The sequence below is a fragment of the Lycium barbarum genome, chromosome 1 (assembly GCF_019175385.1).
Source record: "Lycium barbarum isolate Lr01 chromosome 1, ASM1917538v2, whole genome shotgun sequence".
In the NCBI taxonomy this organism is placed as follows: domain Eukaryota; kingdom Viridiplantae; phylum Streptophyta; class Magnoliopsida; order Solanales; family Solanaceae; genus Lycium; species Lycium barbarum.
Genome location: NC_083337.1, coordinates 39878554 through 39950642, shown reverse-complemented (window position 1 = coordinate 39950642; position 72089 = coordinate 39878554).

Below are 72089 nucleotides of genomic sequence, written 5' to 3'. Positions count from 1 at the left end.
CTGGTGGAATTTTACGGTCAGTTATACGGACCGTATAAAATTTATACGGACCGTATAACGAACCGTCGAATGGTCACAGTGAAAGGTTGCTCACTGGTAACGTTTTACGGTCAGTTATACGGACCGTAAAACTGTTTTACGGACTGTATAACGGACCGTCAAGTAGTCACAGTGAAGGGGTGCTGGGCAGACCCATTTCACGGTCTATTATACGGACCGTATAACCATTATACGGACCGTATAATGGACCGTATAATGGAACCCGACAGTTCGGTGATGATTTAATAAATAAAGACCAAGTTCATGAAAGTCATTTCCACATTTCCTCTCTCTCTCTAAAACATCTCTCTATAACTTTTGTACAAGTTTTCAAGGGTATTAATCCATCAACCACATTAAACAAGTAAATCCAAGGTAGAAACCCATCAAGGATCATCTAAAGTCAAGAAACCCAAATGGAGAAAAACTAGGGTTTTACTCAAAGTGGAGTATTATCAACAAAAGCTAGTCCCTACAACTTCTAAGGTAAGATTCATGATTTTTATATGATGTTTACGGTATTGGAGAATTAAAATGCATGGATTGTAGAAAACATGGTCCACTAGGACATGAATGATGAATAGTGACGTTTTTGAGACATAGTTTGAATTGAATCATGATTGTTGTTGTATTGTGATATGAGTGTGTTATAAATGACGTTAAGATCATGAAATAAACATTGTATATGGATGAACGAAGTTGGGTGTTGTGACCATAAATAGGGACAAATGGAAGTGAATTGAGAATGTGGATAATGTAGATGATTAATGGCCATGGAAATGATATTATAAATGTGTTGTTGACGTTTGGGGTTGAATTATGATATGGACAAATGTTGTATAGATAAAGGAGATGTTGTCCAATTTTCTCTAGTTCTAGCCATGTGCACTAGTTATCGATACTAATGATAGTATGGCCTTAATGAAGGTAGAAACGTGAGCATCGAAGGAGTACGTGCAAGTGTAGAATAATTCGACAAAGAGGTATGTAAGGCTAACCCTTCTTTCATAAGGCATGGTTCTTTGGCCAAACTCCTAATCCCTCTATATGAGTATGTTGACTACAAATGTTTCACATTCCGAGCTCATAAGCTCACTATCCTTGATTGGTACTACGAATGCGCTACGCACCTCAGGTGACGAGTAAGACTACGATATAGAAGTAACAATAACGATAATGATAGTAATGATGATGGTGATAATAATGATGCTAAAGGTGTCTATGGGCTGTTATACTCATACGTGCCTATGAAGGGCTATAATGAAACCCCGAGCTTATAACGCCGGGTAGAATATATGTGTATGAATATGTATACGATTACGAAACGCGCGCACACATCTGCAGATGGTACGGATAACCCTGAAGCCTTGGTAGGGCCAGGTATGAGTAACATTGAGCCTTGGTTGGCCAAGTATGTATATGAAATACTGATCCAATGAGGTCGGGTACGCTGTGTAAATGCCATGTATACGAAATGGTTATGTATGTATATATATTATGTAAAAGAATGTGATGAGACTATGTATAAGAATACGAATGAGGATATGTACACTAATATGAGCACAAGCATGGTACGAGTTTTATTGTGGGGCACGGATGACGATGTGAGTAAGTAAGCGACATGATGATGATGATATTATTGTCTCCCCTCCTATGCTATTCCATATATTGTTCATTATGTTGTATATCAATGTTAATCATGCTTTACATACTCAGTACATTCTTCGTACTGACGTCCTTTTGTTTGTGGACGCTGCGTCATGCCCGCAGGTGCACAGGGAGACAGACTTGACCCATAGCTGCCTATTTGAAGATTTCATAGAGAGCTCCATTTCCTTCGGAGCCATATCTTTTGGGTACTCATTCTTTTGTGTATATAACTATGGGCATAGCGGGGTCCTGTCCCGCCCATGATATGTCATACTCTTAGAGGCTCGTAGTCATGTGTATGTGGGTAGAGATGTTTGGCCATGTCGGCCTATGTTTTGTATATCTTTTGTTGGCCTCGTCGGCCTTGTATATTTGACATGGCATAGATGCCCATGATATGTTAATTGATGATGGTCGTCCAATGGGACTAGCTTGATTAATGATTTAAAATGCATGAAATGAATTATGGTTCACCGAGATGTTATGATATGCATGATAAGGGGGTGCCCGGGTGGGGTAGCACCGGGTGCTCGTCGTGGCCCCCTAGTCGGGTCATGACAGGTAATATAATGACTTGAGTCTATTTGAAGAGATGATCGGGATAAATTTGAGTATACATTTATATATATGTATTGTCATTATGTTGTGGTTGATGTTGGATCGAATGAGAAGTTGAAGAGTTGTAAGCTTACAAAGGAAATTATTGTCTATAAGTCGTTACGCTTTATATGTATTTGAGGATGGTTAGTAAGCGAGGTAAATAGTCTAATTGAGGCCTATGTTATTTTAATTGTTGACTTACAAGTTCCAGAGGTAGAAGTTGGGCAATTTGATACACGTTAAGGTATGTTAAGGCTATCCTTTCTCTCCTTTGGCATGATCCTATGATATGAGTCAACAAACGAGTAAGCGAGCATCCATATTACTTTACTATTAGAAGTATTAGGAGTATTTTAGTCTTTGATGCTTATGTACCCCGTTTATGATGATTCCTTCTGTTTATGGGTCTAGGTTTATGTATGCAGTTCCATGTACACAGTTTATTCATGCATTGCATTCATTATATATCCATGTACATTGACTCGTGACCAGAAGGCATTATATACGCGAATATATATATATATATATATATATATATATATATATATATATATATATATATATATATATATATATACGCATTACAACCTGATCAGCTAGTGCACATTGATGATGATATTGATGATACCGATTATGGTCGCAGAGGAGCCGATATGATATGATGAGATGCCATAGAAGCTTTACAGGCGTTATACATGCACATATATCAGGCATTATATACGCACACGTATATAGATGTATGATCATCATTGATAGGAATGAGCATGCATATTATGCGCCCGTAGTGGCATTGTCAGTTACACAGAATTATACAGATACAGAAAGATACTAGTCCATACAAATACATGAAGATAGTCATTTCAGCTTATGAGTTCAGATCTTATTCATGATTCTTTTATATATATGTTGTTCTTATGCCTTACATACTCAGTACATTATCCGTACTGACTGCCCGTTGCTCGGGAAGCTGCGTTCATTCCCTTAGGTACAGGTAGACAGACAGGTGGTCCATCTCAGTAGGACCTCTAGATCTAGCAGTGGTCAGTGTGCTCCATTTGATCCGGAGCTGCAGTCAATTTTGGTATGCCACCCTTTTAAGAAGTGTATGCATATGGGTATGACAGGGCCCTGTCCCGTCCTTTCTATAACTTTCATTCCAGTAGAGGTCCGTAGACAGTTGTATGTATTAGTCAGATGATGTAGCCTTGTCGGCTTCTATTCTTTTGTGTACAGTATATGTAGTAGCCAAGCTGGCTTGCACTGTTCTTCAGCACATTTGTGTATATATGCAGATTGTACAGAGTTTTGATGTTTCCCTTTTTTGAGATCAGTTAATGCCATTACGGGCCCTTGATGTTTAGTAAGATTCAGATATGAGTGTAGGGGTTTTTGGTCGCTAGAGGTCAGACGCTCGTCACGACTCATCGGTTTGGGTCGTGACAGAAGTGGTATCAGAGCAGTTCCGTCCTAGGGTTGTCTACAGACCGTGTCCAGTAGAGTCTTGTTGATGGGCGTGTAGTGCACCAGACTTATAAAAAGGAGGCTACAGGACATTTAGGATGATGTCATTCCTTCTCTCTTAGATTGTGCGATACAGCCATGTGTTAAGCGTTCGCTTCTGATGAATTGTTCTAATTTCAGCGATGCCCTGCAAAACATCTACAGCTGCCCAGAAGGGCAAGAGAGTGACAGGTGAGGCCACTAGCCACACTAGGCAGGCTACGAGGGCCCATGATGAGATTCAGAGTGAGGGCCGTCTAAGACATCGAGTACTCCGCCTCCAGCACCTGCCCCAGTTCCTCAGTCGGACGCACCGGGCTAGGATGTGAGGGATGCTATACAGTTATTAACCAGATTAGTAGCCGCCCAGGCTCAGTAGCGGGGGGTTGGTGTTGACTAGGCAGATAGGACTGGTAGTTCGAGGGTTAACACCTTCCTTGGGTTAGGTCCTCCAGAGTTCTCAGTGATAAGGCAAAATATGGACCCCCAGGATTTCATTGATGGTATGTAGAGGACCTTGAGGGTTATGCACGCGGATGAGGTCTATAGGCTCCAAGATATTGCTGTACAGTGGTATCAGACTTGGGAGTTATCTAGGGGAGAGAATGCCCATCCAGCTGTTTGGCGAGAGTTCTCGGATGCTTTTATTCGTCATTTTCTACCTCCTGAGGTCAAACGAGCCCGATCAGATAGATTTCTATGTATTGAGCAGGGCAGTATGAGCATCCAAGAGTATTGTGTATATTTTGATTCTATGGCTAGATATGCCCCAGCCATGGTGGCTGAGATGGAGGACAGAGTGCATCATTTTGTGGCTGGTCTAGGGCCACATTTGATAGATGCTTGTACGATTGCCGCATTATATCCAGGCATGGATATGTCCCGTGTACAGGCATATGCACAGAACTTGGAAGATCGCAAACGTCAGAGGAGGACAGATCGTGACCGTGACCGGAGCCATGGCAAGAGGGCTAGGACTTTAGAGATCGGGGGTCAGTCTAGGGGGGGACAGAGACCACAGTATCCCCGGTATCCATTCCATTAAGAAGAGAGTGCACCTCAGCGGTTTTCATGTATGAGGTTTGATCGGCCTCCTTATTCTGGAGCGGGCCAGAGTTCTACAGACCGGATTCAGGCGAGATAAGGCCCCTTTTGTCGCGTTGTGCCCAAAGTGGCAAGTTAAATGCAGGTTAGTGTCGGCTTGGCTCAGATGGTTTCAATGCTTGTGGTCAGTCAGGCCACAGGATGAGAGAGTGCCTAATGGGGGTTGGTACAGGTATGGTTCAGCCAACAGGGCCTGTGGCTGGTTCTTCTTCTGCAGTGCGCCCTTCAGGGCATGTTTTTTAGACGCCAGCAGGGCGAGGTAGAGGGAGGAGTGGAGCATCCATCTCGAGCGGTCCTCAGCACCGCGTGTATGCATTGGCTGGTAGACAGGACCGCCAGACGTCTCCTGATGTTGTTACAGGTATATTATCAGTTTCCTCCCATGATGTTTATGTATTGATTGATCCAGGTTTCACTTTATCATATGTTACACCCTTTTTTGCCGGCAAGTTTGGGATAGAGCCCGAGTTGATTAAACCTTTTGAGGTTTCTACACACCAGTTGGTGATTTGGTTATAGCTAGGCGAGTATACTGGGACTGTTTTGTTATAGTTTTTGACCGCCGCACAATAGTTGATTTAATTGAGCTAGATATGATTGATTTCAACGTTATTATAAGCATGGACTGGTTGTCTTCTTGTTATGCTAATGTTGATTGTAGAGCGAAGATGATTCTATTTCAGTTCCCAGGCGAGCCAGTCCTAGAGTGGAAGGGCAATGCTGCATCGCTTAGGGGTAGGTTTATTTCCTACCTTAAGGCAGAGATGATGATCAAAAAGGGTATATTTTTCACCTAGTTCGCATTCAAGATGTGCAAGCAGAGTCGCCGACTCTTCAGTCTGTTCCTGTGGTGAATGAGTTTCGAGAATTGTTTCCAGATGAGCTTCCTGGCATTCCCCCAGAGAGGGAGATTTATTTCACTATTGACCTATTGCCAGACATTCAGTCAATATCTATTCCTCCATCTAGGATGGCACCAGCGGAGTTGAAAGAATTGAAGGAGCAGTTGAAAGATTTGCTCGAGAAGGTCTTTATTAGGCCCAGTACATCATCGTGGGGAGCACCAGTATTATTTGCAAGAAAGAAGTATGGCTCTTTGCGAATGTGTATTGATTAGAGGCAATTGAATAAAGTGACTGTAAAGAATAAATATCTGCTTCTGAGGATCGATGATTTATTTGATCAGTTGTAAGGTGCCAAATACTTCTCGAAGATAGACTTGAGGTCAGGATACCACCAGGTTAGGGTGAAGGAAGAGGACACTCCGAAGACGGCATTCCGAACTATATATGGCCACTATGAGTTCTGCGTTATGTCGTTCGGGCTAGTAAATGGCCCAGCTGTATTCATGGATTTGATGAATCGTGTATTCAGACCCTTCCTAGATTTGTTCGTGATTGTGTTTATAGATGATATTCTGGTTTATTCGCCGTCAGCGGCTGATCATGTAGAACATCTACGAACAGTGCTTGGTATTCTTCGAGGTAGAGAGTGGTATGCCAAGTTTTCCAAGTGTGAGTTCTGGTTGAACTCTGTGGCATTTCTAGGTCGCATTATTTCAGAAGAAGGCATTAGAGTGGATGCCCAAAAGGTTGAGGTTGTGAAGAATTGGTCAAGGCCTACGGTACCAACAGAGATACGTAGCTTCCTAGGCCTGGCAGGTTGTTATAGAAGGTCGTATAAGGGTTTTCCTCTATTTCAGCCCCATTGACTAAGTTGACTCAGAAATCAGCTAAGTTTCAATGGACAGACGTTTGTGAGCAAAGTTTTCAGACGTTGAAGGATAAGTTGACTTCAGCACCAGTTTTTACTCTTCCAGAAGGAGCAGATGGCTATGTGGTATATTGTGATGCTTCAGGTGTTGAATTGGGTTGTGTGTTGATGCAACACGGTAAGGTTGTCGCTTATGCTTCTACACAGTTGAAGAAGCACGAGAGGAATTATCTAACCCATGATCTTGAGTTAGCGGCAGTGATTGATGCTTTTAAAATATGGAGGCACTACTTATACGGTGTCCATGTTGATATCTATACTGATCATAAGAGTCTCCACTACATCTTTAAGCAAAAGGATTTGAATTTACACCAAAGGCGATGACCAGAGTTGCTAAAGGATTATGATATGGATATTCTGTACCACCCTGGAAAGGCTAATGTAGTAGCCGATGCCCTTAGTCGTAAGTCCATAGGTAGCTTGTAATATGTGTCGCCAGAGAAAAGAGAAATGGTCCGTGAAGTTCATCAATTAACTAGCCTCAGAGTTTTATTGATAGATTCAGGTGATGCAGGAGTTACTGTTCAAGGCACAACGGTGTTATCTTTGGTAGTAGAGATAAAGGAGCGTCAGTATGAGGATCCTATTTTAGTCCATTATCGAGATACAACACCTCAGAAAGAAAAGATACCCTTTGTGATTACAAGAGATGGAGTACTCCGATATAGAGGTAGATTATGCGCCCCTAATGTTGCAGGGCTTCGTCAACAGGTTATGGGGGAGGCACATTACTCCCGCTATTCTATTCACCCAGGTTCAACCAAGATGTACCATGATCTCAAGGAACTTTATTGGTGGGATGGTATGAAAAGAGATATAGCTGAATTTGTTGCCCAGTGTCCAAATTGTTAGCAGGTCAAAATAGAGCACCAGAAGCCCGGAGGTCTATTGCAGGCTAAGGAGATTCGGACATGGAAGTGGGAGGTAATTAATATGGACTTTATTACAGGGTTGCCCCGCACCCAGCGGAAGTGTGATTCGATATGGATCATAGTTGATAGGCTTACAAAGTCAGCCCATTTTCTGCCTGTCAGACCTACTTATGCAGCTGAGGATTACGCGAAGCTTTATCTTAAGGAGATTGTACAACTTTACGGTGTTCCCACAACCATTATCTCAGACAGGGGAACACAGTTTACAGCTAATTTCTGGAAGTCTTTTCAGAATGGATTGGGGACTCAGGTGATTCTTAGTACTGCATTTCACCCCCAGACAGATAAAAAGCCTATTTTGGCTTAAAACCAGTGAATCATGATTGGCAATGGTGCTATAAGTTTGTATTTGGTTCATTTGTTCAAAATCTGAATAGGTAAAGTTGAATAAAGTTTCTTCCTATATAAAACTGCTTCTGTGATTCCTGCTAAGTGGTTAAGGTGCACTCTGAGTCTAGTATTTGCTATTTGTGCTCAAAACTTGTGAGTCTCATTTCTGCTTACCATTGATCACAAACTTCTGTTGAGTAATAGGGTAAAAGCTATAAAACTGGAAGGTATGAACCTATTTTTTATAGACTGTGTGTTCCATGATTCACTTGAATGGTTGTTTTGACTTTATACCTAAACAAACCCCTGTAATAGTGTAAAACTTAGTCTATAAAACTGGTCTTGGCAGGTAAACCCTTTTTTTTTTACATAACATTTAGTGTTGATGGAAGTCTAGGATAGAAATAGAATTTTGAAAAGGTTTTTCTCCTTTTGTTGACTTGAATTCCCTTTACCTGAAGCCATGAGGCATTCCTGTTAGCTTAAGTATGTATTACAATTTGATTTTGAGACAAAAATTGATTTATGGGAAAGAAAAATCTTGTATTAGTGCTTCATGTGAACTGTTCTTTTTTTTTTTCAAAGGTGAACTGGATCATTTGTTTGTTTGCCTATCTGGTTTCTTCCTTCTAGCCTTTGTGACAGTTGGAATTTTAAACTTGCTTTAACTATGATTGGAGAGGTTCTAAGTACAAAAACTATGAACTTTTTTTTAAATGTGTTGTGTTGATTATGGAAGTTTTAAAAGAAAGCTATGAATATTTTTGCAAAGCTAAGTTGCATTTTCTTTGTTTTTTAACTTGGCTGCTTTCTCCTTTTCTTGACTGATGTATGATCCCATACTGAACCTCAATAACATTGCTGAAAATCCTTTCTTTGAACTATGTCTGAATTAGCACACTCAACTGGTTAGAAGGATGAACATGAAACTGTTATAACTCTGCTCCCCTCTTGTCTCTTTTCTTGATGGATATTGTTGTGTCTATGAGTATAACCTCTTTAGGATCATCTAGGTCTAGACTTACATTTGAAACTACTGCCCATGTTTACCTGACTCATACTGCAAACTATTTGGAAATTTGCATAAATGTCTTTGTCTGAAAATTGACCTCTATGACTATGTGTGTAACTGTCATTTCATCCCACTAGTTTAATAAGACAATTTGAAAATAAGTTGAGATTTGAAGCATTCTTTAAAGATGCTTGAATACCTCACAGAAATTGGCATTGTTGGGTTGCTTGTGGCTTGTCTTAACCTATGTTTGGAGACTTTATCTGCGCATCATTTTAAACCCGTCCACCTCTTGGCATTTCTGGGGAAAAAATGCAAGTTGGAACCTTTTTTTTTAGACTTGGTTTAAGACTTGTTGACTGTCAAAATGAATTTCCAAAAGCTGTTGAAGTGTGATTTAGAAAACCTAAAAATTGAAAAGTGTATTGAGACTTAATTGGTACTGTTTCATTTTTGTTGAATCTACAATATGTTGTTTGCAGTTCTAGGTGATGACTCATCTCTATGCCATTTTCTTCCATTAACACTTCTTCCAAAGTTTTGAACTTGGCTCATGTATAATTTGTTTGCTTGAAATTGCATGGTTTTTCCTCCTAGGTTAGTTGAATTACCCTATGACGCTCTTGTTTTGAAATTTTTGATAGCTGGTCTTAAAACTGTGTATGATAAAGAGTTTTGATTGTTTGTTTGGTCTTAATTAGTAACTAAATACCTGAGTTTGGAATTGTGGCATTGCTAGGTAGATTTGAAGTCTTCTATGTGATCTAAGTGTGGTATTTGAGGGTTGATATCAGCTGAGTAAATAGTTTATTGTTACACCCCTCGTTTTCGTAGTAGTAGAACCTATGTTTCCTAGTCGGGTATGCCCTTGGAATAGAGACCCAAGCCCATGTTTTGGAAATGGAAAGTGTGTTACCCCATGTACGAGGGTGCCAACAGGTATTCCTGGCAATTTACAGAGTTAGAAGTTGAACGAATCGAATCGGCGCGATCTGAACTGAATCAAAGAAAATCTGTAGACACCAGTCATTGTCGACAGGTCGTCGACATGGTCGACGGACCGTCGATGTGCGGCATCGACAGGGTTCTGCGGCCTTGTATCTGCAGGCGCAGGTCGATAGAGCAAGTCGATAGACCGTCGACACGTCGACCCGCTCGTCGAACCGGACCGCTGTAGCCTTTGTAATTCTGAGTATAAATATGTGGTTCATGACTTATTCCTAATTTTTCCTCCATTCCAAGTCAGAGAAAAACCCTAATATTTCTCTCCCAACATTTCTTATCATATTGGTGAAGATTTGGTAAGATCCGAGCCCCGTAAAACCCGAGCTTGTCAAGAAGAAGGTTGCTTCTAGGGTTTTTTCAAGGTTGTGAAGCTTAGGAAGTTGGAGTTGAAGTGAATCTTCGAATCTTAGACCCCTCAAGGTATGTAAATGATTTCTACCCTTGTATTTTAGTTTATTATCAAGGGTTTTAGTGATTCTAAGTAAAGAGATGGTACTTATGGAAGTGGTAAGTTTATGAGGGCTAATATAATGACTTGAGGCTATTTGAAGAGATGATCGGGATAAATTTGAGTATACATTTATATATATGTATAGTCATTGTGTTGTGGTTGATGTTGGATCGAATGAGAAGTTGAAGAGTTGTAAGCTTACAAAGGAAATTATTGTCTATAAGTCGTTACACTTTATATGTATTTGAGGATGGTTAGTAAGCGATGTAAATAGTCTAATTGAGGCCTATGTTATTTTAATTGTTGACTTGCAAGTTCAAGAGGTAGAAGTTGGGCAATTTGATACACGTCAAGGTATGTTAAGGCTATCCTTTCTCTCCTTTGGCATGATCCTATGATATGAGTCAACAAGCGAGTAAGCGAGCATCCATATTACTCTACTATTAGAAGTATTAGGAGTATTTTAGTCTTTGATGCTTATGGACCCCGTTTATGATGACTCCTTTTGTTTATGGGTCTAGGTTTATGTATCCAGTTCCATGTACACAGTTTATTCATGCATTACATTCATTATATATCCATGTACATTGACTCGTGACCAGAAGGCATTATATACGCGAATATATATATATATATATATATATATATATATATATATATATATATATATATATATATATACGCATTACAACCTAATCAGCTAGTGCACATTGATGATGATATTGATGATACCGATTATGGTCGCAGAGGAGCCGATATGATATGATGAGATGCCATAGAAGCTTTACAAGCGTTATATATGCACATATATCAGGCATTATATACGCACACGTATATAGATGTATGGCCATCATTGATAGGAATGAGCATGCATATTATGCGCCCGTAGTGGCATTGTCAGTTACACAGAATTATACAGATACAGACAGATACTAGTCTATACAAATACATGCAGATAGTCATTTCAGCTTTTGAGTTAAGATCTTATTCATGATTCTTGTATATATATGTTGTTCTTATGCCTTACATACTCAGTACATTATCCGTACTGACTCCCCGTTGCTCGGGAGGCTGCGTTCATGCCTTTAGGTACAGGTAGACAGACAGGTGGTCCATCTCAGTAGGACCTCTAGATCTAGCAGTGGTCAGTGTGCTCCATTTGATCCGGAGCTGCAGTCAGTTTTGGTATGCCACCCTTTTAAGATGTGTATGCATATGGGTATGACAGGGCCCTGTCCCGTCCTTTCTACAGCTTTCATTCTAGTAGAGGTCTGTAGACAGTTGTATGTATTAGTCAGATGATGTAGCCTTGTCGGCTTCTATTCTTTTGTGTACAATATATGTAGTAGCCTAGCTGGCTTGCACTGTTCTTCAGCACATTTGTGTATATATGCAGATTGTACAGAGTTTTGATGTTTCCCTTTTTGAGATTAGTTAATGCCATTACGGGCCCTTAATGTTTAGTAAGATTCAGATATGAGTATAGGGGATTTTGGTCGCTGGAGGTCAGACGCTCATCACGACTCATCGGTTTGGGTCGTGACAGAAGTGGTATCAGAGCAGTTCCGTCCTAGGGTTGTCTACAAACCGTGTCTAGTAGAGTCTTGTTTATGGGCGTGTCGTGCACCAGACTTATAAACAGGAGGCCGCAGGACATTTAGGATGATGTCATTCCTTCTCTCTTAGATTGTGCGATAGAGCCATGTGTTAAGCGTTCGCTTCTGATGAATTGTTCTAATTTCAGCGATGCCCCGCAAAAAAGCTACAGCTGCCCAGAAGGGCAAGAGAGTGACAGGTGAGGCCACTAGCCACACTAGGCAGGCTACGAGGGCCCAGGATGAGATTCAGAGTGAGGGTCGTCTGAGACATCGAGTTCTCCGCCTCCAGCACCTGCCCCAGTTCCTCAGCCGGACGCGCCGGGCTAGGATGCGAGGGATGCTATACAGTTATTAACCAGATTAGTAGCCGCCCAGGCTCAGCAGCAGGGGGTTGGTGTTGACTAGGCAGATAGGACTGGTAGTTCTAGGGTTAAGACCTTCCTTGGGTTAGGTCCTCAAGAGTTCTCAGTGATAAGGCAAAATATGGACCCCCAGGATTTCATTGATGGTATGTAGAGGACCTTGAGGGTTATGCACGCGCATGAGGTCGATAGGCTCCATGATATTGCAGTACAGTGGTATCAGACTTGGGAGTTATCTAGGGGAGAGAATGCCCATCCAGCTGTTTGGCGAGAGTTCTCGGATGCTTTTATTCGTCATTATCTACCTCCTGAGGTCAAACGAGCCCGAGCAGATAGATTTCTATGTATTGAGCAGGGCAGTATGAGCATCCAGGAGTATTGTGTATATTTTGATTCTATGGCTAGATATGCCCCAGCCATGGTGGCTGAGATGGAGGACAGAGTGCATCATTTTGTGGCTGGTCTAGGGCTACATTTGATAGATGCTTGTACGATTGCCGCATTATAGCCAGGCATGGATATGTCCCGTGTACAGGCATATGCACAGAACTTGGAAGATCGCAAGCGTCAGAGGAGGACAGATCGTGACCGTGACCAGAGCCATGGCAAGACGGCTAGGACTTTAGATATCGGGGGTCAGTCTAGGGGGGGACAGAGAGCACAGTATCCCCGGTATCCATTCCATTCAGAAGAGAGTGCACCTCCGCGGTTTTCATGTATGAGGTTTGATCGGCCTCCTTATTCTGGAGCAGGCAGAGTTCTACAGACCGGATTCAGGCCAGATAAGGCCTCTTTTGTCGCGGTGTGCCCAATGTGGCAAGTTACATGCAGGTTAGTGTCGGCTTGGCTCAGATGGTTTCTATGCTTGTGGTCAGTCAGGCTACAGGATGAGAGAGTGCCTAATGGGGGTTGGTACAGGTATAGTTCAGCCAACAGAGCCTGTGGCTGGTTCCTCTTCTGTAGTGCGCCCTTTAGGGCAAGTTTTTTAGACGCCAGCAGGGCGAGGTAGAGGGAGGAGTGGAGCATCTAGCTCGAGCGGTCCTCGGCACCGCGTGTATGCATTGGCTGGTAGACAGGACCGCCAGACGTCTCCTGATGTAGTTACAGTTATATTATCAGTTTCCTCCCATGATGTTTATGTATTGATTGATCCAGGTTTCACTTTATCATATGTTACACCCTTTTTTACCGGCAAGTTTGGGATAGAGCCCGAGTTGATTAAACCTTTTGAGGTTTCTACACCAGTTGGTGATCCGGTTATAGCTAGGCGAGTATACTGGGACTGTTTTGTTATAGTTTTTGACCGCCGCACAGTAGCAGATTTGATTGAGCTAGATATGATTGATTTCAACGTTATTATAAGCACGGACTGGTTGTCTTCTTGTTATGCTAATGTTGATTGTAGAGCGAAGATGATTCGATTTCAGTTCCCAGGCGAGCCAGTCCTAGAGTGGAAGGGCAATGCTGCTTCGCTTAGGGGTAGGTTTATTTCCTACCTTAAGGCAGAGAAGATGATCAAAAAAGGGTATATTTTTCACCTAGTTCGCATTCAAGATGTGCAAGCAGAGTCGCCGACTCTTCAGTCTGTTCCTGTGGTGAATGAGTTTCGAGAATTGTTTCTAGATGAGCTTCCTGGCATTCCCCCAGAGAGGGAGATTTATTTCACTATTGACCTATTGCCAGACACTCAGTCAATATCTATTCCTCCATATAGGATGGCACCTGCGGAGTTGAAAGAATTGAAGGAGCAGTTGAAAGATTTGCTCGAAAAGGTCTTTATTAGGCCCAGTACATCATCGTGGGGAGCACCAGTATTATTTGTAAGAAAGAAGTATTGCTCTTTGCGAATGTGTATTGATTAGAGGCAATTGAATAAAGTGACTGTAAAGAATAAATATTCGCTTCTGAGGATCGATGATTTATTTTATCAGTTGTAAGGTGCCAAATACTTCTCGAAGATAAACTTGAGGTCAGGATACCACCAGGTTAGGGTGAAGGAAGAGGACACTCCGAAGACGGCATTCCGAACTATATATGGCCACTATGAGTTCTGCGTTATGTCGTTCGGGCTAGCCAATGCCCCAGCTGTATTCATGGATTTGATGAATCGTGTATTCAGACCCTTCCTAGATTTGTTCGTGATTATGTTTATAGATGATATTCTGGTTTATTCGCCGTCAGAGGCTGATCATGTAGAACATCTACGAACAGTGCCTGGTATTCTTCGAGGTAGAGAGTGGTATGCCAAGTTTTCCAAGTGTGAGTTCTGGTTGAACTCTGTGGCATTTCTAGGTCGCATTATTTCAGAAGAAGGCATTAGAGTGGATGCCCAAAAGATTGAGGCTGTGAAGAATTGGTCAAGGCCTACGGTACCAACAGAGATACGTAGCTTCGTAGGCCTGGCAGGTTGTTATAGAAGGTCGTATAAGGGTTTTCCTCTCTTTCAGCCCCATTGACTAAGTTGACTCAGAAATCAGCTAAGTTTCAATGGACAGATGTTTGTGAGCAAAGTTTTCAGACGTTGAAGGATAAGTTGACTTCAGCACCAGTTTTTACTCTTCCAGAAGGAGCAGATGGCTATGTGGTATATTGTGATGCTTCAGGTGTTGAATTGGGTTGTGTGTTGATGCAACACGGTAAGGTTGTCGCTTATGCTTCTAGACAGTTGAAGAAGCACGAGAGGCATTATCTAACCCATGATCTTGAGTTAGCGGCAGTGATTCATGCTTTTAGAATATGGAGGCACTACTTATACGGTGTCCATGTTGATATCTATACTGATCATAAGAGTCTCCAGTACATCTTTAAGCAAAAGGATTTGAATTTACGCCAAAGGCGATGGCTAGAGTTGCTAAAGGATTATGATATGGATATTCTGTACCATCCTAGAAAGGCTAATGTAGTAGCCGATGCCCTTAGTCGTAAGTCCATAGGTAGCTTGTCATATGTGTCGCCAGAGAAAAGAGAAATGATCCGTGAAGTTCATCAATTAACTAGCCTCGGAGTTTCATTGATAGATTCAGGTGATGCATGAGTTACTGTTCAAGACACAACGGTGTTATCTTTGGTAGTAGAGATAAAGGAGCGTCAGTATGAGGATCCTGTTTTAGTCCATTATCGAGATACAACACCTCAGAAAGAAAAGATACCCTTTGTGATTACAAGAGATGGAGTACTCCGATATAGAGGTAGATTATGCGCCTCTAATGTTGCAGGGCTTCGTCAACAGGTTATGGGGGAGGCACATTACTCCCGCTATTCTATTCACCCAGGCTCAACCAAGATGTACCATGATCTCAAGGAAGTTTATTGGTGGGATGGTATGAAAAGAGATATAGCTGAATTTGTTGCCCAGTGTCCAAATTGTTAGTAGGTGAAAATAGAGCACCAGAAGCCCGGAGGTCTATTGCAGGCTAAGGAGATTCGGACATGGAAGTGGGAGGTAATTAATATGGACTTTATTACAGGGTTGCCCCGCACCCAGCGGAAGTGTGATTTGATATGGATCATAGTTGATAGGCTTACAAAGTCAGCCCATTTTCTGCCTGTCAGACCTACTTATGCAGCTGAGGATTACGCGAAGCTTTATCTTAAGGAGATTGTACAACTTTACGGTGTTCCCACGACCATTATCTCAGACAGGGGAACACAGTTTACAGCTAATTTCTGGAAGCCTTTTCAGAATGGATTGGGGACTCAGATGATTCTTAGTACTGCATTTCACCCCCAGACAGATGGATAGGAAGAGCGTACTATACAAACACTTGAGGATATGCTTAGAGCTTGTGTACTTGACTTTCAAGGAAGTTAGGATGATCATTTGCCCCGTATCGAGTTTGCCTACAATAACAGTTACCATTCCAGTATTCAGATGTCTCCTTATGAGGCATTGTATGGGCGGAGATGCAGATCGCCCATAGGATGGTTTGATGTCGGGGAGAATCAGTTAGTAGACCCAGAATTAATTCAACAAGCATTTGATAGGGTGAGAGTGATTAGAGAGCGATTGCTACCAGCTCAAAGTCGACAAAAATCCTATGCGGATAATCGGCGACGCAAGCTAGAGTTTAAGATAGGCGATTGGGTTTTCCTGAAATTTTCGCCTATGAAGGGAGTGATGAGGTTTGGCAAGAAGGGGAAGTTGAGCCCTCAATTTATTGGGCCGTATAAGATCATTCGTACTGTGGACACGGTGGCATATGAGCTAGAATTGACTTCTGAGTTAGAGTCGGTACATCCAGTATTTCATGTATCTATGCTTCGTAAGTATATCGGAGATCCTTCAAGAGTGGTACCAATGGATGATATCCAGGCGATCGAGCAGTTATCATATGAAGAAGTTCCAGTGGCTATATTAAACAGGCACGTCCATCGGTTGCGAACCAAGGATGTAGCCTTCGTTAAAGTCTTGTGGAGGAATAAGAATGTTGAGGAAGTGACTTGGGAAGCGGAAGAGGAAATGAAGACTAAGTACCCGCATTTGTTCCCAGCAGTACAGGAGGTTCAGTCTGAGGCATCATCTCCCTTAGGTATTATCCCATTTCAGTTATCGTGATTGGTCGTGTGAGGCCATGGTATTGTATGTTGTAATATGTGGCCCTGTGTGGCATTATTTTGGGTCGCTGTGTGCAGGACGGATTCATATAAGTACAAGGGAAACTCTGCCAAATTTTTTATAACTTAGGATTGTTCGAGCATTCGAGGACGAATGTTTCTAAGGGGGGAAGAATGTTACACCCCGCATTTTCGTAGTAGTAGAACCTATTTTTCCTAGTCGGGGATGCCCTTGGAATAGAGACCCAGCCCGAGTTTTGAAGACGGAAAGTGTCTTACCCCGTGTACAAGGGTGCCAGCAGGTATTCTTAGAAATTTACAGAGTTAGAAGTTGAACGAATCGAATCGGCATGATCCGACCTGAATCAGATAAAATCTGCAGACACAAGTCATCGTCGACGGGTCGTCGACATAGTCGACGGACCATCGATGTGTGGTGTCGACAAGGTTCCACGGCCTTGCATCTGCAGGCGCAGGTCGACAAGTCGATGGGTCGTCAACTGGACCGTTGTAGCCTTTTTAATTCCGAGTATAACTATGTGGTTCAAGACTTATTCCTCATTTTTCCTCCATTCCAAGTCAGAGAAAAACCCTAATATTTCTCTCCCAACATTTCTTATCATATTGGTGAAGATTTGGTAAGATCCGAGCCCCGTAAAACCCGAGCTTGTCAAGAAGAAGGTTGCTTCTAGGGTTTTTTTCAAGGTTGTGAAGCTTAAGAAGTTGGAGTTGAAGTGAATCTTGGAATCTTAGACCCCTCAAGGTATGTAAATGATTTCTACCCTTGTATTTGAGTTTATTATAAGGGTTTTAGTGATTCTAAGTAAAGAGATGGTACTTATGGAAGTGGTAAGTTTATGAGGGGTAATATAATGACTTGAGGCTATTTGAAGAGATGATCGAGATAAATTTGAGTATACATTTATATATATGTATTGTCATTGTGTTGTGGTTGATGTTGGATCGAATGAGAAGTTGAAGAGTTGTAAGCTTACAAAGGAAATTATTGTCTATAAGTCGTTACGCTTTATATGTATTTGAGGATGGTTAGTAAGCGATGTAAATAGTCTAATTGAGGCCTATGTTATTTTAATTGTTGACTTGCAAGTTCAAGAGGTAGAAGTTGGGCAATTTGATACACGTCAAGGTATGTTAGGGCTATCCTTTCTCTCCTTTGGCATGATCCTATGATATGAGTCAACAAGCGAGTAAGCAAGCTTCCATATTACTCTACTCGGAAGTATTAGGAGTATTTCAGTTTTTGATGCTTATGTACCCCGTTTATGATGATTCCTTCTGTTTGGTCTAGCTTTATGTATCCAGTTCCATGTACACAGTTTATTAATGCATTATATTCATTATATATCCATGTACATTGACCCGTGACCAGAAGGCATTATATACGCGAATATATATGTACATACACACACACACACACACACACATATATATATATAGGGTATGAGAAGAGAGATATGTATTATATACGCATTACCACCTGACCAGCTGGTGCACATTGATGATACCGATTATGGCCGCAGAGGAGCCGATATGATATGATGAGATGCCATAGAGGCTTTACAGGCATTATACAGGCACATATATCAGGCGGTATATACGCACAAGTATATATATGTATGACTATCATTGATAGGCATGAGCATGCATATTATGCGCCCGTGGTGGCATTGTCAGTTACACAGAATTATGCAGATACAAACATATAATAGTTCATACAAGTACATGCAGATAGTCATTTCAGCTTATGAGTTCAGATCTTATTGATGATTCTTGTATATATTTGTTGTTCTTATGCCTTACATACTCAGTACATTATCCGTACTGACTCCCCGTTGCTCGGGGGGATGCGTTCATGCTCGCAGGTACAGGTAGACAAACAGGTGGTCTAGCTTAGTAGGACCTCTAGATCTAGCAGTGGTCAGTATGCTCTATTTGTTCCAGAGCTGCAGTCACTTTTGGTATGCCACCCTTTTGAGGCGTGTATGCATATGGGTATGACGGGGCTCTGTCTCGTCCTTTCTACAACTTTCATTCCAGTAGAGATCTGTAGACAGTTGTTTGTATTAGTCAGATGATGTAGCCTTGTCGGCTTCTATTCTTTTGTGTATAGTATATGTAGCAGCCTAGCTGACTTGCACTATTTTTCAGCACGTTTGTGCATATATGCAGATTGTACAGAGTTTTGATGTTTCCATTTTATGAGATCAGGTTATGCCATTATGGGCCCTTGATATTTAGTAATATTCAGATATGAGTATAGGGGTGTTTGGTCGCTAGAGGTCAGATTTTCGTCACGACTCATCGGTTTGGGTCATGACATGTATATTGAGGTGTATAGAGTGTATGCCCTTTATGGGTCTTGTGTCATGACCCGGCTAGGGGCCGCGACGGGTAGCCGGAGCAATTACCGAGCACCGCTTACTCTACTGCTTGTCTCTCTCATTTAATACTCTTTTATCAATTCTACATACCAATTGTAGGAAAATCATATTTAATCAAATATAAATACTTTATATACATTTTCCTCTTGGCCATCAAAATAATATACATACATATGAAGACATCTTGTGAGACCATCTAACCCACACTGCGTATCTATGAGCCTCTACTAACATAATGAATACATGGACGGAACAAGACTCCGTCATGCCCAAAATATGCATGTATGAATGTACATCAAAAGAATAGTAATAAGCACCTCCGAACAATGGAGTGCTATCTATCAGCTGACAGCTACTGAGGACCTGGGCCAAGCTCTCCTCCCTGTCTACCTGTGGGCATGAACACAACGTCCGAAGAAAGAACGTCAGTACAAATATTGTACCGAGTATGAGAGGCATACATAATGAAAGGAAACATCAATAATATGATGATAACATCAACATGAGACATCTGAATCTGACTGATAATCATAAATGAAGTGATGCATGCTGTCTTACTCATAATCCTCATCATAACATGTATGCATCATATACAAGCTGCCCGTTCATGTCGGAACGGTTTGATAATCAATAATATTAGCCCGCGTCCGGGGTACCATCTCATGCCGCCCACTAGTGGTGTCTGCCCACGCCCGTAGGTCGTGGTGTATCCGTATCACCGTCCGCCGAAGCTGTGTCTGCCCGGCCAACTAGGCCCGGTGTGAAATGCTCATGACATGCTCAATGTAAATGCTCATAGTAATATGCTTATCATAAAATACTTATCTTATCATAATGCGTATATAAGACTCATGATCAACTTTACTCTATCGGGGTGACGTAAGGTCGTGATCCCCCGATTACATTATGGAACCATCATGGACATTCTGCCTCACCTTGAAAGGACTAGTACATAAGGTGAGTGTAGGCAAGGAATGACATCATCATCATTCTAGTGTCATCATATTGCATAACTTATCTCATATAGACATTCATAGGCATAAGCTTTTAACTTCTTAGAATGTAAGAACTCATGAAAGGAATAGGGATTCAAGCTAAAAGATTCATGCCATTAGAAAGAAGGACTAGCCTCACATACCTTGGTCGTTTAGCTAAGATATCGCTCACTTGTTCTCCGTCGATATCACGTCGTTACCTTCATAAGAGAATTCGTATCAACATTAGTAACTGACTATAAGAACGCGTCGCTAATTGTAGAAGAAGTCGGACAATGCTTCCTTCGCTCATACCACTTTTCTCATGTTTTACATTAACTCCCAACATTCATAATATTACTCGCAATATCATAATCGACAATCGTCATTTACATACATTTGGCAAAATCCACCATTTTCCTTCAATTTTCCCTTATTTCTACTTCTAGCTCGTCCTTGCGTTTTCATGCGTTTAAATGCTTGTTTCATGATATGAACAACATTTATAACGTATTAGTACTCACAACACTTCAATATTCATAGTTCAATTCCACTACCATTCACTTATGTCACTATTCACTCAATAATGACCCATTTCTATGTTCTTCTACATTTCAAGTGTCTAAGCTTTCCAATACTTCAAACAACATGGAACAATCACGAAACTTACCTTGGATGATGGTTGAGCAATCCTTAAGTTGAAATACTTTAATTAGCCGAAACCCTAGTTTCACCTTCTTGGGAATTTCTTGACTTAGAAGATCCTTTGATGTGTTCTTACACTTATTTTCATGAATTTGGTGTTGATAATCTTAGGTTCCTTGGATTTTCTTGCTATTCTTAGAGTTGAAGTGTTGAAGAACACTCTAGAGTTTTCTTGAAGTGCTGGATGAAAAATGACGTGAAATGGGCTTAAGTTCCCTTTTAATAATTCAAAATCTGGTCTTTAATGAAAATTTGTCGGGATGAACAGTGGTCGTAAACCACCATATACGGACCGTTTTTTGATTTACGGTCCGTCCACTGTGGTCGTATTTAACCATTCCAATGACAGAAAGTTTTGGCTGATGGACATGGTAGTTTACGACCTGGTTTACGGACCGTAAACCAGTTTACGGGCCGTAAACTGGGTCGTATTTAACCATATCATCACTGGGCAGAACTTGAGATTTTTGGCCAGCTGAAGGACGATTGCACTATACGGTCCGTAAATCACTTTACTGGCCGTATAGTGCCATATACGACCACTGGACATAAAATTTTCCGCGACTTTCTTATTTTCCAAAAATTCATAATTAGTCATTCCCGACTTAATAAAACATCATTCACTCAACTTTTCATCATTCCACTCATCATACAAGTACGGAGAAATTTCCGAGGTGTAACATTCTTCCCCCCTTTTGGAACATTCGTCCTCGAATGTTCGACACTCGGGGATTCTGGAATTTTTTTTTGCCAGAGTTTCCTTTGTAATTTGGATACTACCTTTCCATTACAACAACCCACAATATCTTCGCCTCACAGGGCTATATCACAATATCAACACATTTATGGCCACACACGACCAAAAACATAAAACTAAAACATACATACCTTACACCATCAACGTCTCATCTTGAATCTCTTCTGGGGATTGGAACAAATGGGGGTACATAGATTTCATCTTCTCCTCCGCTTTCCAAGTCGTTTCTTCCCGATTATTGTTCCGCCATAGAACTTTGACTGAAGCAACCTCTTTATTCCGAAGCCTTCGTATTTGTCTATCCAAAATGGCAATGGGCATTTCCTAATATGTTAGCTTCTCTGTTACTTGCACATCATCAATCAGAACTATTTTTGTTGGGTCTCCAATACACTTGCGGAGCATCGAAACATGGAATACTGGATGCATGGATTCGAGCTCTGAAGGCAAGTTCAATTTATAGGCTACTCGACTCACCTTACGAATGATTTGGTAGGGTCCGATATATCTGGGACTTAGCTTTCCCTTCTTGCCAAATCTCATCACTCCCTTCATCGGCGATACCTTCAGGAACACCCAATCGCCCACTTGAAATTCCAAGTCTCGTCGGTGATTATCTGCATAAGACTTTTGGCGACTTTGAGCTGTTAGCAGTCGGTCTCGAATCACCTTAACCTTCTCAACTGCTTGCTGGATCAAGTCGGGGCCTATCAATTGTACTTCTTCGGTTTCAAACCATCCAATTGGAGATCTGCATTTTCTTCCATATAGGGCCTCGTATGGAGCCATTTGAATACTGGAATGATAGTTGTTATTATAGGCAAATTCAACAAGAGGTAAATGCTCATCCCAACTACCACCAAAGTTCAGCACACACGCTCGTAGCATATCTTCCAAGGTCTAAGTAGTACGCTCGGCTTGTCCGTCGGTCTGCGGATGGAACGTCGTGCTGAGCTTAACTTGAGTACCTAGACCTTCTTGAAAGGACTTCCAGAACTTGGTTGTGAACTGTGCCCCTCTGTCTGTGATAATGGCCAAAGGAATACCGTGAAGTCGTACAATCTCCTTGAGATACAATTTAGCATAATCTTCCGCTGAATATGTGGTTCTAACGGGAAGAAAATGAGCTGCTTTCATGAGTCTATCCACGATCACCCATATAGAATCATACTTCCCTCGCGTACGGGGTAATCCTACCACAAAATCCATGTTAATTTCTTCCCATTTCCACGTAGGAATATCAATTGCTTGCAATAAGCCTCCTAGTTTTTTATGCTCGGCCTTCACTTGCTGGCAATTTTGACACTATGCTACAAATTCTGCTATGTCTCGCTTCATGCCATCCCACCAATACATCAATTTGAGATCGTGATACATCTTAGTTGCACCTGGATGAACGAAATACCGGGAATAATGTGCTTCCTCTAAAATCCGTTGGCGCAAGTTTGCTACATTCGGTACACATAACCTGTCTCGATATCTAAGAACCCCTTCTACGGAAACTTGAATGGAGTTTTCCTTTTCATGAGATAGATCTCGATAGTGGCCTAATTGAGGATCTTCATATTGTCGTTCCTTCACTTCTAAATTCAATGATGAAATTGTGGGGTCATTGATGCTAATACTTGCATCTCCTGAATCAATTGGTCGTATGCTGAGACTTGCTAACTGATGGACCTCACGAACCATTTCTCGCTTTTCCGAAGGAACTCCACATAAACTACCCATCGATCGGCGGCTAAGTGCATTTGCTACAACATTCGCCTTCCCTGGATGATATAGAATGTTCACATCGTAATCCTTCAGTAATTCTAACCATCGCCTTTGCCGCAGGTTCAAATCCTTCTGTTTAAAAATATATTGAAGGCTTTTGTGATCCGTATAGATGTCCACGTGCACACCATATAATAGTGTCTCCACATTTTCAATGCATGAATGACCGCAGCTAGCTCAAGATCATGAGTGGGATAATTCTGTTCATGTTTTCGCAACTGTCTCGAAGCATATGCAATAACTTTCCCATTCTGCATCAATACACATCCTAATCCCACACCGGAGGCGTCACAATATACTACATAGCCATATGATCCTTCTGGAAGTGTTAGCACTGGCGCTGAGGTCAACCTATTTTTCAACTCTTGGAAGCTACGCTCACAGGCATCACTCCACTGGAATTTAGCCGACTTCTAGGTTAACTTTGTCAATGGGGCTGAAATAGATGAGAAGCCCTCTACGAATCTTCGATAATAACCTGCCAAACCCAAAAAACTACGAACTTCTGTAGGCGTCGTAGGTCTTGGCCAAGTCTTCACAACTTCTATTTTCTGAGTGTCGACTCGGATACCATCATCTGAAATATCATGACCTGGGAATGCAACAGAATTAAGCCAAAACTCGCATTTCGAAAAGTTTGCATACAATTCCCGATCTCGAAGAACGCCAAGGACAATTCTTAGATGATCTGCATGGTCTGATTATGTGCAATAATATACCAGGATATCATCGATAAATACTATCACGAAGAGGTCCAAGAGTGGCCTGAACACATTGTTCATTAAATTTATGAACACTGCCGGGGCATTCGTCAAACCGAACGACATTACTCGAAACTCGTAGTGACCATATCTTGTCCTGAAGGCAGTCTTGGGAATATCTGCTTCCCTAATTCTCACCTGATGATAACCCGATCTCAGATCTATCTTGGACAACCATTTAGCGCCCTGCAATTGATCAAACAAATCGTCGATTCTGGGAAGAGGGTATTTATTCTTTATTGTCACCTTGTTCAACTGCCTGTAGTCGATGCACATTCGTAGCGATCTGTCTTTCTTCCTTACGAACAAGACTGGTGCTCCCCATGGCGAGGAACTAGGCCTTATAAACCCCTTCTGAAGTAAATCTTTTAGCTGTGCTTTTAGCTTTTTCAGTTCTGCTGGAGCCATTCGATAAGGAGGAATAGAAATAGGCTCGGTGTTTGGTAATACATCAATGGCGAAATCAATCTCCCTTTCTGGAGTAAGGCCTGGTAACTCGTCGGGAAACACATCTGGGAATTCATTCACTACCGGGACAGACTGGAAAGTTGGCACTTCCGCTTCCGTGTCATGAACCCGAACTAGATGACAAATATAACCCTTGGCTATCATCTTTCTCGCCTTAAGGTAGGAAATAAACCTACCCTTTGGGGAAACTGTATTACCCTTCCACTCGAGTATGGGCTCTCCCGGAAATTGGAATCGAACTACCTTTGTCTGGCAACAAACATTAGCATAGCATGATGCCAACCAGTCCATACTCATAATTACGTCAAAATCTATCATCTCAAGTTCAATTAGATCAGCCCTTGTCTGACGATCACATATAATGACTACACAGTTATGATATACGTGCCTCGCTATTACAGGATCACCAACCGGAGTGAATACCTCGAAAGGTTTAATCGGCTCGGGTCTCACCCCAACACAATCAGCGATATACGGAGTAATATATGAGAAGGTAGAACCCGGATCAATCAGAGCATATACGTCACGGGAAAATATAGTCAAGGTACCTGTGACAACATCTGGGGAAGACTCAAGATCCTGTCGCCCAGCTAAAGCATATACACGGGGCTGAACAGCACCTGAAGTAGATGCTCCCCCTCTACCTCTGCCTCTGCCTGCTGTAATCTGAGGAGTCTATGCTGTCGGGCGCGCTGAAGAAGACCCCGCTGCCGAACCTGTGGGCTGAGTCCCTGATCTATCTCTCACTGAAGGGCAATCTCTCATCAGATGACCAACCTGCCAGCAAGCAAAACAAGCATCCGAACCCTGACGACACTGTCCGAAATGTAATTTGCTACACTGGCTACACCGCGGTACTGGAGGTCTCCTCTGGCTAAAGTCTCCCCTAGACTGCGAATCTGAGGCCCTCGAGCTCTTCCCCTGGCCTGACTGAGTAGAACGATTAACCCTCCTATCTGAGAATCTAGGAGGTGCACTAGTCACTGACTGACCTGAGTGCCTATAATATGTCTGTCTCGGTCCCCCTCGGTACTCATTGTTCTCCCCCATAGATCTAGCCCTCTTACCTTGTCTGCTGTCACCATCACGATTACTTCTCTGCTGTCGTTGTCGTTCCTCGAGGTTCTGAGCATGGGCCTGTATCCGGGAAATATCCATCCCGTCTTGCAAAGAGGCTGTCAGGCTATCTCTGAACAAGTGTGGTCCTAAACCACTCACAAATCTATAGACTCGGTCTCCCATGTCAGCCACCATAGTCGGAGCATACCGGGCCAACGAGCTGGCCAAAAATCTCAAGTTCTGCCCAGTGATGATGTGGTTAAATACGACCCAGTTTACGGCCCGTAAACTGGTTTACGGTCCGTAAACCAGGTCGTAAACTACCATGTCCATCAGCCAAAACTTTCTGTCTTTGGAATGGTTAAATACGACCACAGTGGACGGACCGTAAATCAAAATACGGTCCGTATATGGTGGTTTACGACCACTGTTCATCCCGACAAATTTTCATTAAAGACCAGATTTTGAATTATTAAAAGGGAACTTAAGCCCATTTCAGGTCATTTTTCATCCAGCACTTGAAGAAAACTCTAGAGTGTTCTTCAACACTTTAACTCTAAGAATAGCAAGAAAATCCAAGGAACCTAAGATTATCAACACCAAATTCATGAAAATAAGTGTAAGAACACATCAAAGGATCTTCTAAGTCAAGAAATTCCCAAGAAGGTGGAACTAGAGTTTTGGCTAATTGAAGTATTTCAACTTAAGGATTGCTCAACCATCATCCAAGGTAAGTTTCATGGTTGTTCCATGTTGTTTGAAGTATTGGAAAACTTAGACACTTGAAATGTAGAAGAACATAGAAATGGGTCATTATTGAGTGAATAGTGACATAAGTGAATGGTAGTGGAATTGAACTATGAATATTGAAGTGTTGTGAGTACTAATACGTTATAAATGATGTTCATATCATGAAACAAGCATTTAAACGCAAAGACGAGCTACAAGTAGAAATAAGGGAAAATTGGAGGAAAATTGTGGATTTTGCCAAATGTATGTAAATGACGATTGTCGATTATGATATTGCGAGTAATATTATGAATGTTGGGAGTTAATGTAAAACATGAGAAAAGTAGTATGAGCGAAGGAAGCATTGTCCGACTTCTCCTAGAATTAGCGACGCGTTCTTATAGTCAGTTACTAATGTTGATACGAATTCTCTTATGAAGGTAACGACGTGATATCGACGGAGAACAAGTGAGAGATATCTTAGATAAACGACCAAGGTATGTGAGGCTAGTCCTTCTTTCTAATGGCATGAATCTTTTAGCTTGAATCCCTATTCCTTTCATGAGTTCTTACATTCTAAGAAGTTAAAAGCTTATGCCTATGAATGTCTATATGAGATAAGTTATGCGATATGATGACACTAGAATGATGATGATGTCATTCCTTGCCTACACTCACCTTATGTACTAGTCCTTTCAAGGTGAGGTGGAATGTCCATGATGGTTCCATAATGTAATCGGGGGATCACGACCTTACGTCACCCCGATAGAGTAAAGTTGATCATGAGTCTTATATACGCATTATGATAAGATAAGTATTTTATGATAAGCCTATTACTATGAGCATTTACATTGAGCATGTCATGAGCATTTCACACCGGGCCTAGTTGGCTGGGTAGACACTGCTTCGGCGGGTGGCGATACGGATACACCACGACCTACGGGCGTGGGCAGACACCACTAGTGGGCGGCATGAGATGGTACCCCGGACGCGGGCTAATATTATTGATTATCACACCGTTCCGACATGAACGGGCAACTTGTATATGATGCATACATGTTATGATGAGGATTTTGAGTAAGACAACATGCATCACTTCATTTATGATTATCAGTCAGATTCAGATGTCTCATGTTGATATTATCATCATATTATTGATGTTTCCTTTCATTATGTATGCCTCTCATACTCGGTACAATATTCGTACTGACGTTCTTTCTTCGGACGTTGTGTTCATGCCCACAGGTAGACAGGGAGGAGAGCTTGGCCCAGGTCCTCAGTAGCTGTCAGCTGATAGATAGCACTCCATTGTTCGGAGGTGCTTATTACTATTCTTTTGATGTACATTCATACATGCATATTTTGGGCATGACGGAGTCTTGTTCCGTCCATGTATTCATTATGTTAGTAGAGGCTCGTAGATACGCAGTGTGGGTTAGATGGTCTCACAAGATGTCTTCATATGTATGTATATTATTTTGATGGCCAAGAGGCAAATGTATATAAAGTATTTATATTTGATTAAATATGATTTTCCTACAATTGGTATGTAGAATTGATAAAAGAGTATTAAATGAGAGAGACAAGCAGTAGAGTAAGCGGTGCTCGGTAATTGCTCCGGGTACCCGTCGCGGCCCCTAGCCGGGTCGTGACAGGAGTGGTACCAGAGCAGTTCGCCCTAGGAAGTGCCTACGAGCCGTGTCTAGTAGAGTCTTATTTATGGTGTGTTGCGCGCCACGCTAATAAACAAGAGGCTACATGGCATTTAGGAAAATGACCATCTTTCCTCTCATGAGATCGTGTGATAAAGCCATGTCTAGGATTATATCATTCCTAAAGGTGCGTTATGGTTTCAGAAAAATTCCGCCGAAAGGAAAAGCTACAGCTGCCCAAAAAGGCAAAGCTACGACGAAGAAGCGGGCAGCAAGGGAGCCTCCGGCGGAGGTAGAGGAAAGTGAATCGCAAAGTGAGGTCGTGCCCAATGTAGAAGAGCAGGGCGGAGCCTCAGCTCCGATTCCTCCACCGGGTGCTTCGGGTCAACAAGTGTCCGAGGCCATACATTTATTGACACAGTTGGTTGCCGCTCAGGCACAATGACAGAATGCGGGCCCAAGTGATCGTTCGGCTAGTACAAGAGCCCGTGATTTCCTTACCCTAAACCCTCCAGAATTTTTCGGGTCGAAGCCGGATGACGACCCACAAGGTTTTATCGATGAGATGTTGCGGACGCTGAACCTTATGCATGCTTCTGAGACCGAATCCGTGGAGTTGGCCTCATATAGACTTCGCGACGTGGCGGTACTATGGTATAAGAATTGGGTGATAACAAGAGGGGAGAATGCACCACCTCCCGTGTGGCAAGAGTTTGTAGATGCCTTTATTCGTCACTACTTGCCACCTGAAGTCCGCCGAGCTAGAGCGGACAGGTTCTTGAATTTGAAACAAGGAAGCATGAGTGCCCGAGAGTATAGGGACGATTGCACTATACGGTCCGTAAATCACTTTACGGGCCGTATAGTGCCATATACAACCACTGGACAGAAAATTTTCCGCGACTTTCTTATTTTTCAAAAATTCTTAATTAGCCATTCCCGACTTAATAAAACATCATTCACTCAACTTTTCATCATTCCACTCATCATACAAGTACGGAGAAATTTCCGAGGTGTAACATCTTGCTCTCTATTTTAGTGGGTATATCAGTGGTATATTATGTATATTATCGTCTGACAGTAAGAAACTTTTAGAAGAAGATATTTTAGGCCATAATTATGGGTCTTTCCTTAGTCTTGGCGATCTGCTGATTGTTATATTTAGCAACTGATGGGCTTTTGCATAAATTGTCCACTATTTTACGAGTATAATAAGTATGGGCCTGGCCCTAAAGCATTGTAATTCATTTTTTGGCTTTGTAAGTTTGATTATCATCCTCGGTTATTTTACTAATATTATGTTTATCTATTTGTTGTGATTACCCCTATACTTTGGTGGGTCCATCGAGGCCCACTAACAATTCTAGATCGAGTCTACCCCTAGCATGGTGGCATAAGCATTGGAACGCATTATTGGAGCGGAAACTATAAATTGTTGCATTTTTCTGTTGGACTTGGTCGGCCCAACTCCCTATCATATTCTATTTTTGTATTTCAATTCATTTTGTGTATGATTTATTGGAACCTTTAAGATTATCCCATATTTAGAGTCACAAAAAACATTTTTAAAACTCTAAAACAGATTTTGGAAAGTTCTTGTGAAAAAATGGCTTTTTGGACTAATATACTTGTGTAATATTGAGACATCTTTAAATTTGAAAACTGACTTTTTAGGACAAAAATTGACGAACTTAACCAATTTTTAAAATAAAATGGCCATGGACCCGTGGACTATTGGACTGTCTGGACAAGATTTGGACTTGGACTATTTTGATTAACTTAGACTAAAAAATCTAAAATATGGAATATGGTTAAAATATGGATAATAATAGTATGCCAAAAAACGATTTTCTTAAAAAACCTAACTTAATTAAAAAAACTTTAAACTCGGGTGGGTTAATGTAGTGTTCTACTTAGGTTAATGCCTTCGGGTTTTAACCTAGGTGTTCTAGTTCGAAACCCAAAACGCCCAATTTTGGGTAAAATTTTACCACTTTTATTTCTTGAAAGTGTTGTATTTTGCATAAATGACTAATCTTTTATTGCGGGAATCTAAAACAAAAGCAGTTTTTCATCAAAAATAATTTATATTCACAAGGCATACTATTAGAACTCGTAGGTCAACCGTATTTTATGGATCCTTAATACCGGGGTGCCTAACACCTTCCTTGGGGGATCACTAGAACCCTTACCCGTACTTTGGTTTAGATTAGTTTCTTTTAAAATTTAACCGTTTTAAATGAACCCTTTCGAACCAGTTTTCCTAACTTACCTATAAGTTAGGTGGCGACTCTAAAATAATATCCATTTAGAGCACCATCCACGTAGAAGTATATTTGTTTCTTTTTCCCGGTATGAATAAACCCGTACATTCCAGGGACACTTTCCTTTTTAAATGAGGCAAGTGCAAATCTGAATTGAAAAAAATAGAACCGCTACAGATGGACACTCTGCTGGGGACAATTTAAGGTTCTAACCATAAGGGTTCCAATAATTTGTTTGTTTTGTGTGATATAAATTGGTTAAGTGATATAAATTGCTTATGTGTTTAAGTTCCCGCAAAATATATAAATGTCATTCATGCATGCATACTCAGCCACTCCTCACATTTATTTTACACTTTATTCCAAGGTGACGACGCGGGATGAGCTGCGGTCATACCTTCACTAAAAAAACCTTTTTGTTATCTTTCTTTGGCGGTCTCTAAAGGTCGAGTGGGCAAGCGGTTGTCCCACAGCTTTAGGGAACACACCCCCAGCTTGTCCGCTTGGGTAACCTGTGTCATTTGTTTGAAAAATCACTCTAGAATAACTAGTGTAGAGCGGAGCCAAATCCTTACTGATATAGCACATACTGACCATAGACCAGTTTGGGTATCTCAGACCTACCTGAATCGGACAGGATAGACACCTTACTATGTTCAAACGATGTAAAAGCCAGAAAGCACTGCATCCCATTACTTGCTATTTGGAAGCATCATTGTGCCTTATATGAACCAAATTATTATTCCTGGGGGCGGGGAACTAACAGTGTTTTGTCTTACAGATATCTCCTAATTTGAAGTTTGATATGATTGTGGGTCCACCACCAGGTTTAGTAATGAGGTGGGAAGGTTTGACTAATGATCAGAAAAAAGGAGATAAAGGGTTGCATAGGGCATCTACCTTCGTTGATGAGTATGACTAGGGATTCGGTTTTGCTAGAGATTATTACTAGTTATTGGGATAATGACAGAATGGTGTTCAGTTTGGAGAAATAGAGATGACTCCCACTTTAGAAGAAATTTGAGATGTCTTGGAAATCATGGGAAGCGCAAACAGCTCCAGAAATAAGTTAGCTCAAAATATTCTCATCCCTCACAAACCTACCCCAAAAGAAATCAAATACATGTTTGCTGTCAATAAAGCTGACTGGGCACAGGGGCCAACAATAGCCTTTAGGGAGCTATATGGGAGGTATTCATCCAAACAGGGGTATGAAAACCACATCCTTGAGTTTCCTTCATTCCAATCCTGGGAAGCCAATGAAACATTAACCTTCATTACTTGTTTGCTAGGAACCATGGTATTTCCAATAAATTCTTCCTTAGCCATAGACACCAGGGTTATCTTTGTTGCCCATTCTGTCCTTAGAGGCGTTACAACAGACGAGCATACCAAGTACTTTGATATCATCCCTTTCATCTTGTCAGACATATACCGAGCTTTAGGGAAGTGTATCAACCGCTATTATTGCTTCCAGGGTCTCAATCTCTTTGTTCAGTGGTGGATACTTAATAATTTAGAAAAAAATGGTTCAACATCCCATTGAGATCTGGCCCGAAGGGAAGATGATCTGAGCATCGCTACCGTACCTTGTGGGGTTCAAGACAAAGTATGATGGGACCATATCTTTTCAGAATAAGAGAAGAAAACATTCGGTAGAGACTTCCTGACATCCAGTCCAAGTCTGTTTATGTAAAGAGCCGTAGACATCCGTATCAACCACTTATGGGCATTAGGGGGATTAGACCCTACGTACCTTTGAGGGTACTTAGAAAGTTCGGTATGAGATAGGTCATCCCAAATATGGGAGATATGGAAGAGTTTGTACGAGACTACGAAGAAGATCATATCGAGGGTATACAAGATGCTTGGAAAGATTGGAAGAATGTGATGAAAGAAGACAAGTTGGACGAGGATCCAAATAATCCAGGTCATGACGAAAATTACTATGAGTGGCTTGGGGCTGAGTTAGCAGGTACTGCCACTCCAGGTCCATAACTTTACAAATTTCCCATGGATAGGGAAGCCACAAAAGCAATTCAAGTTAGAAGAATGAAACGACAAGCAGAATAAAGGGTAGAAAATTATCAAGCAAAAACAGAATATGATCAAAATGTAATTAAGAGTTTGAGAGATGGGGCGAATGCCTAATTGACGAGTTTGGAATGGCTCGACACTTTTGTTAGGGGAGCCATAGATACAGGGATGTCATTGACTGATGTTAAGAGGGGTCAGTGGATTGGGACAGCATTGATGCCAGCCCACATAGCCATTCAGACCGCCCTTCGAAGGGCTACGAAGGCACTGACTGAGAGGGAGCAGATTTCGATCCGAGGAGTGGACTTCTTTTGATATTATTGCATTCATTTATTTTAAAGCCTTGTAATCCCACTTGGGAAAGATATTATTAATGAAAAGCATTGGGATTTTTATTTTTGGGAAACAATAAATTTGTTTTACATATGGCACAATTTTACTTCATGCATTTGTAGCCTTGGAGTAACGATGTATAGGAAAACGAATTATATATTGTCTAAATTCTTATTTGATATAACTGTCTTGCGTGACAATCATATGTATTATTAAAACTCTTGATTGGTCCACATTCCGGACACTGCCTAAAGGAAAAACCAAGAAGACAACCCACAAAACTAATTTAGCTCCACTCTTTTAAGGTTGATTTGCTAATAGGAAATGGAGACTCCGGACAGCATGAGTGCAACTTCTCCTTACATCAATCTAGTCAGTGATGATGAGGACAGGGCAGCAACAAGTAGGGAAAACGGACAGTGTGACGATAGCCTAGCCCTAGCTACTGCTAGAATGAAAGAAGTTGTACTGACCACTAGGGCAGCCAATGAGAAGATGAAAGAAGCTGAAACTCTCCTAGCTTATGTTGAGGAACTAACTAAGCAATACCCTGCCAATCGGGTAAAATAGGGAAAAGTGCCGGAAGCACCGCTTGAGAGTTATGTCCCACTCTGTCAACAAAAAGGGCTTGAACCCATACCCTATGGAGACGATGATTTGCTTATCCCAAATTTGAAACAGAAAGTTTATCGAGACCCGAGCGAATCTCAGCTCGAGGAACCTCCAGTTTCATGCACAATTGTTCGGAAGGGCACAAGATCATGCAATTGGGGTGCGCCAGTAGAAATGACCATACGGGAACTCATAGAGACTTTGAGGAGTTTTGGAGTGTACGTGCAAAGCCCAAATCTGTTGCCACCATGTTCTCCTTCCATGATCCACAAGCAATGCCTCGACCACCGAAGTCAATCGGGGCATATAGCCAATGAGTCTGGAGCGCTGGAAAGGAAGTTGGTCCAATGGATTGACTAAGGGAGAATTAGCCAACTATGGGGACCCCACTCTTTCCTAAACCATGACCAAGGGAGAAATCATCTAGAAAAGATATCAAAGGTTAGGTTCTGGAGAAGTGACTTCTCCAAGTTCGAGGAGTCATATACCAGGATTCACTCCCTACTGTGTAGTGTGAAGAAGATAAGAGCAGTGTGACAAACCTATCAGAGTCGCCTAGGACCTCTAAGAGAAAGAGTTTGCGTATTTCACCATGGTCGCCCTGGCTATGACATTGAAGAGTGTGTGGATTTCAAACTTGAATTGGAACACCTCGTGAATGAGGGCCAAGTTTGGATTGTCGCAGGAAAACAAGGATAGAAGATGAAGATGAGAAGACAATGAAAAGTTGCCTAGCATGGTTGGGTAGAAAAATCTAAGTATCCCTTTACTACTTTCAATTAAGAGGACTATCCCTTTCCTTTTTATGTAAATGGAACCACACCGACCTGATGTCCCGTTAGGGATATGTGGGAAGCCTACATAAGGCCTGTCAGGGTAGAAATCTAAGTTTCAAGTAGCATAAGAAAAAACCTTTTCTATGTATTCCTGAACTACGGACGAACCTTATTTCCCTTTGGTGGGATATGCAGGCAGTCTATTTAAGACTCGATCCTTTTATCATAAAAATCAAAATCCCCTTTAACACAGGATGGGTAGAAGCAAATCAACCGTGAAGACCACTTACCAAAAATCAATGTACCTAAAAATACAAAATGACCAAAATACCCTCGGAATGTAAATCAATTAAGAGTTGAAGTAAGATATATGAATCTATGTCCTATAAACTTTAAAAAATGTGATATTTTGCATTTTGTGCCTAAATTGACACTAACTTAGGAGCCTTTGAGTTGTTTCCTCTTATAGACAAGGGTTGATTCGCTGGCACCAGTTACTCGATCAAGAGCTGCTGCAGCGTCCTTAAACCCTCTACAAGAAGAAAACATGCCTGAGACTCCGCCACAAAATAACAACCAGAACAGAACTGCTTTAATCGAAGGTACCCCAACAGCTGACATAGCCGGATTGCCTTTGGAAGAGGTCGTTAACCTATCAATACGAAAATTAGCTGAAGCTAGAGAAGAAACAGCCCGCCCGAGAGCTGAAAAAGAAAATGATACTAATACTGAGGCTAGAAGGCTTACCTACTTTCCCAAATTTAGACTTACCAATCCCTGACCATTTCCCACAAACTAAGACTGGAACTACTTTTCAAACTCCACTGCATCGAAGCACCACCCATGTGGGAATTCCTCCCACCAAACACCAGCTTTTCAAATACCTGCTCATGCTAAAGCATCTCATAACCCAAACACTTATCAAATTTTTCGGACGACAGGAACTTCTAACACCCGCCCCATGCAACCAAATATTACTTTTCAAGACCATATCACCCATATTGACTCTTCACCAGAACTGGAGAACATGAAAATGTTCTTTGAGGCTAGAATAGACAAAATCGAGAAAGAGATGGGGAAGAAAATTGCTGAACTAGAGCAGGTCTCTAAGAAGAAAGAGGGGCTGAGATACTCTGATTTGTGCATATATCCAGACTTGGGTTTACCAGAAGGTTTCAAAATTGTCAAATTTGACCATTTCAATAGGTCGGGCAATCTCAGGGCCCACTTGAGAGCTTATTGCGACCAGTTGGTCGGGAGTGGTGGAAACGAAGCTTTGCTCATGATATTATTCAGTCGAACTCTGTCAGGAACAACTATGGAGTGGTTTATCTTATAAGACATCAGTCGATGGAAGACATGGGAGGAGATGGAAAATTCATTCATGGAGAGATTCCGGTTCAATGTGGAAAATGTAACTGATTGCTTCTTATTGGAGAAAATTCATCAGAAATCGATCGAAACCTGTAGAGAATATATCAGTCGCTGGAGAGACGAGGCAGTGCGTGTGCTACCACCTATGACTGAAGCTGAGCTGGTAGCTGCACTTATACGGTAGCATGAAACTGATTGTTTTGACAAAATGATAACTATAAAAGGGAACTCCTTTGCAGATTTAGTCGCTGTTAGGGAAGGCATCGAAGATGGCCTCAAGACCGACAGGATTGTCAGCGTATTAAATAAAGCAGGTGCATCTAGCACCAAGAGTGGAAAAAGAAGAAAGAAGATGAAGCCTATATTTCTAGAGCTGCTAGCCCAAAAAGCCGAAGAAAAGAGATAACCCACAAAAATCAAGAGAACTACCAATCGCCTTCACCAACTAGCTACATAACCACTTCACCTCAATATAGCCCGATATCTACGTGCTACGCAAAACTTGCCTACCAAGCTCCACAACTAAATTACCAAATACCAGCACCTAGCAACAAGCTCCACGACCAAGTTATCAAATGTCAGCACCCAATAACCAAGCTCCAAAAAACTAGACTTTCCAAAACCAGCCTCCACCAGCAAACTATGAGGCCCCCTAAAAGAAACCTCTGAGAGTATGCAATTCTTTAACATAATCAAGGGCTAGATTGTTCGCCAAATTAAGAGACGCCAGTCGAATGAATGCTGCTCCACCAAACCCTCTAACCCCAAGGATCGATGGTACAGGCCATATTTCACTTGCACCTATCATTCTAACTAAGTTGGCCATACTACTGAATATTGTATAAACTTGAGGCACAAGCTACAAGATATGATTGACAATCATGAGCTTATCTTGGAGCCAACACCTCTAAATGTGGACACAAATCCTCTCCCAAAGCATGGAGGGAATCAAATTCATATGATAGAAAGAGGCGATGAATGGGAAGAGAGTCCTGCGATCATTTGTCCAGATATTAAAGGGTTGGAAAGCACCGTCGCCTCGTTGTTCTTGCAAGAGCAAAAAGAAGTGTTAGGCCCCATGATAAGGAAACCTGAGATGTCCCAGTCATCTGTTGTAGCCAAGAAAGAGCAATTCGTGCTCAAATATCCCTCAACAGTCACTCGAATTCAGAACAAGCTGTTCGTGCTCAAAACATCAGGGCCAGTTGAGAATACACCTTTTGTGATCAAATCACCGCACCTGATGATGGTCAACAAAGGAAAAGAGGTAGCCGTTGTGGTTCAGGGAATGACTAGGTTTGGAAAGTGTTACGCTCCAGAAGAGCCTGTACTCAAACTACCACGTCACGAAAATTCTCAGAAAAGACCGATCACTAGGTGAAGTTGAAAACTTTTGGAGGCAAATGACAGTCAAGAATTATTCAATTGTTGAGCACTTGCATAAGAATCCTTGGATATCAGTAATGTCATTATTACTCAGTTCGTCTCAACATCGCTTAGCCTTAATGAAAGATTTCGATGAAGTCCCAGTACCAGTTGGCTCTACGAATGAAACATTGGCCGAGATTGTAGGGTGTGTTGTACGAGCGCGTAGGCTATCATTTTCTGATGACTAATTTCCAAGAGAGGGTACGACCCATAACAAGGCCTTACACATAACAGTCAAATGCCGCGATAAGATTATCCCTCAAGTGTTGATTGACGGAGGGGCTGTGCTGAATGTATGCCCTGTGACAACACTGAAATAACTTGGATATGATATTGTAAAAATCCGCGAGAGTCGAACCAATGTAAAAGCTTATAATGGCGCAACCAGTGACCCAATTGGAGAAATAGATCTGCACATACAAATGGGTCCCGCAGAGTTGGTTGTGGAGTTCATTATCATGGATATCAAAATGTGTTATAACTTATTGTTGGGACAGCCTTGGTTGCACGCTGCTGGGGTTGTGGAGTCTTTGTTGCATCAGTCTCTCAAATTCATCTAGGATTACCAAGAAGTCGTGATTCACAGTAAAGAAAGAATCCATAACTATCCAAACAATTCAGTACCCGTCATAGAAAAATCGCCAAGCGATACTGCTTTTCACACCATTGAATTAGCCATGTTAGATCGCAGGGAGGATGATTAGGATATCCCTATGCCACCAGTCTACAAAATAGTTGCCATGACTATGATAAGAAACGGGTTTGAGCCCGGGAAAGGTCTGGGGAGGAACTTACAAGGAATTAGAAAACCAGTAACAATCGAAAACAGGAAATATCAATTTGGGGTTGGATACAAGCCATGTGAGGCAGAAGAAGAAGAAGCAGAACATGGACCAAGAGGTCCTATTAAAATGAGAAAGCCATTTCCTTGTCTGTATTAGTCCTTCACCGTATGCACATCGAGTCACAGCAACAAAGGTCCGGAAGAGGGTTTAAGGACGTTGTTTTGGGAAAAGGAATGCACAGCCATCAGTGAAGAACACTTTGAAGCACGGGAGATTCATCGTCCTGAGCCAGGAGAAATGTCGAGTGGATGGACTTCTACCCGGTTGTTCACCTTGCGGTAGAAAGAATGCTCACTTTCAGAAAAATGGAGAAAGTCGGCTTTGAGGCCCGACTTATCACCTTTTCATGCTTTTACATTTCCTTATTACATGTTGTTGAATAATGTAAATGGCTCGATGTTCCATTCCGAGTTAGGACCACAGTTTGTATCACTCTTTTTAAATTTTCAATGAAAACGCCTCAAAGTTTGCAATAAGACAAAATTGTTTTACTTTACCTATATAGATATATATACATAGGTAAATTTATTTTACATGATTGATAATTGTGTTACTTTGATTACAGTAACACAGAATCCACAAATAATGTCATGACATGTTACGAAACAAATAAGAATGATGATGAACAAAACAAAGATCAAGAAAAAGAGATAACCGAACCAGAAGGGTTGATAGATGTCAATGAGGAGTATGAAAATAGACCGACACCAAACCTAGAGGAAACGTAAGCAGTTAATCTTGGAAATGAGAAAATGGTTCGAGAAACCAGGATAAGTGTACATCTGACAGAACCTGAGAAAGAAGGGTACCGATGTTTGCTGAAAGAGTATGAAGATGTTTTTATTGGGTCATACGTCGATATGTCGGGTTTGAGTATAGACATTATCGCTTATAAATCTCCAATTCTAGAGGGATTTTCCTTGGTAAAGCAGAAAATTAGGCAACCTAAGCCCAATATCAGTAGCAGAATCAAAGTAGAAGTCGAGAAATAGATTCAGTCGGGAGTTGTGGAAGCGACACCCTACTCTACAAAACATAGTCCCAGTATCAAAGAAGGTTGGGAAAATGAGGATCTATGGGGACTATCATGATCTTAACTGCGCTAGTCCAAAGGATAATTTCCCACTCCCTAACATTCACATACTTATTGTCAATTGCGCCAAGCATGAGGTATAGTATTTTGTGGACTGTTACGCAGGCTACCATCACATACTGATGGATGAGGAAGATTCTCAGAAAATAGCCTTCATCACACCATAATGCCTTTTGGGCTCAAGAAAGCCGCCGCTACTTACATGAGGGCGATGACCTCCATTTTTCATGATATGATGCATAGAGAGATTGAGGTGTATGTGGAAGACATCATCATCAAGTCCCGAATGGGTGAGGAACATTTTGAGCATTTGAGAAAATTCTTCGACAGATTCTGCAAGTATGATTTGAAGTATAATCCTGCAAAATCTACATTTGGAGTGCCTACCGGGATGTTTCTAGGGTTTATAGTCAGTCGTCGTGGTATTGAGTTTGATCCCACAAAGATCGAAGCAATTCAAGAACTCCCACCACTAACAACAAAGAAAGAGGTCATGAGTTTCGTAGGAAGGTTGAATTACATTAGATGCTTCATTTGCCCAGTCCACAGTAATTGTAGAACCAATTCTCAAACTCTTCAAGAAGGATGCTCCAACTAAATAGATAGAGGATTGTTAGAAAGCTTTCGACACAATTAAAAGATACTTGAAAAATCCACCTGTTTTGGTCCCACCAAGGCCGAGAAGCCCTTTACTGCTATATATATCAGTATCAAAAACGGCTTTTGGGTGCATGTTGGTGCAATATGACGAAACAGGAAAGAGAGAGAGAGCCATCTATTATATCAGTAAGAAGTTCACACCCTGAAAATCCAGATATTCCTTGGTGGAAAATACGTGTTGCGCTCTAACCTGGGTGTCTTAGAAGTTAAGACATTATATGGCTGCATACATGACTCATTTGATCTCAAGAATGGACCCCCTAAGGTACATCTTTCACCAACCTATGCCGATTGGGAAGCTGGCCAAATGGCAAATGTTATTGAATGAGTTCGACATCCAATATGTCGCACAAAAAGCAGTTAAGGGGAAAGCATTAGCAAATTTACTGGCAGGAAGCCCAGTAGATGATAACATCGTACCTTTGTGGACTTACTTCCCGGATGAAGAAGTGATGACAATTGAGGGTGAAGAAAATGAAGATGAATTAGGCTAGAAAGTATACTTTGATGGAGCAGTCAACTTTAAAGGATCAGGAATCGGAGCCGTTTTGGTTTCAGACTCAGGCCAATATTATCCAGTGGCCGCCAAGTTGAACTTCAGCTGCACCAACAACATGGCTGAATACGAAGCTTGCATCATAAGTCTTCTTTTAGTCCTTGACATGGATGTGCGGAATCTTCAGGTAATTGGAGACTCGAATTTGTTGGTTCATTAGGTTCGAGGAGAATGGGCCACCAAAAATGAGAAGATCATACCATATGTTGGACTTGTGCAAAGACTGGCGGATCGATTTTGTTACACCTTGGAAAGTTCCCCGTTAGCGTATAGTGAATAGGCTAGCGAAGAGCACGACGTATACGATGATTTGATAAGTAAGAGATAGCATTTGATGATCCTAATCGAGATTCAAGACATTTAACGAAAAGGAAGGAGGTTAACAAGGAAAGCAAGGGATATGTTGCGTGTCAGGTAAGAATTATGGGCGACGAGTTAATGATGGAATAATGATGTCTAAGAGAAGAGTGATAACATCCCTTAGATTGGTATGAGGTGTTAAACAAGTGTCAATAAGGTTCCATAAGGATTGGAGATCAAACGAGTCGACGAGAACGAAATCGGAGCAGCTGGGCATTATACGGCCCAACATACTGGCCGTATAAATTATACTAGCCGTATGTTAGGCCGTATAATTGGCCAAGAGGGGCATCATTCACTGGACCAAACATATGGCCACACATACGGCCCGTATAAATTGTACGGACCGTATGTTGGTTTGTATATGTTGGTCGGGACAGATTTCAACATTAATATAAAGACCGTCCCCTTATTATTTCATTTCATTTCCACTCTCCTCTCCTAAAAAAACCTCTAGAATCCTATCCATTAATCATCCATAAGAAATCAAGGGAAAACCATGATCAACTACATCACAACCACGAAACCAAGCATATGAAACCTAATAAAAGTTCATCTACACCAAGAAAACTCAAGGGAAGTGAGTTAGGATTTTGGTGCAAGGAGAGAAGCTTCACTCAAGTGTTGTTCATCCATCATCTAAGGTGAGTTTTATGATCAATCTTGATTGTTTAAGGTGTTGAAAGTTAAAAACACATGGATTGTAGAAAGACATAGAAAATGGGTCATGAATGTGTGAATAGTGACATTGTTGGGGGAGAGATTTGGATTGAATTATGAATATTGGTATGTTGTGATTGTAAATATGTTATGAATGACATTTAGAACATGGAATAAGTATTAGATATGATAAAACGCGATAGTGAGCTATAACCACAATTATGGAGAAATTGAAGGGGAATTGTGAAATGCGGATAATGTAGATGAATGATGATTGTTGTCACACCCTAACCTTACTAGGGTGTGATGGGCACCCGACCCTTACTTAGGGCCGAGCGAACCCTCCGACTCCTATAAATACATAATCTTTTGAACCTCTAAATCAAATAAACATGAAATACATAATAAAGATTTCCGAAATATTCTTTTTGTTGCTTTCAAATCAAATAAAATCAGTAACTATGTAGAACTGATATCATAATACAACTGACGTATCGGCTGATGGAGCCGCTGACAGACTGACTCCCAATACCCACGACTCTGTCTGCAAAGTCTCTAACATCAATCCGGAAATCCTAGCATACATGCTCTGACTCGGCGACACTCCAGGGCAAATGGAGCTTGCCAACTCCGCTGGAACATCTTCAATAATAACTTCAACTCATTTGGGTGTACCTGCGTGGCATGAAACGCAGCCCCCGAAGAAAGAGGGGTCAGTACGAGTAATGTACTGAGTATGTAAGGCATAAATAATAACATGTTAATATGAACAGAACATGAACAACAATATAATAAGGAAATCTGGAAGATAAAAGAAAAGATATAACTGCGACCGCTTGCCTCTTAAGGCTGAATCATGCATGCTCACTTTTACTTTCATGTATACATAACCTATCTGAATCACATAACACCATTAGCCCGCGTCCGGTCCTCCCGCATCCGGGGTAATCATCTCATGCCGCCCACTAGTGATGATCATGCCCGGCCCTCTAGGCTCGGTGTAAACATAGCAGCCCGCCTTAGCGGTGACATGCCCGGCCATCTAGGCGCGGTGTAATCATCCAATAGCTGCCCGCCTTAGCGGTGACATGCCCAGCCATCTAGGCACGGTGTAACTGTCACAACTTAAGCATGCATAATAGCCCAATCCAAAGCTATAACTTTATCGGAGTGACGTAAGGTCGGTAACCTCCGATTAAGTTATGGAATAACCATGGTCACTTTGTCTCACCTTGAAGGAACGATAATTATAAGGCGAGACTATCAACGAAAGATAGCATTAAGAGAAAACATGGAACAAGATCGTAAACCTTTTAAAACACTACTTCATGTACTTTGGAGTCTTTAGAAAATAGAGTCATGACAAAGGAATAGAATTGGACTTAGGAACTAACTCATTATTCTTATTTTCATGTTGAATCCTTAACTTAAGACTTTTAGACATACAATCATTCTTGTCATAATCATTCTAGACGTTTCCCTTCTTTGACTTCATCGTTATCATTACAAAAGCATATTCATCATCGTAGCCATAGAAGTTTACAAATTCCTACACCTTTGCCTTGGAAAGATATAGACATTTTGGAAACCATTACGGGTTATTAGGAAGGATATCATATCTTGGGACCCTAGACTTTTGACTTTGAAAACAAGGAAAGTTTAGAAGTAGTTACGAAATTATAACATCAGAATCATAACACCTAACTTTCGAGATCAAGGAGATGTGGAAATAAATATGAAATCTTAACATCGGAATCATGCCTTGAAAGAAAAGGACGAGCCTTACATACCTTGTTCACTTCATTAGTCAATCCGACTTAATTCTTGGCCTTCCCAAAATCTATAACAATGTTAATGAATACAACATTAGCTTTGGATATCCAAGAATCTCATCCTAAACTAACATTTTGTCTACCAAACTTTCGGCAGCACTTCCCCTGTAAATACACCATCCCCAAGAATCTAACTTGGCCAATTTTAATCAACAACAATCCTGGAATTCAACCCGGCCAAACTATCAACAACAATGCTAATAATCATACTAACAATTTCAACAAACAACCCAAGATACATTCTACCATTAGCAATCTTCGTCATACAATTCAATGACATTTCATTCATATTCAATTCAATTCGCATAACATTCAAATGACTCAGTCGACATACTACTTCACCCGACAACTTCTAATTCTACAAGAACAATAACAACCTAATCCCTTCTTTCAAATTTAATCACAACAACCCAACAATTTACACACTAACAACATCATACCAACAACCTTATCTTCCATACATGCAAGAACATTATATTCAATTCACATGAACTTCTAAAAAAAGTCTCCAACTACTACAACTTCACTAAGCTCATTAAGCTTTTATTAGCAACATAAAATCCATAACAACAACAACCAAAACACTAAATAAAATTGACTCATTCTCTCCTATGTTTCACCACAACCACACGGCCACTCTACCACATATACACGGCCAACCCTTAACCCACCAAATATCACAAATTTTATTCATTTCTAGATAATACAACATACACAAACATCCATAACATAAAAAAGAAGGATGAATTCTTACCTTCTTCCTTGATTTCTCACTTAGCTAAGACTTGTAACTTGCAAGAATATGGGTTTTTCTTGCTCCAAGGACCACTCCACCTTCCTAGGAACCCTTCAATTGGTAGAAAATAATTTTTGAGGAATTTTTTTGCCAAGGTTCTTGTTGGTTTTGCACTTGGCCGAATGGCCCTTAAGTTTTTCTCCCTCTCTTTTGTTCTTGAGAGTTCTTGAAATTTCTATGAGATAATATGAGAATAAAGATGACTTAGTCATCTTTTAAGCTTGTTCATTAAACTCTCATGTGGGCTTAAGCCCACCATCATTTGGACGGCCAACATGGCCCAATACTCAATCCCACTCTTATTTTTTTTTTGTTCTACCATTCATGAAAAATTATTTTTCCAAATTCCAAATTTTCCCTTCGTCTTCCCTCACATTTCCATGGGTCATATTACGAATTTACCTTTTTGCCCCTAGCCTTTCTTAATATTTTCACTTCAAGATTTTCATAAGCAACTTGTATGCCAAACAAAATAAAAATATGGCCTTGCTTGTTAACTTCCCGCGATTATCGTGAATTATCTGAACACACAAAATGCGGGATATAACAATTGTTGTCTACTATATTGTGAGTGTTGTTATGAATGTTTGGGAGTTGATATAGAATATGGAAAACTTGTATAAACAAAGGAAATGCTGCCCAATTTTCTTTAGCGTTCGTAAGTACGTTTAAGTAATCGATTAGCTAATGTTCATGCGACTTCTCTTGAAGGTAGAAACATGGGCATTCAAGGAGAACGAGCAAGCGATACATTAGTTAAACGTAAAAGGTATGTGAGGCTAGTCCTTTATTTCTATGGCATGAATCCTATAGCATGACTTCTCCTCCCTCTCCATGAATCTCCGACATTCCGGAAAACGATGAGTCTATGTTCATGAATGGCTATATGAGATAAGAGATATATTATGAGCCTAAAAATGATAATGATGAGCTAGAGTCTAAAGATTCTAGAGTTCATGATATGATGTCCCTATAACACTAATGATGTCATTTATTGTATACACTCACCTTATATACTATTTCCTTCAAGGTGAGGCAGAATACTTATAAATGCTCCATAATGGAATCGGGGGTTCACGACCTTTTGTCACCCCGATAGAGTATAATTGTCTTAAGTTTCTAGTCATGCATTATGGTAATAGTATGATGAGAATATGATGAGTCTATGATATGTATATTATGTTAGCACACCGCACCTACATGGTCGGGCAGACACCGCTAAGGCGGGCAGCTTATACACCATGTCCATATGACATGGGCAGACATCACTAGTGGGCGGCATGAGATGGTACCCCGGACGCGGGAGGCCTGGACGCAGGCTAATGATTATCACACCGATCCGATATGGACGGGCAGCTTATACATTTATGCATATATGATATGATGATGATTATGAGTAAGACAACGTGTGTTATTTCTTTTATAAGTGACAGCCATATACAGCTGCTCCTTACTGATGCTTTCTTTATCTCATTGATGTATCATTATTGTTTATGCCTCTCATACTCAGTACAATGTTCTTACTGACATCTGTTTTCTTTGGACGCTGTGTTCATGCCCACAGGTAGACAGGGAGGTGATCTTGATCCAGACTCGTAGGAGCTAGTAGCTGATCTGAGAGCACTCCATTGTTCCGGAGGTGCCTTGATTATTCTTTTGTGTACATATACGAATTTTGGGCACGACGGGGTCCTGTCCCGTCCTTATGTCTAGTACTCCAGTAGATGCTCGTAGATACGCAGTGTGGGTTATATGGTCTCACGAGGATGCTATTATGTATATATATATTATTTTGATGGCCGAAAGGTTTATGTATATAAAAGTATTTATGTTTTCAAATGAAAGATGATTTTCTTATAATTTGAGTATGAATTTGATAGAAGAACGTTGAATGAGTATGATGAGTAGTAGAACGAGTGGTGCTCGGTGGTTAGCCCTGGGTACCCGTTACGGCCCCTAGCCGGGTCGTGACAGATTTCAAGAAGTCAAGTTCAAACATCTACCAAGAGCCTAGAATGAATTTGCTGATGCATTGGCGACAAGAGCATCCATGATTCAGCATCCTGACAGTAAGTACATTGATCCTGTCAGAGTCGAAATCAGAGATCAACTAGCTCACTATGCTTTTGTAGAAGCAGAAATTGATGGAAACCCTTGGTACGTCGACATTAAAATGTACTTGGAGAAAGGAGAATATCCTGAAGGAATTACCATCAACCAGAAGAAGACTATCAAGAAGTTGGCAAATGGTTTTTCCCTTAATAAGAATATTTTGTATAAGAGGACCCAAATTTGGGTTTGCTCAGATGTGTTTGAATCTGTCGAAGCCACAAGGTAGATTGAAGAAGTACATGCTGGAATCTGCGAGCCTCATATGAACAGATTCGTATTGGCAAAGAAGATTTTAAGGACAGGTTATTATTCGATGGCCATGGAGAAAGATTGTAGCAAATTCGTTCAGAAATGCCACAAGTGTCAAATTTATGGAGACTTGATAAAAGTCCCTCCAACAGAACTGAATGATATGACATTGCCTTGGCCATTCGCCGGTTGGGGCCTCCTCTACCGCGAGATGCACAATTTCCCATAACATTACCAGGCTGCCCACAAAAGTAAGACACCCCATACCCTGCCGGAACTGTCCAAAGTGGCCCTTACTGGACTGATCACAACGGGGTAGCGGGGGCCTTAACTAGCTCGATTATCGCCTATAAGAAGGAACTGGCGCTCTCGAACTCTGACCCGGTCCAGAATAAGTGGGTCGATCATAACACTGCCTATGAAATCGGGAAGGTGCACTAACTACTGAAGGAGCTAATCTTCTATAAGAATAGGGCCTATAACCTTCCCGATAAGCACCTAAATAACCTGCGGATCTGGCCCGCTTATAACAGCCCCCTATTCGGGTCTTGCTCGGTACGCTGTTGACGTTTAAGGTCCTCCAAATTCTGAGCATATGCCTGAATACGAGCAATATCCATGCCACCCTATAATGAAGCCGTCATACAATCCTTAATCAAATGATGTCCAAGTCAGTCACGAAATGATGTACCCTATCTTCCTTTTCAGTTACCATCGCCGGAGCATATCTACCTCAGGAGTTAAACTTCAAACTATATTCTCGAACGCTCATAATATTCTGGCGAAGCAATAGAAACTCATCAGCCCTGGCCCTGCGGACCTCAGCTGGCAAATAATGATCTAAAATTGCTACTGTGAACTCGGGCAATACTGCTGGAGGTGCATTCTGCCCTCTCGACTATTGCCAGGACTCATAACATACTGCTGCCACATTCCATAGTCTATAAGAAGCTAGCTCCACTGATTTTGTATCAGAAGTTTTGAGGATGATCCTTCGGTTTTGTCCCCGTGAAAATCAGAGGGTCCAAAGTAATAAAGTCACGCACGCAGGAATTAACAGCCCTATCCGGAAGGCCAGCTTGTCGCTGAGTCTGAGTATCCACCAATCTAGTAAATAACTGGATTGCATCTCGCAAGTCCGGATTTGGAACAGCAGAGGGAGGAGCTGGAGGTTGAGGAGCTGGAGGAACTGGAGCTCTATCATGCTCTTCAGCAACTGATGGACTAGAGGTAGCATACGAGGGGGTAGCGCTCTGAGCCTCGCCATGCCCTAACTCGGCTGGCGATACTCGGCTCAGGCCTTCCCCTGCAGCATCCCGTATTTTGCTGGCCTTCTTCTTTCTCTAAGGCATCGCTAAAATTTAAACAGGAAAAGGTTAGATAATGTCATCCTTACTGTCACGACCCAACCAGAGAGCCATGACAGGTACCCAGTATTGGCTACCGAGCACCCCTTATCATACTATCTATCGTTCAACCTGTACTATCACGACTCAACCAGATGTACACTTATTATACTAGCGTTTAGCATATTAAGAGCTTTTATAAATGCAAGACAGAATGCTGTATAAAACTGTCACGTATGATATCACACACAAGCCGGTCAGGCTATCATAATGTAGGGAATTGCCAAAACGTAATCCATATTGACATAACTGAACGATAACCACCCATGACCCACATACATGTCTACAGGACTCTAAGCGAAACAACAGTGTCATATGGCGTGACAGGGCCCCGCAGTACCCTAATTAGACATATAGATAGATACAACAGAAGGATCTGTACCAAAAGTATAGGCTCCGGAGCAAGGGAGCACTTCAAAGTAGCAGAATGAATATCCTAGGCTGGCGGGTTACCACAATGAGCGTCTATACCTGCGGGCATGAAACGCAACCCCCGAAGAAAAGGGGTCAGTACGGAATATGTACTGAGCATATAAGGCATGAAATGCAATTAGGTAGATCATAACTGAAATAGAGATTCCAGAGGACAAGTATGATAATCAAGAAATCGTTGTACCTGTGCATTACGAAACGAAATCATGCATATCATTATCATATACCGTACCCGGCCCATTATGGGAGTCGGTGGATAAAATCGTATCATCATGTCAGTATACTATCATATCATCATATATATATACCGTACCCGGCCCTTTAGTGAGGGACTCGGTGAATAAAGTCATCGTATGCCCTCCTGGCCGCCATAACATATCATCATCTCATCATATCATCATGTCATCATCATATATATATATACCATACCCGACCCTCTAGTGAGGTACTCAGTGAATAAGGCAGTGACACTGTGCACGATAACATACCCGGCCCGGGACTCCGTGAAAGATGTAACCACAGTATGCACGAGCAGAGTAGTGAGAAACCATATGTATATAAATCATTTTTTTTGGACTTAATAGGTAAGTACACTAACCGACACTTGAGGGATCGTAAATACGCTTCGAGTCAATCTGAGTTAGCATAAGAAAGTTATGGACGTTATTCATTACAGAAACCTCTATGAACGTTTCAGATAAATCCGAGACCGCCTATGAAAGTTAGGGACATTAATCCTTATAGACCCCTTTTAGGAACAGGAACTCTTTATGCATTGCTCGTTATTCAATCATACAATAAGCTCGACTATACTAAGTATGCTCGTGTCAAGAAGTGAATAAGAATTGTAAACAAGCTCGTAATTAAAGAATAGAGTTACCCCAAGATGCGTGTCATACCTTACTTAGCTCTAGGACATGCCAAAACAAAGAAAGGGTAAGCCTTACATACCCTGCCCGCTTCCTAAGCTAATCCGAACTTAAGTCTCGGCTTTCGCAAGATCTACAACAGCGTCAAAAGATATCACACATTAGCTATAGGTATTTAGGAATCCGGTTCTAAGCTAGCAATCCACCTACAAAAACTTGGGCAGCATTTCCCCTATAAATTCAACCAACCCCGAGAATTCAACTCGGCCAAATCACCAACAACAATACCAACAATCATATTTTCAACTTCAACAATTAATTCAAAATGCATTCGAACGTTAGCAACCCTTTCTACATAATTCGACGGTATTTCATTTACATTCAAATTAACCACAACAACCCAACTTACAATCTTGCAAACTCAATAAGAACAACAACAACACATTCCTCGCTTCCAACTTCATGAATTATACCAACAACCACACATTAACAACATCATTCATACAAATATACGAAACCATGCTAACGTCACATTAACTTCTACAACAATCCCACAACGATTACAACTTCATTTCAAGCCATCAAACCTTCATTTTCATCATGGAATCCACAACAACAACAACCAAAAATACTAAATAAAATCAATTCACCACATCTTACCAACACAGTCCCTATTCGGCCACAACCTACACACACATATTTCATGAATTTCATCCATTTATACATACTACAACACTCACAAATCATCCCTAACACGTAGAAAAGGAGATTAAATCTTACCTTTACCCTTTAACCTCTCAACTTGGCTAGGGTTTACAACTTGCACAATGAATTCTTTGCTTGCTCCAACAACTACTCCACGTTAATAAGGTCCTTCCAATTGGTTGAAATGCTAGAAGAAAATTATTTTTTGTGATGAACTCCAAGAGCAACAAATTCAGCCAACCATGGCCGAATAATTTTTTTTTCTTTCTTGTCCAAGCTTCTTGAATTAAAAAGATGAACATGTCTTGTTTGGTCATCACTTATCTATATATATATACTTTGCTCCTACAAATATAAGGTGGACACATGCCCCCACTCATGGCTTGAGTTAATTGGCCAAGCCATAGCTGGGACCCACACATGCCACACGACCATTGTGGCTTTCATGACCTTTTTTTTTTGAATTTTTCCCTTTTTACCCCTAGCCTTTCTCAATATTTCCATACCACTAATAACCAACTTGTGTATTAAAATAAAATCGAAAGGAAAATAATAGTCTTGCCCTTAACTTATCGCGATTATCTTGAAACATCTGAATGTACAAAATACAGGATATAACATCCTCCTCGCCTTTAGAACATTCTTCCTCGAATGTTGAACTGGACTTCGGGGAGATCTCTTTTATAGCTATCACATACCGTTCATTCATGAATCAACATATCCGTTTTAGAAATTTAGATTACCTGTAGGCATCGGAAATAAGTAGGGATACTTCTTCTTCACCTCATCCTCGGCCTCCCAGGTCATCTCCTCTCTATTATTGATTCGCCACAATACCTTAACAGACGCCACGTCTTTGGTACGTAACCTTCTCACCTGACGATCCAGTATGGCCACAGGATGATCCTTGTAGGATAGCTTCTCTGTCACCTGGATATCTTCTATGGGAAACACTCTGGAAGGGTCCCCAATGTATTTACGAAGCATGGACACGTGGAAGACTGGATGCATTGCTTCTAAATCAGATGGTAACTCCAATTCATAGGCGACCTTGCCAACCCTACGGACAATTTGATAAGGTCCAATATACCTTGGACTGAGCTTTCCCTTCCTGCCGAATCTCATTATACCTTTCATAGGTGATACCTTCAGAAATACCCAATCACCAACCTGGAACTCTAAGTGTCGACGTCGATTATCGGCATATGATTTCTGTCGACTCTGGGCGGCCAGTAACCGTTCCTGAATTAGTTTCACATTATCAACTTCCTGCTGCATTATATCTGGGCCGATTAACTTAGTTTCACCAACATCGAACCAACCGATCGGTGACCTGCACTTCCTGCCATACAGGGCCTCATACGGCCCCATCTGGATGATAGAATGGTAACTATTATTGTAAGCAAACTCAAGAAGTGGTAAATGATCATCCCAGCTACCCTTGAAGTCAATAACACAGGCCCGGTACTAAGACTTACCTGGGTCCCCAATCCTTCTTGAAATGATCTTTAGAAGTTAGCTGTAAACTAAGCACCTCTGTCGGATATAATAGATGTGGGAACTCCGTGAAGTCTTACTATCTCCTTAATATATAGCCTTGCATAGTCTTCAGCTGAGTAGGTAGTCCTGAGTGAATGAAAATGGGTTGATTTCGTCAGCCTATCAACAATAACCCATATGGAGTCATACTTCCGCGGAGTGCGTGGTAAGCCTGTGATGAAATCCATGTTAATTGCTTCCCACTTCCAAGTCGGAATCTCCATCTCCTGTAACAACCCACCAGGCTTCTAATGCTCAATCTTAACCTGTTGGCAATTTGGGCACTGAGCAACAAACTCTGCTATTTCCTTTTTCATACCATCCCACCAATATAAGCATCTGAGGTCATGATACATCTTCGTTGGTCCCGGATGAACAGAATAACGGGCATCATGTGCTTCACCCATAACTTGTCGCCGCAGCCCCGCAATCTCAGGTACACATATTCTGCCTTTATGTAGTAGCACCCCATCAGGTGTAATCTCGAATGAAGTCTTCTCCCTTTTAAGGGCTGTATCTCTATATTGTGCCAGAACAGGGTCCTCATATTGGCATCGCTTTACTTCTTCCATGATGGAGGATTCAACAACTTCTCGGACAGAAACCTTAGTGTTTCCAAAATCAGCTAAACGGACTCCAAGACTAGCTAGTTGGTAAATCTCACGAACCATTTCTTTCCTTTCGGGCTGTACGTCCGTCAGGCTGCCCATAGACTTACGGCTGAGTGCATCTGCTACTACGTTGGCTTTTCCAGGGTGATATAGAATATCAACATCGTAGTCCTTCAGCAACTCTAGCCACCTTCTCCGCCGCAAATTCAGCTCCTTCTGCTTAAAGATATACTGAAGGCTCTTGTGGTCCGTCTAAATATCGACATGGACGTCATATAGATAATGTCTCCATATTTTTAAAGCATGAATTACTACTGCTAGCTCCAGATCATGAGTAGGATAATTTTGCTTTCATGCTCTTTGAGCTGCCGGGAGGCGTAGGCTATAACTCTGCCATGCTGCATTAATACACAACCTATCCCAACACCGGAAGCATCGCAATAAATGGCATAACCGTCTGGTCCCTCAGGGAGAGTCAAGACTGGAGCCGTAGTCAACTTTTCTTTCAGCAACTGGAAGCTTCTTTCACAAGCATCAGTCCACCGGAACTTAGCTGCCTTCTGAGTCAGCTTCGTCAATGGCGCTGCAATCGAAGCATGTCACGACCCAGCCCCGTGGGCCGGGACTGGCACCCTACCTGGGTACCCAGACCAAATCGCATATTCATTTACCAAATCCGAACGTATTTCAGAATTTCATAAAAGTCATATCAACATAGGTTATATCAAAATATGTCTTAAGCGGTCGCACAAATCAAAATGTCATATTGAATCCAAACGGAGCGGCGGAATAGACATCGCCGGTCATAAGTGCAAATATAAACATAAGGGCCATTTAGGGCCATCATAACAAACTGACCGTTGTAAGACCGGAAAACAAAATCAAACAAACATACATAGGACCCTCGCCCCACATATATGACTACAGGCCTCTACGAATTCAAAACAAAGACATATGGCGAGACAGGGCCCCGCTGTACCCAAATAGTCAAATGTACAAAATATATACATAGCAAAAGAAGACTATACCAAAAGTGGACTCCGAGTCAAGAAGGAGTCGTGAGCAAACAAATGCAAATCATATTTCAAAATAGTCTTTCAAAACATAATAGTTTCATAAGTCATTCCATAGGACAAAGTAATCGAATACTTAGTCGATACGAAGATTCGTTTCACAAAAGGTTTCCAAAATGGTACGTATGGCTCGAAACATAACTTAGCATATCATAATATTCAAAACAGATCTCGTAGGACGAAGTTCCAAAACCGAAAGTATCATGTCAAACTTTATTCGAAAGGATAGCCCAATAAGACAAATAAGGCGTCTCGGGGTTAGCGGGCCCACCTCGAGTCGAATTGAGGTGGCGAACGTAATTTACGAACATTTAGGGGCCAAAAGTTCATACATAATCATTTCCAAGTGACCCGATCACATTTCGATAGGTTTCGGACATGGAGTTGCATTCTAGCCAAAGTGGAGCCTTTAGGCTTCAATTGAATTGAATGAATAGTGACTTTTCGGTGGATCGGGTTTCGAGGAGCAGAAATGCTCCGGAGGTTCCGATATTCACCTAACATACTAAGACATGCCAAACGAAGAAGTGGGAAGCTTTACATACCTTACTGACGTCTTATGCTCTCCCAAAAGTCAAGTCCCGTTTCGTCCGAAATCTGCAAATGGTCAAAGTTACCAATTTGAGATTCTTAGGCTTAAAAATGCCATTAACTTCATTTTTGCCTACCGAAATTTCGGCAGCACTTCCCCTATAAATCTAACGTCCCCGAGACTTAGCTCGGCTCAAAATACATCAACAACAACAGCCCACACATCATCAAACAACACAAATCATAATCAAATCATTCTAGCTTCAAAGTTCTACCTTATTACATAAGTTGGCAACTTTTAATTCAAAACTTCAAAATCCCAAATCTATATCCACATTATTGTATTCATTCCCTCATTCACAATTATTCAATCACATTCCAAATATATTCCAAGCCATATACGAAATTGCCCAAAATTCATTACTTTCCATAATTCTTTCAAAGCATCAAAACTTACAACGAACGTTCTAACTTGCGTCGTTTCATTCCAAATTCATTAACATCAACCATAAGTCATATTTAAAGTTTTTGGCATCAAAGATATACAATGATATACGCAAATATACAAAAGGTATACACTTTCCCGTAATGATCCGAAATCCTTTTCCAACGCCAATTCAATTCTTTAAACGCTCATTTACGACATAAAGGTCACAACGACACACTAAACAAACTAAACAAGATCAATTCACATTACTTTGCACTTCATAAGTGCCACGGCTCCAACACCAAACACACAAACACCCACGACTTTCTACATACATCAAAGTTACGGAATTCTCGTCTATTGTCAATCCTTAACACATTCATATCAATTCTATAACACAAAAGTGTAAGAATTCTCACCTTTTCTTGAAAACCTGACTTGTCGCAAACATCGCTCTTTCGCCAAACCAATTGTATCACGTCGGAGAGCGTCTTGAACTTACTACAAATACAAGAAGACCAAGATTTTTGGATTGGAAACAAAGCTAGAAAAATTATTTTTTGTTGGGGAATGGGGTTTCGGCCGAGAGGGGGGTTTTGCTCCCAAAGGTGTGTTTGATTTTTTTCTTGAAAATTCTAAGGATATACATGGATATATATCATGATTAAATGGTCACATGTAATTCACATGACCATTTAAATGGGGCTTGGGCCAATGCCTTTGGCCGGCCACCCCTCAAACTTAGGCTTCCATTTTCTTTTCTTTTCTTGGCCCAATCCATTGAAGTCTCGTTTTGTAATTCCCGAAATTAATTTCCGAAATTCCAAATTTACCCTCGGCCTTCCCCAATGACTTAGCACCAATAGTTTCATAACCAACATAGTCATATTATCTAGAATCAAAATATTTCCTTATAACACACAAGTCTTATTCATTTTTCTCGATTTCCAAATATGCGAAAACACGGGACATAACATTCTCCCCCCCTTAAGAACATTCGTCCCCGAATGTTAAATTAATCTTATAAAGTCTTATGACCCAGGCGGGGGAGTTCTTTATTATTAGTGGCATACAAAAATTATTTTTATCAACCAACATAACAAACTGAAAGGTTTAGATTACCTGTGGACGTCGGGAACAAATGGGGGTATTTCTTCTTCATCTCGTCCTCCGCCTCCCAAGTCATGTCCTCCCGATTATTGTTGCGCCACAGGACTTTGACGGAGGGCACTTCTTTAGTGCGTAGTCTCCGTACCAGTCGATCCAGAATAGATACAGGCTGCTCGTCATCAGATAACTGCTCCGTCACCTGAATGTCATCAACTGGGAATATCCTGGAAGGATCACCAATACATTTCCGCAACATAGACACATGAAACACCGGGTGTACGGCCTCCAAGTCGGATGGTAAGTCTAGCTCATAGGCGACCTCGCCTATCTTTCGAACGATCTGATACAGCCCTATGTACCGGGGGCTCAACTTACCCTTTCTACCGAATCTCATGACACCCTTCATGGGCGACACCTTCAGGAACACCCAGTCACCAATCTGGAACTCTAACGGTCGACGTCGTCTATCTGCATAAGCTTTCTGTCGACTCTGAGCAGCCAATAATCGTTCTCGAATAAGCTTTACCTTATCTACAGCTTCCTGGATCACATCTGGCCCAATCAGCTTAGTCTCTCCCACGTCAAACCAACCAATAGGAGATCTGCATTTCCTGCCATAAAGGGCCTCGTACGGAGCCATCTGGATGCTGGAGTGATAACTGTTATTATAGGCAAACTCAATAAGCGGCAAATGATCATCCCAGCTGCCCCGAAAATCAATAACGCAGGCCCGCAACATATCTTCGAGCGTCTGAATAGTGCGCTCGGCCTGTCCGTCGGACTGAGGGTGAAAAGCTGTACTGAGGCTCACTTGAGTCCCTAATCCCTCCTGAAATGACCTCCAGAAATTAACTGTAAACTGGGCACCTCGGTCAGTAATAATAGATATACGGACTCCGTGAAATCTAACTATCTCTCTGATATACAATCTGGCATAGTCCCCAGCCGAATAAGTAGTCCGAACCGGAAGGAAATGGGCTGATTTCGTCAGCCTGGCAACAATAACCCAGATAGAGTCGTACCTGCGTGGAGTGCACGGTAACCCAACAACGAAATCCATATTAATCATCTCCCATTTCCAGGCTGGAATCTCCATCTACTGTAATAATCCACCGGGCTTCTGATGCTCGATCTTAACTTGCTGACAGTTCGGGCACTGACTAACAAACTCAGCATTATCTTTCTTCATGCCTTCCCACCAATACAAACACCTGAGATCCCGATACATTTTAGTGGAACCAGGATGAACAGAATACCGTGCATTATGGGCCTCGCCCATAATCTACCGCCGTAAGCCCGCAACGTTCGGTACACAGAATCTGCCGTCATATAATAATACTCCTTCAGGTGACATCTCAAACTGAGTCTTTGCTTTATTAAGGGCCACATCTCTGTACTGAATCAGGAGAGGATCTTCAAACTGGCGCTGCTTTACCTCCTGAATAATAGATGATTCAGCAACTGGACGAACAGAAATCCCAGAATCTCTAGAATCCGCCAAACGAAATCCGAGGCTGGCCAGCTGATGAATATCAAGAACCTACGGACTGCCTACGGACTTGCGGCTAAGCGCATCAGCTACCACAATGGCTTTCCCCGGATGGTACAGAATATCAACGTCGTAATCCTTTAGTAACTCAAGCCATCTCCGCTGCCGCAAATTTAGCTCCTTCTGCTTAAAAATATACTGGAGACTCTTATGGTACGTATAAATATCAACATGGACCACATATAAATAGTGCCGCCAAATGTTCAAAGCATGAATTACTACGGCCAACTCAAGATCATGAGTGGGATAATTCTTCTCGTGCGGTCTGAGCTGGCAGGAAGCATAGGCTATGACTCGACCGTGCTGCATCAATACACAACCTATCCCAATACCAGAGGCGTCACAATAGACAACATACCCGTCCGATCCCTCTGGAAGAGCCAATACTGGGGCCGTAACCAATCTCTCTTTCAGCATCTGAAAGCTGCGCTCGCAGGCATCGGTCCACTGAAATTTTGCTGCTTTCTGAGTAAGCCTCGTCAGTGGTGCTGCAATAGAAGAAAAATCCTCCACGAACCTGCGATAATATCCGGCCAATCCCAGAAAACTGCGCACCTCCGTCGGTGTAGTAGGTCTGGGCCAATTCTGTACAGCCTCAATCTTCTACCTATCGACCCGAATACCGTCTGCACCGACAATATGGCCCAAGAATGCTACAGAAGTCAACCAAAATTCACATTTGGAGAATTTAGCATATAACTTCTGCTGACGGAGAATGCCAAGTACCGTCCTCAAATGATCTGAATGCTTCTCGGCTGATCGCGAGTAAATCAGAATATCATCAATAAACACGATAACAAACATGTCCAGAAAAGGCCGAAATACCCGATTCATCAGATCCATAAATACCGCTGGAGCATTAGTCAGCCCGAAAGACATAACTCTGAACTCATAGTGCCCGTACCGGGTCCTGAAAGCAGTCTTCGGGATATCTGACTCCCGCACTCGTACCTGATGATAACCTGAGCGCAGATCTACCTTCGAAAAATATTTAGCACCCTGCAGCTGATCAAACAAGTCATCAATCCGGGGGACGGGATATTTATTCTTAATAGTCACCTTATTCAGCTGCCGGTAGTCGATCCACATCCGCAGTGACCCATCTTTCTTTCTAACAAACAATACCGGCGCTCCCCAGGGTGATGTGATGGGTCTGATAAAGCCCTTATCCAACAAATCTTTCAGCTGCTCCTTCAACTCTTTCAACTCAACCGGTGCCATCCTGTACGGGGGAATGGATATAGGCTGCGTATCCGGCATCAACTCTATAGTAAAATCAATCTCCCGCTCAGGCGGAAGGCCAGGAAGCTCGTCAGGAAATACATCTGGAAACTCACTGACGACCGGAACAGACTGAAGGGTAGGTATATCCGCTGCAGTATCGTGCACACGAACCAAATGATAGATATAACCCTTCTGGATCATCTTCTTAGCCTTGAGGTATGAAATAAACTTACCCCTCGGCGATGCGGTGGATCCGAACCACTCTATAACTGGTTCCCCTGGAAACTGAAAACGGACTACCTTTTTCTGGCAGTCAACATTAGCATAACAAGAAGACAACCAGTCCATACCCATAATGACGTCAAACTCAAGCATGTCTAACTCTATCAGATCAGCCCTAGTGCAACGATCATAAATAGTCACAGAACAATCCCTATAGATCTGTCTCGCTATAACAAAATCCCCAACCGGCGTAGCCACCTCAAATGGCTCTATAGGCTCAGACACTATCCCAATTTTACTATCAACGAGCGGGGAAATATATGATAAAGTAGAACCAGGGTCAATCAATGCATATACAGATCTGGAGAAAACCAGTAATGTACCTGTGATGACGTTTGGCGAAGCCTCCTGATCCTGGCGGCTGGCCAAAGTATATATGCGGTTCGAGGGACCGTTAGAACCTGAAACGCCACCGCAGCCTCGACCGCGTCGCGCCGGTGTCGGCGCACCTCGCCCTGCCGGGCGTGCAACAGATGGAGCAGATGATGAACCGGCGGCTGACCGTGTCGGCTGAGCCACACTACCAGAACCGCTCGCCAACGGACAGTCTCTCATAAAATGGCCCTGACCACCGCACGAGAAGCAAGCTCCAGTAGCTCGATAACACTCCCCAGTATGAGACTTCCCGCAATGAGGACAACGGGGTCTGGGTGGTCTGGCCTGGCTGGGACCTCTGGATACCTGTGAACCTGCCGCTCTGGAGCTCTGACCGGCCCCAGACGGTCCTGCACTGTCAAATCTCTGGCTGCCTGACTGAGTACTCCGGCCGGACAGAGGTAGTTGTCTGCCTAACTGCTGCTGCTGAGGTTGTCCGCCTCGAGAATCCCCGGAATAACCTGCGGACCTAGCCCTCTTGGGCGGCCTCCTATCCCGATCTCTACCAGAATGATCAGACCTGTGACGATCCTCCATACCCATCGCATAGGCCTGAAGTCGGGCAATGTCCATATCTGTCTGCAATGACACTGCCATACAGCCGTCGATCAAATACCGATCCAATGCCATAACATATCTGTGCATCCGATCGGACATATCTGCTACCACGGTCAGTGCATATCAGGCCAGAGAATCAAACTCAAGATTATACTCGCGAACACTCCGACCCCTCTGCTGCAGATGTAAAATTCGGTCAGCCCGCGCCCGCCGTAACTCTGGGGGCAGAAAGTGGAGGGTGAATGCTGTCACAAACTGATCCCACGTAGCTGGAGGAGCGCCCTCACCCCTAGATAACTCCCAAGTCTCGTACCAGTGAGTGGCAACATCTCGAAGTCTGTGCGAAGCCAGCTCGACCGACTCGGTCTCTAAAGCCCTGACCAAGTCCAGTGAGCGCCGCATCCCCCAAATAAAGTCGTGGGGGTCCTCGTCGGGCTTAGACCCGAAAAACTCTGGAGGGCCACATAATAAAAACTCCCGAACTCTCAGGCTGTCCCGCCTGTCATCATCATCATCGTCCCTCCGCCCGCGTCTGCGAGCCTGCCCTGCCACCAGTGTAGTCAACAACTGTACAGCCTCCCTCAGGGTCCTATCCTCCGCCCCTGGCTGAGGAGCTGGAGTCTCAGGAGCGGGTACACGGACCTCTGGAGCTGCTGAAGGTCCTGCTCCAGGCTGTACTAGTGGGGGTGTAGCAGACCCCTCAGAATGAGGCACAACCTCAGGCAAATCATATACACGAGCCCGGGTAGATCGCTGTGCCTGACTAGTCTCTCCCATCCTCGCTTTGCCGTTCTGGGCCGCTGTTGCCTTCTTCGGAGGCATCACTGCAAACACAATAGCGAGTCAGATCAGGATCATCCTAATAGCACAGCTCTATCGCACGATCTAAGATTCCAAAGAAAGTAACATCCTAAATGCCCTGTAGTTCCCTGTTTATAGATGTGGTGCACAACACATCGATAAACAAGACTCTACGAGACACGGCCTGTAGATATTCCGAGGATAAACTGCTCTGATACCACTTTTGTCACGACCCAGCCCCGTGGGCCGCGACTGGCACCCTACCTGGGTACCCAGACCAAATCACATATTCATTTACCAAATCCGAACGTATTTCAGAATTTCATAAAAGTCATATCAATATAGGTTGTATCAAAATATGTCTTAAGCGGTCGCACAAATCAAAATGTCATATCGAATCCAAACGGAGCGGCGAAATAGAAATCGCCGGTCATAAGTGCAAATATAAGCTTAAGGGCCATTTAGGGCCATCATAACAAACTGACCGCTGTAAGACCGGAAAACAAAATCAAACAAACATACATAGGACCCTCGCCCCACATATATGACTACAGGCCTCTACGAATTCAAAACAAAGACATATGGCGAGACAGGGCCCCGCCGTACCCAAATAGTCAAATGTACAAAATATATACATAGCAAAAGAAGACTATACCAAACGTGGACTCCGAGTCAAGAAGGAGTACTCCGAAAGAGCAGAGAGTGAAGCCTACAGTGGAGGATCACCAATGTCTGTACCTGCGGGCATGAAACGCAGCCCCCGAAGAAAGGGGGTTAGTACGAAATATGTACTGAGTATGTAAAGCACGGAGTACAGAAATATGAGCCAAAACTAAAAGCAAACCGGATATCAAAGGGAAGTACCAATCAGTATATCAAAATCCGTATCAAATCATATACATACACATAATGCAAACGAAATCATGCAAACGCTCAAGAACGTGGTCGCCACCCCGACGCTGGCGCCACACACAGCATAACACCAGAAGGTTTCGAATCTCCGTACATCCCCGAACACAAACATAAGTGAGCGTATCGCATCACTAGCCATATCACATCATAACTCCAAACGGAACCCGGACCTATGGCGAGGCCTCGGGAACCGTAACACAGCATACGGCTGAATTATCATAGGGCGCACGAATCATAACTGGCCCGGGAACCGGTGAACGAAGTCATAATAAGGCACGAGCGGAGTCGTGAGCAAACAAATGCAAATCATATTTCAAAATAGTCTTTCAAAACATAATAGTTTCATAAGTCATTCCATAGGACAAAGTAATCGAATACTTAGTCGATACGAAGATTCGTTTCACAAAAAGTTTCCAAAATGGTACGTATGGCTCGAAACGTAACTTAGCATATCATAATATTCAAAAAATATCTCGTAGGAGGAAGTTCCAAAACCGAAAGTATCATATCAAACTTTATTCGAAAGGATAGCCCAATAAGACAAATAGGGCGTCTCGGGGTTAGCGGGCCCACCTCGAGTCGAATTGAGGTGGCGAACGTAATTTACGAACATTTAGGGGCCAAAAGTTCATACATAATCATTTCCAAGTGACCCGATCACATTTCGATAGGTTTCGGACATTGAGTTGCATTCTAGCCAAAGTGGAGCCTTTAGGCTTCAATTGAATTGAATGAATAGTGACTTTTCTGTGGATCGGGTTTCGAGGAGCAGAAATGCTCCGGAGGTTCCGATATTCACCTAACATACTAAGACAAGCCAAACGAAGAAGTGGGAAGCTTTACATACCTTACTGACATCTTATGCTCTCCCAAACATCAAGTCCCGTTTCGTCCGAAATCTGCAAATGGTCAAAGTTACCAATTTGAGATTCTTAGGCTTAAAAATGCCATTAACTTCATTTTTGCCTACCGAAATTTCGGCAGCACTTCCCCTATAAATCAAACGTCCCCGAGACTTAGCTCGGCTCAAAATACATCAACATCAACAGCCCACACATCATCAAACAACACAAATCATAATCAAATCATTCTAGCTTCAAAGTTCTACCTTATTACATAAGTTGGCAACTTTTCATTCAAAACTTCAAAATTCCAAATCTATATCCACATTATTGTATTCATTCCCTCATTCACAATTATTCAATCACATTCCAAATATATTCCAAGCCATATACGAAATTGCCCAAAATTCATTACTTTCCATAATTCTTTCAAAGCATCAAAACTTACAACGAACGTTCTAACTTGCGTCGTTTCATTCTGAATTCATTAACATCAACCATAAGTCATATTTAAAGTCTTTGGCATCAAAGATATACAATGATATACGTAAATATACAAAAGGTATACACTTTCCCGTAATGATCCGAAATCCTTTTCCAACGCCAACTCAATTCTTTAAACGCTCATTTACGACATAAAGGTCACAACGACACACTAAACAAACTAAACAAGATCAATTCACATTACTTTGCACTTCATAAGTGCCACGACTCCAACACCAAACACACACACACCCACGGCTTTCTACATACATCAAAGTTACGGAATTCTCGTCTATTCTCAATCCTTAACACATTCATATCAATTCTATAACATAAAAGTGTAAGAATTCTCACCTTTTCTTGAAAACCCGACTTGTCGCAAACGTCGCTCTTTCCCCAAACCAATTGTATCACGTCGGAGAGCGTCTTGAACTTACTACAAATACAAGAAGACCAAGATTTTTGGATTGGAAACAAAGCTAGAAAAATTATTTTTTGTTGGGGAATGGGGTTTCGGCCGAGAGGGGGTTTTTGCTCCCAAAGGTGTGTTTGATTTTTTTCTTGAAAATTCTAAGGATATACATGGATATATATCTTGATTAAATGGTCACATGTAATTCACATGACCATTTAAATGGGGCTTGGGCCAAGGCCTTTGGCCGGCCACCCCTCAAACTTGGGCTTCCATTTTCTTTTCTTTTCTTGGCCCAATCCATTGAAGTCTCGTTTTGTAATTCCCGAAACTAATTTATGAAATTCCAAATTTACCCTCGGCCTTCCCCAATGACTTAGCAACAATAGTTTCATAACCAACATAGTCATATTATCTAGAATCAAAATATTTCCTTATAAAACACAAGTCTTATTCATTTTTCTCGATTTCCAAATATGCGAAAACACGGGACATAACAAAACTTCTCCACAAATCTCCTATAATATCCTGCCAATCCCAGAAAACTACGTGCCTCAGTAGGTGTCGTCGGTCTCGGCCAAGCCTTTACAGCCTCAATTTTCTGTGTATCCACCCGAAGGCCATCAGCTCTAATGATATGCCCCAAAAATGCCACTGAAGTCAACCAGAATTCACATTTAGAGAATTTAGCATACAATTTCTGGTGCCGGAGTACCCCAAGTATCGCTCTCAGATGATCTGCATGCTCCTCTTCTGATCGTGAATAGACCAGGATATCATCAATAAATACAGTTACGAACATATCTAAGAACATCTTGAATACTCGGTTCATCAGATCCATAAAAACTGCTGGGGCGTTGGTCAACCCAAAAGACAGTACCCTGAACTCGTAGTGCCCGTATCGGGTCCTGAATGCGGTCTTTGGAATATCTGCCTCTGTTATCTGCACCTGATGGTAGCCTGACCGCAGGTCTATCTTCGAGAAACACTTAGCACCCTGCAATTGGTCAAATAAATCGTCGATCCTGGGGAGGGGATATTTATTCTTTATAGTCACCTTGTTCAGCTGCCTATAATCAATACACATCCGTAGCGATCCATCTTTTTTCCTCACGAACAATACCGGCGCTCCCCAAGGTGACGTACTGGGCTTGATGAATCCCTTCTCTAACAAATCCCTCAGCTCCTCCTTCAATTCTTTCAGTTCTGCAGGTGCCATTCTATAGGGAGGAATAGATATAGGCTGAGTATCTGGCAGCACATCTATCGTGAACTCTATCTCCCGCTCAGGTGGAAGACCTGGAATCTCGTCTGGAAATACATCCGGAAATTCATTGACTACCGGAACCGACTGAAGATTGGGTGCCTCTGCTTTCATATCATGCACACGAGCCAGATGATAAATATACCCGTTCTTAATCATCTTCCTGGCCTTGAGGTATGAAATAAACTTACCCCTTGGCGACGCTGTACTTCCCGTCCACTCTAGAATTGGTTCTCCCGGAAACTGGAAGCGAACTACTTTCTTCTGACAGTCGACGTTGGCATAACCAGAAACTAACCAATCTATACCCATAATAACGTCAAATTCAGTCATATCTAGCTCTATCAGATCCGCTTTGGTGCAACGACCACATATATCTACTGAACAATCTCTATATACTCGCCTTGCTATAACGGAATCTCCTACCGGTGTAGCTACCTCGAACGGTTCTATCGGTTCGGGTTCTATTCCAATTCTACTAGCAACCAGGGGGGAAATATATGATAAAGTAGAGCCTGGATCTATCAATGAATATACATCTCGGGAGAAGATTAATAATATACCTGTAACCACATTTCGTGATGCCTCCTGGTCCTGTCGGCTGGCCAAGGCATATATGCGGTTCGAAGGACTGCTAGAACCGGGAGCTCTGCCTCAGCCTACGCGACCTCCTTAAGGTTTCTAACCACTCCACATACTCTAATTTCTATTTAGACTTCTCTAACTTCTTATTTGTCTCTTTTGTTTACATTTATGGAACCTTTAGTGCACTTCCCAGGGGGTCACCCATCCTAAAATTTCCCTCACTCCAGCACTCTTAACCTCGAAATTCTGATGAAATTCGGTGCGTTAATGCTGGTATGATTGCATCCACCTCACCGCATGATATCTATCACGTAATCTGGAGAAAGTTGGTGTCTTAACAACCTCCAAAATATTCTCGTAACGCGTCTCCCTCAGAACTTGAGAGGGTCTTTTACTTTTCTGACAATACAATTATCGTGTTAGCCTTTTAAATCCTCAATATTCACTTTTCATCTGTATGTATGACTACCTTTCATCTGGGGTTTCCAGATTCCCACTGGTGGCGGAGACACCTTAGTCGTCGTTACTTATAAATACTGGGTTAACAGCCTCTTTGGGTTTCAACTTGCCACCATTAAATAATACTCTACAGAAATTACACAAACATAGAAAATTCCAAAGAGGACTCATATACCTGTAGCCGACCGGTCTCTAGTCTGATCTGGAGGGCTATAATATGAAGTGTGCTCCTCATCATAGCCTGCCCGCCATCTGCTCATCTGACTTTCGTCATCGCTCGTATCTGAATCTGAGGAGTATAGATAACCGGGCAATTCCCGGTTTACAGACAGCCAGGATAGGGGACTTGAGTAGTCTGTAACACTCACCAGGGAGGCCTGTCTAACGTAGTTCTCCGCCATAGGAGCATGTGGCATGGCCCCATAAATCTCCTCCTCCGGTGTCCCAGTGGAGTACTCAGATGGATCTGTATCGTAACTGTCCTCTGCTGGGTCCTCCTCTCTGGGAACCAGAAACTCTGGAGGAATCGTCGCCGGATCCTCCGAAGGATCAGTCTCAATAGAATAGCTAAGGCTCCTCTTACTCGGTCTTGGAAATACTCTAGGGGCCTTTTTAGCACCCCCACTGTCTAAAGCTGACCTTTTCATCTTTTGTCAATATACAATCACCTGCAGGAAAAAAAATCTGAAGCGATCTTCCTAGTCACTAACGATATCGCTCTCTTTGGGGCATCGCTGTAGACACAGCAATTCGTTAGGGAGGAACCATCATGATAATACAGCTCTATCGCACGATCTAGAATAAAAAGGAAAGATAACATCCTAAATGTCTCGTAGCTTCCTGTTTATAGATGTGGTGCACCACACACCGATAAACAAGACTCTACTAGACACGGTCTGTAGACATTTCGAGGATGAACCGCTCTGATACCACTTCTATCACGACCCAACCAGAGAGCCGTGACAGGTACCCAGAATAAGTGGGTCAATCATAACACTGCCTATGAAATCGGGAAGGTGCACTAAGTACTGAAGGAGCTAATCTTCTATAAGAATAGGGCCTATAACCTTCCCGATAAGCACCTAAATAACCTGCGGATGTGGCCCGCTTATAACAGCCCCCTATTCAGGTCTTGCTCGGTACGCTGTTGACGTTTAAGGTCCTCCAAATTCTGAGCATATGCCTGAATACGAGCAATATCCATGCCACCCTGTAATCAAGCCGTCATACAATCCTTAATCAAGTGAGGTCCAAGTCCAGTCACGAAACGATGTACCCTATCTTCCATTTCAGCTACCATCGCCGGAGCATATCTACCTAAGGAGTTAAACTTCAAACTATATTCTCGAACGCTCATAATATTCTGGCGAAGCAATAAAAACTCATCAGCCCTGGCCCTGCGGACCTCAGCCGGCAAATAATGATCTAAAATTACTCCTGTGAACTCGGGCCATACTGCTGGAGGTGCATTCTGCCCTCTCGACTATTGCCAGGACTCATAACATAAGCTGCCACATTCCATAGTCTATAAGAAGCTAGCTCCATTGATTTTGTATCAGAAGCATGCATTACCCTCAAAACGCTGCCCATTCGATCTACGAAGTTCTGAGGATGATCCTTCGGGTTTGTCCCCATGAAAATCGGAGGTTCCAAAGTAATAAAGTCATGCACGCGGGAATTAACTACCCTATCCGGAAGGCCAGCTTGCCGCTGAGTCTGAGTAGCCACCAATCTAGTAAATAACTGGATTGCATCTCGCAAGTCCTGATTTGGAACAGCAGAGGGAGGAGCTGGAGATTGAGGAGCTGGAGGAACTGGAGCTCTATCATGCTCTTCAGCAACTGATGGAGTAGAGGTAGCATGCGAGGGGGTAGCGCTCTGAGCCTTGTCATGCCCTAACTCGGCTGGCGATAATCGGCTCAGGCCTTCCCCCGCAGCGTCCCGTATTTTGCTGGCCTTCTTCTTTCTCTGAGGCATCGCTGAAATTTAAACAGGAAAAGGTTAGATAATGTCATCCTTATTGTCGTGACCCAACCAGAGAGCCATGACAGGTACCCAGTATTGGCTATCGAGCACCCCTTATCATACTATCTATCGTTCAACCTGTACTATCATGACTCAACCAGATGGACACTTATTATACTAGCGTTTAGCATATTAAGAGCTTTTATAAATGCAAGACAAAATGCTGTATAAAACTGTCACGTATGATATCACACACAAGCTGGTCAGGCTATCGTAATGTAGGGAATTGCCAAAACGTAATCCATACTGACATAACTGAACGATAACCACCCATGACCCACATACATGTCTACAGGACTCTAAGCGAAACAACAGTGTCATATGGCGGGACAGGGCCCCGTTGTACCCTAATTAGACATATAGATATATACAACAGAAGGATCTGTACCAAAAGTATAGGCTCCGGAGTAAGGGAGCACTTCAAAGTAGCAGAATGGATATCCCAGACTGGCGGGTCACCACAACAAGCGTCTATACCTGCGGGCATGAAACGCAGCCCCCGAAGAAAAAGGGGTCAGTGCGGAATATGTACTGAGCATATAAGGCATGAAATGCAATTAGGTAGATCATAACTGAAATAGAGATTCCACGGGACAAGTATGATAATCAAGAAATCGCTGTACCTGTGCATTACGAAACAAAATCATGCATATCATTATCATATACCGTACCCGGCCCATTATGGGACTCGGTGGATAAAATCCTATCATCATGTCAGCATACTATCATATCATCATATATATATATACCGTACCCGACCCTCTAGTAAGGGACTCGGTGAATAAAGTCATCGTATGCCCTCTTGGCCGCCATAACAAATCATCGTCTCATCATATCATCATGTCATCATCATATATATATACCGTACCCGGCCCTCTAGTGAGGGACTCGGTGAATAATGCAGTGACACTGTGCACAATAACATACCCGGCCCGGGACTCGGTGAAAGATGTAACCACAGTATGCACGAGCAGAGTAGTGAGAAACCATATGCATATAAATCATTTTTTTTTGGACTCAATAGGTAAGTACACTAACCGACACTTGAAGGATCATAAACACGCTTCGAGTCAATCTGAGTTAGCATAACAAAGTTATGGACGTTATTCATTACAGAAACCTCTATGAACGTTTCAGAGAAATCCGAGACCGCCTATGAAAGTTAGGGACATTAATCCTTATAGACCCCTTTTAGGAACAGGAACTCTTTACGCATTGCTCGTTATTCAATCATACAATAAGCTCGACTATACTAAGTATGCTCATGTCAAGAAGTGAATAAGAATCGTAAACAAGCTCGGAATTAAAGAATAGAGTTACCCCAAGATGCGTGTCATACCTTACTTAGCTCTAGGACTTGCCAAAAGAAAGGAAGGGTAAGCCTTACATACCTTGCCCGCTTCCTAAGCTAATCCGAACTTAAGTCTCGGCTTTCGCATGATCTACAACAACGTCAAAAGATATCACACATTAGCTATAAGTATTTAGGAATCCGGTTCTAAGCTAGCAATCCATCTACAGAAATTTGGGCAGCATTTCCCCTATAAATTCAACCAACCCCGAGAATTCAACTCGGCCAAATAACCAACAACAATACCAACAATCATATTTTCAACTTCAACAATTAGTTCAAAATGCATTCTAACGTTAGCAACCCTTTCTACATAATTCGACGGCATTTCATTTACATACAAATTAACCACACCAACCCAACTTACAATCTTGCAAACTCAATAAGAACAACAACAACACATTCCTCGCTTCCAACTTCATGAATTATAACAACAACCACACATGAACAACATCATTCATACAAATATATGAAACCATGCTAACGTCACATTAACTTCTACAACAATCCCACAACGATTACAACTTAATTTCAAGCCATCAAACCTTCATTTTCATCATGGAATCCACAACAACAACAACCAAAAATACTAAATAAAATCTATTCGGCCAAAACCTACACACATATATTTCATGAATTTCATCCATTTCTACATACTACAACACTCACAAATCATCCCTAACACATAGAAAAGGAGATTAAATCTTTCCTTTACCCTTTAACCTCTCAACTTGGCTAGGGTTTACAACTTGCACAATGAATGCTTTGCTTGCTCCAACAACTACTCTGCGTTAATAAGGGCCTTCCAATTGGTTGAAATGCTAGAAGAAAATTATTTTTTGTGATCAACTCCAAGAGCATCAAGTTCGGCCAACCATGGCCGAATACTTTTTTTTTTCTTTCTTCTCCAAGCTTCTTGAATTAAAAAGATGAACATGTCTTGTTTGGTCATCACTTATCTATATATATATAGTTTGCTCCTACAAATATAAGGTGGACACATGCCCCCAATCATGGCTTGAGTTAATTGGCCAAGCCACGGGTGGGACCCACACATGCCACACGGCCATTGTGGCTTTCATGACCATTTTTTTTTTTTAATTTTTCCCTTTTTACCCCTAGCCTTTCTCAATATTTCCATACCACTAATAACCAACTTGTGTATTAAAATAAAATCGGAAGGAAAATAATAGCCTTGCCCTTAACTTATCGCGATTATCTTGAAACATCCGAATGTACAAAATACGGGATATAACTTCCTCCCCCCTTTAGAACATTCTTCCTCGAATGTTGAACTGGTCTTATGGGGTCTTATAACACTTCGGGGAGATCTCTTTTATAGCTATCACATACCGTTCATTCATGAATCAACATATCCGCTTTAGAAATTTAGATTACCTGTAGGCATCGGAAATAAGTAGGGATACTTCTTCTTCATCTCATCCTCGGCTTCCGAGGTCATCTCCTCTCTGTTATTGTTTCGCCACAATACCTTAACAGACGCCACATCTTTGGTACGTAACCTTCTTACCTGACTGTCCAGTATGGCCACAGGCTGTTCCTCGTAGGATAGCTCCTCTGTCACCTGGATATCTTGTATGGGAAAAACTCTGGAAGGGTCCCCAATGTATTTACGAAGCATGGACACGTGGAAGACTAGATGCACTGCTTCTAAATCAGATGGTAACTCTAATTCATAGGCGACCTTGCCAACCCTACGGACAATTTGAAAGGTCCAATATACCTTGGACTGAGCTTTCCCTTCCTGCCGAATCTCATTATACCTTTCATAGGTGATACCTTCAGAAATACCCAATCGCCAACCTGGAACTCTAAGTGTCGACGTCGATTATCGGCATATGATTTTTGTCGACTCTGGGCGGCCAGTAACCGTTCCTGAATTAGTTTCACATTATCAACTTCCTGCTGCATTATATCTGGGCCGATTAACATAGTTTCGCCAACATCGAACCAACCGATCGGTGACCTGCACTTCCTGCCATACAGGGCCTCATATGGCGCCATCCGGATGCTAGAATGGTAACTATTATTGTAAGAAAACTCAATAAGTGGTAAATGATTATCCCAGCTACCCTTGAAGTCAATAACACAGGCCCGCAACATATCTTCTAGCATCTGAATAGTACGCTCGGCCTGTCCATCAGACTGCGGGTGGAATGCGGTACTAAGACTTACCTGGGTCCCCAATCCTTCTTGAAATGATCTCCAGAAGTTAGTTGTAAACTAAGCACCTCTGTCGGATATAATAGATGTGGGAACTCCGTGAAGTCTTACTATCTCCTTAATTAATAGCCTTGCATAGTCTTCAGGTGAGTAGGTAGTCCTGACTGGAAGAAAATGTCCTGATTTCGTCAGCCTATCAACAATAACCCATATGGAGTCATACTTCCGCGGAGTGCGTGGTAAGCCTGTGATGAAATCCATGTTAATTGCTTCCCACTTCCAAGTCGGAATCTCCATCTCCTGTAACAACCCACCAGGCTTCTAATGCTCAATCTTAACCTGTTGGCAATTTGGGCACTGAGCAACAAACTCTGCTATGTCCCTTTTCATACCATCCCACCAATATAAGCATCTGAGGTCATGATACATCTTCGTTGGTCCCGGATGGGCAAAATAACGGGCATTATGTGCTTCTCCCATAACTTGTTGCCGCAGCCCCGCAATCTCAGGTACACATATTCTGCCTTTATGTAGTAGCACCCCATCAGGTGTAATCTCGAATGGAGTCTTCTCCTTTTTTAGGGTTGTATCTCTATATTGTGCCAGAATAGGGTCCTCATATTGGCATCGCTTTACTTCTTCCATGATGGAGGATTCAACAACTTCTCGGACATAAACCCTAGTGTTTCCAAAATCAGCTAAACGGACTCCAAGACTAGCTAGTTGGTAAATCTCACGAACCATTTCTTTCCTTTCGGGTTGTACATCCGTCAGGCTGCCCATAGACTTACGGCTGAGTGCATCTGCTACTACGTTGGCTTTTCCAGGGTGATATAGAATATCAACATCGTAGTCCTTAAGCAACTCTAGCCACTTTCTCCGCCGCAAATTCAGCTCCTTCTGCTTAAAGATATACTGAAGGCTCTTGTGGTCCGTATAAATATCGACATGGACGTCATATAGATAATGTCGCCATATTTTTAAAGCATGAATTACTGCTGCTAGCTCCAGATCATGAGTAGGATAATTTTTCTTTCATGCTCTTTGAGCTGTCGGGAGGCGTAAGCTATAACTCTGCCATGCTGCTTTAATACACAACCTATCCCAACACCGGAAGCATCGCAATAAATGGCATAACCGTCTGGTCCCTCAGGGAGAGTCAGGACTGAGGCCGTAGTCAACTTTTCTTTCAGCAACTGGAAGCTTCGTTCACAAGCATCAGTCCACCGGAACTTAGCTGCCTTCTGAGTCAGCTTCGTCAATGGCGCTGCAATCGAAGCAAACTTCTCCATAAATCTCCTATAATATCCTGCCAATCCCAGAAAACTACGTGCCTCAGTAGGTGTCGTTGGTCTCGGCCAAGCCTTTACAGCCTCAATTTTCTTTGTATCCACCCGAAGGCCATCAGCTCCAATGATATGCCCCAAAAATTCCACTGAAGTCAACCAGAATTCACATTTAGAGAATTTAGCATACAATTTCTGGTGCCGGAGTACCCCAAGTACCGCCCTCAGATGATCTGCATGCTCCTCTTCTGATAGTGAATAGACCAGGATATCATCAATAAATACAGTTACGAACATATCTAAGAACGACTTGAATACTCGGTTCATCAGATCCATAAACACTGCTGGGGCGTTGGTCAACCCAAAAAACAGTACCCTGAACTCGTAGTGCCCGTATCGGGTCCTGAATGCGGTCTTTGGAATATCTGCCTCTCTTATCCGCACTTGATGGTAGCCTGACCGCAGGTTTATCTTCGAGAAACACTTAGCACCCTGCAATTGGTCAAATAAATCGTCGATCCTGGGGAGGGGATATTTATTCTTTATAGTCACCTTGTTCAGCTGCCTAAAATCAATAAACATCCGTAGCGATCCATCTTTTTTCCTCACGAACAATA